Below are 72,089 nucleotides of genomic sequence, written 5' to 3'. Positions count from 1 at the left end.
CCACCATATACCTCTCAAATCAGTTGTCTTTTAATTAATTTTATTAATAAAAAAATTTGTGGTGTGCAAGTCAACTTTGGTTTACCACAGCCTTTCTCAACCTTTGTACCCTGGAGGAACCCTGCAAATAACTTTTGGATCTCGAGGAACCCCTGCAAACAATTTTTTGATCTCGAGGAACCCCTGCATTTATTTTGCAGGAAGCATGGTCTTTAACAGTACGTGTAGCTGTTTATTTCACTACCCCCTATTACACTGCCACTCATTATACTGTCTCCTGAGCCCCCAATTTAGTGCTTCTTGTTACAGTACCACCTATTATAATGTGCTCTATTATACTTCCCCCACGATGGGGGAAAATGCCAAGGAACCCCTGCAGAGTGCTCAAGGAACCCTGGGGTTCCAGGGAACCCTGATTGAAAAAGCCTGGTTTACCAGGAGGTGTTTTTTTACACTTTGATTCACGTTAATTTTTATGAATGGACATGGTACGTGATCGGGGTCATGTTCATTCATTACAGACACTGCGATTGGTTCCAGAAAGCCCTGCTTCCCTTCCCCAATTGCAGAAACGGAAAATCGCCAGGGTGTGCAGGGCCACGGCCTGGCCTTGCGCATGCGCTCGCACCGCCGCTTAAACACTGGACGAGAGTACTCATCCAGTTTGACTTTAGCAGTGCCTTTCTGGACAAGATTACAAGTTAGTGGACTAATTTGTAAGGAATAGGGGACCCAGCATAAAACACTACCCACACAACCAACTGAATAGGTTTAGTAAAGTTTCACCAACGGAGGCAGTAGTCAAAGTTAAAGCCGTGCCCGAAGGCCTTGGGGAAGGGCCGAGATGAGAGAATGGGGGCATAGCTGGCACAGGAGAGGGACACACACATAACTGCACCCAGCATGCAACGCGTTTCACGGGTCTAACGCCCGCTTCCTCAGGCACATAAAAGAAGGAGCAACTTAAAATGTCTATGAGCGCGCTTGGCACCTCAGAGGTGCCAAGCGCGCTCATAGACATTTTAAGTTGCTCCTTCTTTTATGTGCCTGAGGAAGCGGGCGTTAGACCCGTGAAACGCGTTGCAATTGTTTGGGGAGTAAGAATAAAACTGTTCATTTATGTGAATCAGTGCGATTTGTCTTTTCTGGGGAAGGTGTATCATTCAGCACCCCCCCCCCCCCCCCTGTCATTTTAAATCTAGTGATTTTAATCTTGGGGCGCCTCTGTTACCTTTTCTGAACACGATTGAGTCCACCAGTTGGATGGGTGTGAACACCTTCTATCTACAGAGAGCGACCTTTTAGCCTGAGCGGGGACAGGTTTAAACTCCCCGCCTGCGTTGATAGTGGTTGCCTGGACTGGCAACCCACATTTGTGAGTATTATTCCTTTCAGACTTACTCCATAATCTATAACAGTAATACACTATTGGGGCTCTCGTTTTCATTTTTGTCTTCACATCTGACAAGCTGTTTGTCAGCAGCGTGGCTGTGATTTATGAGGGATTGCAGAGTGCAGGGGGACCTTAGGGGGGTTTGGGATAGCAACAGAGGTTGGGCTGTATAGGCAGATCCAGCCTCTGTATGCAGATAATATTCTTCAAACCCACCTCGGGTTCTCTTTAAAGCAGAGCTCAAAGCATCTTTAAAATTGGCTCCAAGGCTCAACATTGGTCTATTAACAGACCAATCATGAGCCTTGGAGCTAAATTCGAAGATGCTTTGAGCTCGCGGTAATGTGTGGTGTCGTGTGTGTGGAGATCTTCAATCAATGTAACAGAAGATCGCAAGATAGAGGATATTAGCGTGGGAACTTTTTATTTAAAAGTACAGGTAAGTATTTCTGGTTAATTAAGATTAATAAAGGACTTTACTTGTGTTTTTATTTCTTAAAGAGAACCCGAGGTGGGATTTACTTATGTTAGTGGGGCACAGAGGCTGGTTGTGCACACTAACACCAGCCTCTGTTGCCCCATGGTGTGCCTCCAGGACCCCCCTGCGTGCCGCTATAGCCCCCGCAGTGCTGGCGACATGCAGCGTGTCGCCAGCACAATGTTTACCTTCTCCTGTCTGTTAGCGCCGCTCCCCCGCCTCCTCCGTATCGCCGCTACCCGCCCGCGACCCTTCCCTCCCGCTGATTGGAGGGAAGTAATGCGGGCGGGTAGCGGCGATACGGAGGAGGCGGGGGAGTGGCGCTAACAGACAGGCAGAGGTAAACATTGTGCTGGCGACACGCTGTGTGTCGCCAGCACTGCGGGGGGTATAGCGGCGCACTGGGGGGTCTTGGAGGCACACCATGGGGCAACAGAGGCTGGTGTTAGTGTGCACAACCAGCCTCTGTGCCCCACTAACATAAGTAAATCCCACCTCGGGTTCTCTTTAAAGGGAACTCACAGATCCCACTATGAACCCCCCAGGAAGTTGTCACATACACCCCCTCCTGGGGCACTAGAGGTGGGGAAGAGCCCCTTTTTCATGGATTGGACAACACTTCCCGGGTTGGTTCCCCCCTCCCCCCGGAGCCCTCCCATACTATGGACCCCCGAATACTAACCGCCGGCGAACTGTTTGGGCCATCTCTACCAGCATCACAGCCAGCAACATTGCCAGCCCAGCAACACGTCCAGCTAGCATCACAGCCAGCCAGCTTCACTTGCCAGCCCAGCATCATGGGCAGCCAGCCAGCCCAGCATCATGGGCAGCCAGCAAGCATCAGTATCACTGCAAGCCAGCCAGCATCACAGCAGTCCAGCCCAGCATTGCTGCCAGCCAGCATCAGGGCCAGCCAGCCAAGCATCATGGGCAGCCAGCAAGCATCAGTATCACTGCAAGCCAGCCAGCATCACAGCAGTCCAGCCCAGCATTGCTGCCAGCCAGCATCAGGGCCAGCCAGCCCAGCATCATGGGCAGCCAGCAAGCATCAGTATCACTGCAAGCCAGCCAGCATCACAGCAGTCCAGCCCAGCATGGCTGCCAGCCAGCATCAGGGCCAGCCAGCCCAGCATCATGGGCAGCCAGCCAGCCCAGCATCATGAGCAGCCAGCAAGCATCAGTATCACTGCAAGCCAGCCAGCATCACAGCAGTCCAGCCCAGCATTGCTGCCAGCCAGCATCAGGGCCAGCCAGCCAAGCATCATGGGCAGCCAGCAAGCATCAGTATCACTGCAAGCCAGCCAGCATCACAGCAGTCCAGCCCAGCATGGCTGCCAGCCAGCCAGCATCAGGGCCAGCCAGCCCAGCATCATGGGCAGCCAGCAAGCATCAGTATCACTGCAAGCCAGCCAGCATCACAGCAGTCCAGCCCAGCATGGCTGCCAGCCAGCCAGCATCAGGGCCAGCCAGCCCAGCATCATGGGCAGCCAGCAAGCATCAGTATCACTGCAAGCCAGCCAGCATCACAGCAGTCCAGCCCAGCATTGCTGCCAGCCAGCATCAGGGCCAGCCAGCCCAGCATCATGGGCAGCCAGCAAGCATCAGTATCACTGCAAGCCAGCCAGCATCACAGCAGTCCAGCCCAGCATGGCTGCCAGCCAGCATCAGGGCCAGCCAGCCCAGCATCATGGGCAGCCAGCAAGCATCAGTATCACTGCAAGCCAGCCAGCATCACAGCAGTCCAGCCCAGCATTGCTGCCAGCCAGCATCAGGGCCAGCCAGCATCACAGCAGTCCAGCCCAGCATGGCTGCCATCCAGCAACAGGGCCATAACAGTTATTGGGCTCGATTCACAAAGCGGTGATAACCCAGTTAAAGACTTTAGGCATGATAAGTTTGGGCATGATAAGTTTAGGCATGTTAAGTTTAGGCATGATAAGTTTAGGCATGATAAGTTTAGATCGCGCGCAAAGTCCCGCACGCAAAGCAGCGCCATTAAATTCTATGCAAAGTGCACCAGACTTTGCTAGCGCAAAACTTTTGATCAGCTGTGCACTGCGGTGCTAACCCAGTTGGTGCTTAAACTTATCACGCCTAAAAACTTATCACACCTAAACTTATCATGCCTAAACTTATCACACCTAAACTTATCACACCTAAACTTATCATGCCTAAACTTATCATGCCTAAACAGAGTTTAGGCGTGATAAAGGGCTTTTCACTAGCATGCTAACTGTTAGCACCGCTTTGTGAATCAGGCCCATTGGGCTCGATTCACCAAGCGGTGATAACCCAGTTATCACGCCTAAAGGACTTTAGGCGTGATGACCTCTTCACCACTGAGTTAGCACCGTTTTTGGCTGCACTTCGCGCGAAGTTATCGCGCGCAAAGTTTTGCGCGCGCACCCGCACAGGCGCGCGCGCAAAGTCCCATAGGGTTTAATGGGCGCATCGCGCGAAGTGAGGGGCGCTTCGCGCGCACGCACGCGGGAGCGCGCGCAAAACTTTACGCGCGGAAACTTCGCGCGAAGCCCTTCTTATCATGCCTAAAGTGACTTTAGGCGTGAAGAGGGCCTTTTCACCACGGTGCTAACACTTTGCACCGCTTGGTAAATCGAGCCCATTGTGTTGTCTTGCATACACTACAGGATCAAACACATTGGGCTTGATTCACAGAGCAGTGATAACTGTTATCACGCTGTGAAAAGTGCTTTGTGTGAAATTTTGCGAGAGAATAGTCATCGCGCGCAAAAATTTGCATGTGTGCGATAACGCAAATTTTCAGGCGTTAACTTTCCACGTTCGTGTGATAAATTTGCGTTATCGAGCGAAGGCGATTGTTAACGTGCGGAAATTCATTTTTTGCGTGAATACGCACTAAAACGCGCGCAAAGCACATTTTCACAGCCGTGATAACAGTTATCACTGCTTTGTGAATCAAGCGCATTGTCTCTAAGGGGAGTGCGTCAGCTGAAAAAAGAGAAATGACGCCCTCTGAACAACGTTCAATCAAAAAGAGCTGACATATCCAAGCCCAAGGTGAATCTTTTTTGGTCCCATATAAAACATATAGCCAAATTTTTGGAGCCACGTAGGGCACCTTTGTCAAGGCACGATTTGCTCAAAGGCAACAAACTGTCTGCCGCTGTAAAAACGCTCCAGTAGGGTTAATGGGAGAAGACTCCTCTCGCTCACAGCGATGTTACACTGCTGCTAAGTTGCACGGCATTGCTCCACAGTACTGCCATGGCGCCTAGAAGTGAGAGAGCCCGGGGCCTCCGGCTGTGGTATGAACCAGTGTTTGGGATTTTACATTTCTTTTTTGCAGCTTCCAGGATGCGGTTGAAAGGTGAGTGGTTAGGGAGGGGACCGTGTGGGAGATTTGCCTGCACGGGGCGTCCCTGCAAACGATGTAATCTACGATTACGTCCAACTAAAGCCTCGAACCTGAATGCTGCCTAATTTATGCAATTCCTGCTAGATTTGGTACGCCAGGCAAAGGGTGTATAATAGTACACCTGATTTGCTTCGGCCATAGGAAGTGAGTGTAATTTCCTGCTTTGCAGGCTGCCAGATAGGAGTTACCATGTACTAACGCAGTAATCCCCGAAGAATGCCGTCGGCAGTGCGGCTGCCAGGCTTTCGCCAACATTCAGAGTGAAACCCGATCGATTTACGTTCAGACTGGCATCAATCTGGCATGCTCGAAAAGGCTCGGTTAGATGTGTGGCAGTAGCAGCTTCTCGACTCCCTTTGTGTAATGCGTACCCACAAAATGCACAAAATGAAAGTCAATGGGAACGCAATGGTATGCGTTTTTCATGCGTTTTTTCCCTAAAATATATTTTTTGCTGTATTTTGGTTTCCTGCTGTCTTCCAAGTGATTTGCAGGAATGGAAATCTAAAAATGCATGGAAAACGCATTGCAAACACACCACAAACGCACAAACACCGCACACAACATTAACTTACAACATGACATAAACCACAGCATTTCACGCTATGTCCTATGTGAACCCAGCCTTACATTTGCTGTCAGTGCAGATTAAGGATTAGTGCATTAGGGCCTGTACAAACAGACTGCGTTGCGCTGTGTTCTTATAACATCATGCATTTTTTTTCAATTGCAAAGCCTTTTTAAAAATAATGAAAATTGTGATGAATTGTACACAGTAGTATGATGCCATTTTAGAAACTTGCAATCGCAGTGACTGCATTAGAAAATCGCATACAACAAAGGCAAGGAGATTGCATTTTTTTTAGGTCAAATCCCAGGAGACCTTGCAACTTCCTGTCGAAGGACTTTAAAGAGACTCAGAGACGAACAATACTAAAACTCTGATATTTACCCGGGGCTTTCTCCCGCCCCATAAACACGTCTAAGTCCCACGGCGTCCTTCCGCAGTCTGCCGTTCAGCTGCGGTGAGCCCCGGTAACAGGCTCAGTTACATCAGCCGCTCTGCTGGACGCGTAATACAAAAGTACCTTCTCCATCATTATTTCATTTATATATAGATTTTACACACCATGGGCTTGATTCACAAAAGAGTGCTAACTGTTAGCACGGCCGTTTTCGCGCGAATTTTTGCGTTTGCGAGCAATTGCGAATTTTCGGGCACAATTGAACGTTTTCACGCGTACACACAAATTTTCACGTGAAATTGCTATTATTTTTGCTAACGATTTCGCTGCGCACGAAAACGTTTAATTGCGCACAAATTCGCAATCGCTCGCACACGTGAAAAATCGCGCGAAAACAGCCATGCTAACAGTTAGCACTCTTTTGTGAATCAAGCCCCCGGTATCTGTCCAGATCCTGACAAGCAACACAACATGTGAAAACAAACATGATGTGTTGATATAGATCCACAGAAGGGTAGCATCAGGAGGAGGCGGGGTTATGCAAATCAGTCACAGGTTCATTGCTCTGCCCAGTTTTGCCTGTTAAGGGCCATCGTTTCTAATTTTCATTAGATTTAGGCTACATATTAACCACTTGCCGACCGCCCCCAGCTGATGGGCGGCGGCAAAGACTGGGCCCAAACGACCGCAATACGCCCATCGGCGGGGGCGGCTGCGGGAGTGGCTATGCGGCGATCGCGTCATTCGTGACGCGATCAGCCGCTGGGGACTGGCTCCGCCCACCGCTCGTAGTAACCCGCCGGCCGTTCGGAAGCGCCGGCGGGTTACTAGCACCCGGATCGCCGCATTTACATTGTATAATAGGCTTTGTAATGTATACAAAGCCTATTATACTGGCTGCCTCCTGCCCTGGTGGTCCCAGTGTCCGAGGGACCACCAGGGCAGGCTGCAGCCACCCTAGTCTGCACCCAAGCACACTGATTTCCCCCCCCCCTGCCCCCTGATCGCCCACAGCACCCCTCAGACCCCCCCCTGGCCACCCCCCAGACCACTGTTTGCACCCAGTCACCCCCCTAATCACCCATCAATCACTCCCTGTCACTATCTGTCAACGCTATTTTTTTTTTATCCCCCCCCCCTGCCCACTGCCCCCTCCTGATCACCCCCCACCCCTCAGATTCTCCCCAGACCCCCCCAGACCCCTCCCCCCCCCCCCCGTGTACTGTATGCATCTATCCCCCCTGATCACCTGTCAATCACCTGTCAATCACCCGTCAATCACCCGTCAATCACCAGTCAATCACCCCTTGTCACTGCTACCCATCAATCAGCCCCTAACCTGCCCCTTGCGGGCAATCTGATCACCCACCCACACCAATAGATCGCCCGCAGATCCGACATCAGATCACCTCCCAAGTGCAGTGTTTACATCTCTTCTCTCCTCTAAACACCCACTAATTACCCATCAATCACCTATCAATCACCCCCTATCACCACCTGTCACTGTTACCCATCAGATTAGACCCTAATCTACCCCTTGCGGGCACCCAATCACCCGCCCACACGCTCAGATTGCCCTCAGACCCCCCTTTATCAATTCGCCAGTGCAATATTTACATCTGTTATTCCCTGTAATAACCCACTGATCACCTGTCAATCACCTATCAATCACCCCCTGTCACTGCCACCCATCAATCACCCCCTGTCACTGCCACCCATCAATCAGCCCCTAACCTGCCCCTTGCGGGCAATCTGATCACCCACCCACACCAACAGATCGCCCGCAGATCCGACATCAGATCACCTCCCAAGTGCAGTGTTTACATCTCTTCTCTCCTCTAAACACCCACTAATTACCCATCAATCACCTATCAATCACCCCCTATCACCACCTGTCACTGTTACCCATCAGATTAGACCCTAATCTACCCCTTGTGGGCACCCAATCACCCGCCCACACGCTCAGATTGCCCTCAGACCCCCCTTTATCAATTCGCCAGTGCAATATTTACATCTGTTATTCCCTGTAATAACGCACTGATCACCTGTCAATCACCTATCAATCACCCCCTGTCACTGCCACCCATCAATCACCCCCTGTCACTGCCACCCATCAATCAGCCCCTAACCTGCCCCTTGCGGGCAATCTGATCACCCACCCACACCAACAGATCGCCCGCAGATCCGACATCAGATCACCTCCCAAGTGCAGTGTTTACATCTCTTCTCTCCTCTAAACACCCACTAATTACCCATCAATCACCCCCTATCACCACCTGTCACTGTTACCCATCAGATTAGACCCTAATCTGCCCCTTGCGGGCACCCAATCACCGGCCCACACCTCAGAACGTCCTCAGACTCCAGCCCTGATCACCTCGCTAGTGCATTGCTTGCATCTATTTCCCCCCTCTAATCACACCTTGAGACACCCATCAATCACCTCCTGTCACCCCTAGCACACCTACCCATCAGATCAGGCCCTAATTTGCACCGTGTGGGCTCCTGATCACTCGGCCAAACCCTCAGGTCCCCCTCAGACCCCCTTCCGATCACCTCCCCAGTGCATTGATTGCATCTATTTTCCCCTCTAACCGCCCCCTGAGACACCCATCAATCACCTCCTGTCACCCCCCTAGCACTCCTATCCATCAGATCAGGCCCAAAACATCCTGTCATCTAAGGGGCCACCCTGCTTATGACCGGTTCTACAAAATTTGCCCCCTCATAGACCACCTGTCATCAAAATTTGCAGATGCTTATACCCCTGATCAGTCATTTTGAGAAATTTGGTTTCCAGACTACTCACAGTTTTGGGCCCGTAAAATGCCAGGGCAGTATAGGAACCCCACAAGTGACCCCATTTTAGAAAGAAGACACCCCAAGGTATTCTGTTAGGTGTATGATGAGTTCATAGAAGAGTTTATTTTTTGTCAAAAGTTAGCGGAAATTAGATTTTTATTGTTTTTTTCACAAAGTGTCATTTGTCACTACTTGTGACAAAAAATAAAATCTTCTATGAACTCACCATACCCCTAACGGAATACCTTGGGGTGTCTTCTTTCTAAAATGGGGTCACTTGTGGGGTTCCTATACTGCCCTGGCATTTTAGGGGCCCTAAACCGTGAGGAGTAGTCTAGAAAACAAATGCCTCAAAATGACCTGTGAATAGGACGTTGGGCCCCTTAGCGCACCTAGGCTGCAAAAAAGTGTCACACATGTGGTATCGCCATACTCAGGAGAAGTAGTATAATGTGTTTTTTGGTGTATTTTTACACATACCCATGCTGGGTGGGAGAAATCTCTCTGTAAATGGACAATTGTGTGTAAAAAAAATCAAAAATGTGTCATTTACAGAGATATTTCTCCCACCCAGCATGGTTATATGTAAAAATACACCACAAAACACATTATACTACTTCTTCTGAGTACGGCGATACCACATGTGTGACACTTTTTTGCAGCCTAACTGTGCTAAGGGGCCCAAAGTCCAATGAGTACCTTTAGGATTTCACAGGTCATTTTGAGACATTTGGGTTCAAGACTACTCCTCACGGTTTAGGGCCCCTAAAATGCCAGGGCAGTATAGGAACGCCACAAGTGACCCCATTTTAGAAAGAAGACACCCCAAGGTATTCTGTTAGGTGTATGATGAGTTCATAGAAGATTTTATTTTTTGTCACAAGTTAGCGGAAATTGATATGTATTGTTTTTTTTTTCACAAAGTGTCATTTTCCGCTAACTTGTGACAAAAAAAAAATCTTCTATGAACTCACCATACTCCTAACAGAATACCTTGGGGTGTCTTCTTTCTAAAATGGGGTCACTTGTGGGGTTCCTATACTGCCCTGGCATTTTAGGGGCCCTAAACCGTGAGCAGTAGTCTAGAATCCAAATGCCTCAAAATGACCTGTGAATAGGACGTTAGGCCCCTTAGCGCACCTAGGTTGCAAAAAAGTGTCACACATGTGGTATCGCCGTACTCAGAAGAAGTAGTATATTGTGTTTTGGGGTGTATTTTTACACATACCCATGCTGGGTGGGAGAAATATCTCTGTAAAAGGACAATTGTGTGTAAAAAAAATCAAACACATGTCATTTACAGAGATATTTCTCCCACCCAGCATGGGTATGTGTAAAAATACACCCCAAAACACATTATACTACTTCTCCTGAGTACGGCGGTACCACATGTGTGGCACTTTTTTGCACCCTAAGTGCGCTAAGAGGCCCAAAGTCCAATGAGTACCTTTAGGATTTCACAGGTCATTTTGCGACATTTGGTTTCAAGACTACTCCTCACGGTTTAGGGCCCCTAAAATGCCAGGGCAGTATAGGAACCCCACAAATGACCCCATTTTAGAAAGAAGACACCCCAAGGTATTCCGTTAAGAGTATGGTGAGTTCATAGAAGATTTTATTTTTTGTCACAAGTTAGCGGAAAATGACACTTTGTGAAAAAAAACAATTAAAATCAATTTCCGCTAACTTGTGACAAAAAAAAAAAAATCTTCTATGAACTCACCATCCTCCTAACGGAATACCTTGGGGTGTCTTCTTTCTAAAATGGGGTAATTTGTGCGGTTCCTATACTGTCCTGGCATTTTAGGGGCCCTAAACCGTGAGGAGTAGTCTTGAAATGAAATTTCTCAAAATGACCTGTGAAATCCTAAAGGTACTCATTGAACTTTGGGCCCCTTAGCGCAGTTAGGGTGCAAAAAAGTGCCACACATGTGGTATCGCCGTACTCAGGAGAAGTAGTATAATGTGTTTTGGGGTGTATTTTTCCACATACCCATGCTGAGTGGGAGAAATATCTCTATAAATAGACAATTGTGTGTAAAAAAAATAAAACAATTGTCATTTACGGAGATATTTCTCCCACCCAGCATGGGTATGTGTAAAAATACACCCCAAAACACATTATACTACTTCTCCTGAGTACGGCAATACCACATGTGTGGCACTTTTTTGCAGCCTAACTGCGCTAAGGGGCCAAAAGTCCAATGAGCACCTTTAGGCTTTACAGGGGTGCTTACAATTAGGCACCCCCCAAAATGCCAGGACAGTGAACACACCCCACAAATGACCCCATTTTGGAAAGTAGACACTTCAAGGTATTCAGAGAGGAGCATAGTGAGTCCGTGGCAGATTTCATTTTTTTTTGTCGCAAGTTAGAAGAAATGGAAACTTTTTTTTTTCTTTTTTTTGTCAGAAAGTGTCATTTTCCGCTAACTTATGACAAAAAATAAAATCTTCTATGAACTCACCATGCCTCTCACTGAATACTTTGGGATGTCTTCTTTCCAAAATGGGGTCATTTGGGGGGTATTTGTACTATCCTGGAATTTTAGCCCCTCATGAAACCTGACAGGTGCGCAGAAAAGTCAGAGATGCTTGAAAATGGGAAAATTCACTTTTGGCACCATAGTTTGTAAACGCTATAACTTTTACCCAATCCAATAAATATACACTGAATGGTTTTTTTTTATCAAAGACATGTAGCAGAATAACTTTCGCGCTCAAATGTATAGGAAATTTTACTTTATTTGAAAAATGTCAGCACAGCAAGTTAAAAAAGTCATTTTTTTGCCAAAATTCATGTCTTTTTTGATGAATATAATAAAAACTAAAACTCGCAGCAGCAATCAAATAGCAGCAAAAGAAAGCTGTATTAGTGACAAGAAAAGGAGGTAAAATTCCTTTAGGTGGTAGGTTGTATGACCGAGCAATAAACCGTGAAAGCTGCAGTGGTCTGAATGGAGAAAAAGGCTCTGGTCCTTAAGGGGCGAAAAGACTGTGGTCCTCAAGTGGTTAAGGATCAAGACTTCTTTAATGAATCTGTGTAGCCTGGGGGTTGTAAAACTATGTGTGGGTTGTAAAACTAAATATCTCGCCATAAGGTGAAAACTGCAGAAATATGGGGGTATAAATAGCAAATGACTCGTCATAAAAAGTAGATATGTGGGTGTGAGGGGAGAGGTGAGTCACTGGTAACAGGGCTGTCTCCCTATCCAATGGGTCCCATAAAAAACAAAAAAAACAAAATGGGACTACATCCGCATAGTCTTTTTTTTATACTGACGCAGTGCGGCTTTATGTGACGGAAGTGATGTTTTTGCTGCATCCCTCATGCGACTGCATACGTTTGTCACCACGCGGTTCCTGTGGAGGACCAGAAGCCACGCAAGTTTTATGCATTGCGCAGAAGCGTATTTTTGCAATACGCTTCTGCGCAGGTGACCGCTTCTAGGGCTGATCGGAACAGCTGAATTCCGATTTCATCGAAATTTCGTGTACCGCATGCGAAAACCGAATTTCGTGTTCCGAGTGCATTTCTATTGAAGTCAATAGTGCCAACTTCTGTGGTTAATTGTAAAGCCCCTGTACATGCTATCATCACCAAATTTGGCATGTATAATAAGCAGATAAGTAGGAACATGGTAAAAAAAAAATTGTGAAAAGACCTTATAGTTTTTGAGCAAATAGATTTCAAAGTTTCATAGTAAAAATGGTTTTTAAACTGTGTAAAATGACACTGCTGCAGTACAGGTTACTGCATTCCGAGTTCTGTATACATATTGTATACATTTCATGAAAACAGACAGCGTGGGGTCCCCCTCCCAAGCCTCCTTAACTCCTTGTCCCCCATGCAGGCTGGGATAGCCAGAATGCGGAGTCCCGGCCACGTGGGGCTTCGCACCCTGAGCTATACCAGCCTGCATGGTCCATGGTATGGGGGGTGAGCTCTGGAGGAGAGGGGCAGTCAACCTCCCCCTCTCCCCCCAAACCCTTGTCCAATCCATGAACAAGGGGCTGTTCCCCACCTCCGGTGCCCCAGGAGGAGGTGGGGGCCACCGACGTCCTGGGGGGTTCATGGTGCCATCCGGGGTTCCCCTTTAACAAGCTGACCCGGGAAGCCGCCCCATCCCCAGGAGAAATGAGTATAGGGGTACACGGTACCCCTTACCCATTTCAGCAGAGAGTTAAAAAAATAAATAAAAACACGACAACGAAAAAAGTCCTTTATTGTTCTAAATTAACCAGGGATACTTACCTTACGAAATTCCCACGCCAGTATCCTTAGAAGTGGTCCCACGCCAGTATCCTCTTAGGACATCTCACCACCCTCCCACACCGACGAACTCCCGCCACTGAATGGTCACAGTCAGCCTCTGCATCTGTATAGCAGATGCTATGAACATGAAAATGTTACCTCTGAAACAAGAAATTTCGGCAAACAGTGATGCAATCAAAATGGCCACTGGGAAATCCCAGAACGCTGGAGGCCACACTAGAGTGGCGATAAACCAGCCATTTTTCACATAGATGGTGGGTCCAGGTGACCAGAGCAGGAGGTGCCCTGGTCCCCTGGACCCACCTATTTATGTGAAATAACGCTCAGTCTGACACTCTGAGGTGGCCTCCGGGGAACGGGAATTCCCCAGCAGCCATTTTGTTTATGACACTGTTTGCCGAAAATTCTTGTTTTAGCAAACAATTTTCGTGTTTCTAGCTTATGCATTACAGATTGCAGAGGCTGTCTATAGCCATTCAGCCCCAGGAGTTGGGCGGGTGCGTGGGACCACTCCTGAGGATACTGGCGTGGGACCACTCCTGAGGATACTGGCGTGGGATTATTGCAAGGTAAGTATCCCTGGTTAATCCAGAGCAATAAAGGACTTTTTTCGTTGTCGTGTTTTTATTTCTTTTTTTTAACTCTCTGCTGAAATGGGTAAGGGGTACCGTGTACCCCTATAATAATTTCTCCTGGGGAGGGGGTGGCTTCCGTAGTCTGCTTGTTAAAGGGGAACCCAGGATGGCACCATAAACCCCCCAAGACGTTAGCGGCCCCAACCTCCTCCTGGGGCACCGGAGGTGGGGAAGAGCCCCTTATTGATGGATTGGACAAGGGCTCTGAGGAAGAGGGGGAAGTTGGCCGCCCCTCTCCTCCAGAGCCCCCCCCCCCCCCGCCCCATACCATCGACCATGCGGGCTAATATAGCTCAGGGTGTGAAGCTCCACGTGGCCGGGACTCCGCATTCTGGCTATCCCAGCCTGCATGGGGGACAAGGGGTTAAGGAGGCTTGGGAGGGGGGACCCCACGCTGTCTGTTTTCATGAAATGTATACAATATGTATACAGAACTCGGAATGCAGTAACCTGTACTGCAGCAGTGTCATTTTACACAGTTTAAAAACCATTTTCCTATTAAAATCGTTTAATTCAAAAACTATAAGGTCTTTTCACAAAAAATTTTTTTTACCATGTTCCTACTCATCTGCTTAATATACATGCCAAATTTGGTGATGATAGCATGTAAGGGGGCTTCACAATTAACCACGGAATTTAGCACTATTGACTTCAATGTAAACGCGAATTCGGTATTCGGAATTGCCGAATTTTCGAGTTTTGAGTGCTTACTCGGAACTGCCAAATTCCGATGGCAAACTCGAAATTCGGAATCCGAGAGCTCAGCCCTACTGATTGGCTGACTGGCGCCTGCAGACCAAATAAAGGTAGGAAATTGCTTTAGCTGGGAGTGAGCATTTGTGTGTGTTACAGTCAGCATTCAGTTCAGAGGCAGTGGGGGTGAATTCCCTGGAGGTGAGAGGCCCATGGCCCACCCGTACTTCCCTCTAGTTATCGCATGATGGTTTGGGGGCCCCGGCCAGTGAGAGAGTCCGGTCCCCCGGCCAGTGAGAGAGTCCGGGGCCCCCGGCTGTCATGCGAACCAGTGTTTGTGCACCTAGAGGTGCCCCGGATCTCCGGGGACCCGAGCAACAACCCTAGCCAGTGTGGTTGGAATTATAAAACTATGTCTTTTACTTATGAATTCATTGTGATATGCACGGCGTGTCTTAAAGGAGTTATCAGGCATTTTTGAAAAAAATAAGCTTTACTCACCTGCGGCTTTCTCCTGCCTCTTGCAGCCAACTGTCCCACGCCACGTAGTATGCGGCTTACTGTGCCTGCGCAGTAAGCGGCGTACAATGTGGGCTTGATTGACAGAGGCGGTTTCCGCAGGTGCAGTAAGGTAAGGATGACCTCGGGGTCGGCCTCTGCCCCGTGTGCGGAGACCTGGGCGACGGCGGAGTGGTCGGCGTGGGACAGGCGGCTGCAAGGGGCTGGAGAAAGCCCCAGGTGAGCTTTTTTTTTCAAAAATGCCTGATAACTCTTTTAAAGGTGTCCCTCTTTCTTATCTCAAAAAATTGGGAGATATGCCTATTATAGTGGATAAATAATAACCAAGAGTCAGTAATAATCATAATGCAGTAGCAGCACTAATAATAATATTATGTATTATTTTATGAATTATCAACAATAGTACCACCAAGTAGTAGTAATAATAATAATAGAATACAGTAATAGAAGAGCACAGATGCCAGCAAAGGCTTCCATTGCTCCTTCCAATTTAGTCACCTAATCACCACGGCGGCGCTACGTCATACGCAGTTTCGATTGTGACCTCAGACGTCGCTCTGTGCCTGACGTAGAACTTCGCGACGTCACATCCGCTCCTCGGCTTCCGGTGTGTGGCGAGTTGAGTTCCGTGTCCTGGGCTGCTCGGTGCGGAGGGAGACGGCGAGATGTCGCGCGGCTCTATAGAGATCCCCCTGCGGGACACGGATGAGGTGAGCCTGGGGAGCCCTGACCCTCCCCCCATATACCACCCCCGCCTGACCCCGGATCCTCTGGGACCCCCTCCCCAGCACCGCCTGACCTCCCCCCCCCCCATCCACTCCTGACCCAGTACACCCAATACATATATACTGCCTGATCACTGATCCCTTCCAACCCACTACTGCCTGACCACTGACCCTGGATCCCCTCTACCCACTGCTGCCTGATCACTGACCCTGGATCCCCTCTACCCACTGCTGCCTGATCACTGACCCTGGATCCCTTCTACCCCACTGCTGCCTGATTACTGACCCTGGATCCCTTCCAATTCCAACCCACTACTGCCTGACCACTGACCCTGGATCCCCTCTACCCACTGCTGCCTGATCACTGACCCTGGATCCCCTCTACCCACTGCTGCCTGATCACTGACCCTGGATCCCTTCTACCCCACTGCTGCCTGATTACTGACCCTGGATCCCTTCCAATTCCAACCCACTACTGCCTGACCACTGACCCTGGATCCCCTCTACCCACTGCTGCCTGATCACTGACCCTGGATCCCCTCTACCCACTGCTGCCTGATCACTGACCCTGGATCCCTTCTACCCCACTGCTGCCTGATTACTGACCCTGGATCCCTTCCAATTCCAACCCACTACTGCCTGACCACTGACCCTGGATCCCCTCTACCCACTGCTGCCCCTCTACCCACTGCTGCCTGATCACTGACCCTGGATCCCCTCTACCCACTGCTGCCTGATTACTGACCCTGGATCCCCTCTACCCACTGCTGCCTGATTACTGACCCTGGATCCCCTCTACCCACTGCTGCCTGATTACTGACCCTGGATCCCCTCTACCCACTGCTGCCTGATTACTGACCCTGGATCCCCTCTACCCACTGCTGCCTGATTACTGACCCTGGATCCCCTCTACCCACTGCTGCCTGATTACTGACCCTGGATCCCCTCTACCCACTGCTGCCTGATCACTGACCCTGGATCCCCTCTACACACTACTGCCTGATCACTGACCCTGGATCCCTTCTACCCACTGCTGCCTGATCACTGACCCTGGATCCGCTCTACCCACTGCTGCCTGATCACTGACCCTGGATCCCCTCTACCCACTACTGCCTGATCACTGACCCTGGATCCCTTCTACCCCACTGCTGCCTGATCACTGACCCTGGATCCCTTCTACCCCACTGCTGCCTGATCACTGCTGCCTGATTACTGACCCTGGATCCCCCCTACCCACTGCTGCCTGATCACTGACCCTGGATTCCCCCTACCCCACTGCTGCCTGATCACTGACCCTGTATCCCTTCCACCCCACTGCTGCCTGATCACTGACCCTGGATCCCTTCTACCCCACTGCTGCCTGATCACTGACCCTGGATCCCCTCTACCCCACTGCTGCCTGATCACTGACCCTGCATCCCTTCTACCCCACTGCTGCCTGATCACTGATCCTGGATCCCCTCTACCCACTGCTGCCTGATCACTGATCCTGGATCCCCTCTACCCACTGCTGCCTGATCACTGACCCTGGATCCCCTCTACCCACTACTGCCTGATCACTGACCCTGGATCCCTTCTACCCCACTGCTGCCTTATCACTGACCCTGGATCCCTTCTACCCCACTGCTGCCTTATCACTGACCCTGGATCCCTTCCACCCCACTGCTGCCTGATCACTGATCCTGGATCCCCTCTACCCACTGCTGCCTGATCACTGACCCTGGATCCCCTCTACCCACTACTTCCTGATCACTGACCCTGGATCCCTCCTACCCCACTGCTGCCTGATCACTGACCCTGGATCCCTCCTACCCCACTGCTGCCTTATCACTGACCTTGGATCCCTTCCACCCCACTGCTGCCTGATCACTGACCCTGGATCCCCTCTACCCACTGCTGCCTGATCACTGACCCTGGATCCCCTCTACCCACTGCTGCCTGATCACTGACCCTGGATCCCTTCTACCCCACTGCTGCCTGATCACTGACCCTGGTTCTCTTCTACCCCACTGCTGCATGATCACTGACCCTGGATCCCTCCTACCCCACTGCTGCCTGATCACTGATCCCTTCTACCCCCCCCCCCCCCCACTGCTGCCTGATCACTGATCCCTTCTACCCCCCCACTGCTGCCTGATCACCGATCTCTTCTACCCCCCACTGCTGCCTGATCACTGACCCTGGATCCCTTCTACCCCACTGCTGCCTGATCACGGACCCTGGATCCCTCCTACCCCACTGCTGCCTGATCACTGACCCTGGTTCCCTTCTACCCCACTGCTGCATGATCACTGACCCTGGATCCCTCCTACCCCACTGCTGCCTTATCACTGACCCTGGATCCCTTCCATCCCACTGCTGCCTGATCACTGACCCTGGATCCCCTCTTCCCACTGCTGCCTGATCACTGACCCTGGATCCCCTCTACCCACTGCTGCCTGATCACTGACCCTGGATCCTTTCTACCCCACTGCTGCCTGATCACTGACCCTGGTTCCCTTCTACCCCACTGCTGCATGATCACTGACCCTGGATCCCTCCTACCCCACTGCTGCCTGATCACTGATCCCTTCTACCCCCCCCCCCCCCACTGCTGCCTGATCACTGATCCCTTCTACCCCCCACTGCTGCCTGATCACTGATTTCTTCTACCCCCCCACACTGCTGCCTGATCACTGATCCCCTCTACCCCCCCACTGCAGCCTGATCACTGATCCCCCCCCCCCCACTGCTGCCTGATCACTGATCCCCTCCACCCCCCCCCCCCTTCCACTGCTGCATGATCACTGATCACTGATCCCCTCCACCCCCCCCCCCCCCTTCCACTGCTGCATGATCACTGATCCCTTCTACCCCCCCCCCCCACTGCTGCCTGATCACTGATCCCTTCTACCCCCCCCCCCCCCCACTGCTGCCTGATCACTGATCCCTTCTACCCCCCACTGGTGCCTGATCACTGATCCCTTCTACCCCCCCCCCCCCCCACTGCTGCCTGATCACTGATCCCTTCTACCCCCCACTGCTGCCTGATCACTGATCCCTTCTACCCCCCCCCCCACTGCTGCCTGATCACTGATCCCTTCTACCCCCCCACTGCTGCCTGATCACTGATCCCTTCTACCCCCCCACTGCTGCCTGATCACTGATCCCTTCTACCCCCCACTGCTGCCTGATCATTGATCCCTTCTACCCCCCCACTGCTGCCTGATCACTGATCCCTTCTTCCCCCCCCCCACTTCTGCCTGATCACTGATCCCTTCTACCCCCCCCCCCACTGCTGCCTGATCACTGATCCCTTCTACACCCCCCCCCCCCCACTGCTGCCTGATCACTGATCCCTTCTACCCCCCCCCCCCCCACTGCTGCCTGATCACTGATCCCTTCTACCCCCCACTGCTGCCTGATCACTGATCCCTTCTACCCCCCACTGCTGCCTGATCACTGATCCCTTCTACCCCCCACTGCTGCCTGATCACTGATCCCTTCTACCCCCCACTGCTGCCTGATCACTGATCCCTTCTACCCCCCACTGCTGCCTGATCACTGATCCCTTCTACCCCCCACTGCTGCCTGATCACTGATCCCTTCTACCCCCCACTGCTGCCTGATCACTGATCCCTTCTACCCCCCACTGCTGCCTGATCACTGATCCCTTCTACCCCCCACTGCTGCCTGATCACTGATCCCTTCTACCCCCCACTGCTGCCTGATCACTGATCCCTTCTACCCCCCACTGCTGCCTGATCACTGATCCCTTCTACCCCCCACTGCTGCCTGATCACTGATCCCTTCTATCCCCCAGTGCTGCCTGATCACTGATCCCTTCTATCCCCCAGTGCTGCCTGATCACTGATCCCTTCTATCCCCCAGTGCTGCCTGATCACTGATCCCTTCTATCCCCCAGTGCTGCCTGATCACTGATCCCTTCTATCCCCCAGTGCTGCCTGATCACTGATCCCTTCTATCCCCCAGTGCTGCCTGATCACTGATCCCTTCTATCCCCCAGTGCTGCCTGATCACTGATCCCTTCTATCCCCCAGTGCTGCCTGATCACTGATCCCTTCTATCCCCCAGTGCTGCCTGATCACTGATCCCTTCTATCCCCCAGTGCTGCCTGATCACTGATCCCTTCTATCCCCCAGTGCTGCCTGATCACTGATCCCTTCTATCCCCCAGTGCTGCCTGATCACTGATCCCTTCTATCCCCCAGTGCTGCCTGATCACTGATCCCTTCTATCCCCCAGTGCTGCCTGATCACTGATCCCTTCTATCCCCCAGTGCTGCCTGATCACTGATCCCTTCTATCCCCCACTGCTGCCTGATCACTGATCCCTTCTATCCCCCACTGCTGCCTGATCACTGATCCCTTCTATCCCCCACTGCTGCCTGATCACTGATCCCTTCTATCCCCCACTGCTGCCTGATCACTGATCCCTTCTATCCCCCAGTGCTGCCTGATCACTGATCCCTTCTATCCCCCAGTGCTGCCTGATCACTGATCCCTTCTATCCCCCACTGCTGCCTGATCACTGATCCCTTCTATCCCCCAGTGCTGCCTGATCACTGATCCCTTCTATCCCCCAGTGCTGCCTGATCACTGATCCCTTCTATCCCCCAGTGCTGCCTGATCACTGATCCCTTCTATCCCCCAGTGCTGCCTGATCACTGATCCCTTCTATCCCCCACTGCTGCCTGATCACTGATCCCTTCTATCCCCCACTGCTGCCTGATCACTGACCCTGGATCCCTTATTACCCATTCAAGTCCCCAATGCCACACTGCTGTCTGATCCTGCATCCCCAATGCCCCACTTCTGCAATCTCTGAGGCTGTATTCCTTATAAACCCACTGCAGCCTGATCTTTGACCTTCATATTCCTGATGCCTCACTGTGCCCTATTCTGTATTCATACAGATAGGTTCTCTTCATAAATGCAGGCTGCTCTGTATCCTCGCAAGGAGTAGCATTAACACAAATCCGCATTTACCTCTGTTTATCTGTCTTTCTTCAGGTCATCGAGCTTGATTTTGATCAGCTTCCAGAAGGAGATGAAGTTATCAGCATCTTGAAACAGGAGCATACTCAGCTGCACATATGGATTGCCCTGGCGGTGAGAATTTTGCATTGTTCTACTATCCTCTACAATAAAATGCAAGTGTCCCTGCGTCATCAACTGAATGGTTGTGTGTCCCTGGCTTTTTTGTACTGAGCATGTGCACAGCCAGGGCAGTCAGGACACTGTGCCGGATCTGGAAGTTTGCTGTGTGTGGTTCATAGAGATTCTCATTGCATTGTAGGAAATAACAGCTTTTTCCAACTGCCAAGCAAGCAGCTACCTGTGTGCATATACTTCAGACAGTGGTTGGGAACGAGCAAGTGTGTGCTAGGGGGATGTCCTGCTGGGGGGGTATGATCGCCACCGCTGCCTACTGCCGAGCCTCAAAGCCCCCCTCTGCAGCGCTATTCCCCCCCTCCCTCTCCTCCTCAGCATAGGCGGTACAGGACAGCGATCCGTCCTGTACCGCCTCTGATAGGCTTCAGCCTATCAGATGCTGGTGATCCGAGGCCGGGGATCACTGATCTCCTTTACGGTGCTGCTGCGTCAGCAGCGCCGTACAATGTAAACACCGGGGATTATGTCCCCGGGTGTCTGCATTTAGCCTGCGAGTCGCGATTGGAGGCTCACAGACTGTTCACGGAGACACCCTCCGTGAACTGACAGGAAAAGGCCACTCGAACCCATAGAAACCCACTTAAGACCAGCCGCAGCCTATCGGCGTTAGGTGGTCGTTAAGTGGTTAAGGTGCCCATGCATTGAGAAGCTGTATGGGCAGATTGACCAAGAGGCTGATGGAATCTGATCTGAGAGAGATCTGTGGACTGCCTATACACTTCAGGCCAATTCAGCATGAAATCTCTTGGGAATTGGCATTGTGACGCCACATCCTCCGCCTTGCCGATGTCCCCCCTAAGGTAAATTGTTCCCGTCAGTCAGGCCTGTGGAGTCGGTACAAAAATCTTCCGACTCCGACTCCTCAGTTTCTGAAACTCCGACTCTGGGTACCCAAAATTGCTCAGACTCCAACTCCTTAGTCTAATACTTAACAGGGCAGTGGATTTTGTACAAAAATCATGCGACTCAGACTCCTCAGTTTCTGAAACCACGACTCCAACTCCGGGTGCCCTAAATTGTCCCGACTCCTTGACTCCAACTCCACAGCCCTGCCGTCAGTGCAGCATACTTCAGTGTTCTCCCCAGAATTTTTTTCCAGCCGGGTGGTATGAAAAAGTAGCCGGGTGGCATGAAAAAATAGCCGGGTGGAGTGAGATGATATAATGCAGGGCTGGTGCTTTTGAGGAAGGTGGTGAGCAGATAACAGCCGGGTGGTCACCAAAAATAACCGGGTGGAGCACCCGCCTAAGGCTCCCTGCACACTGCAAATCCGTTTTCCGATTCCGTTTCCGATTCCGTTTCCGATTTTCCTGGAATACATTCAACAGAAAAACGGATCAAAAAACGCAGCATGCAGTTAAGATTAAAAATCTGAATCGGAATCGGATGTAAAAACAGATTAAAAATCTGAATCTGATTTGCTTGCAGTGTGCAAGAGGCCGAAAAGAGCCTGGGGAGAACACTGTAGTGTGTGTAAACATCAGACTGATGTCTGATGTCGTGCGTGTCTGCCTCCTGCACACGTTGACGAAATCCCTGTGTGAACAGGGCCTAAAGGTTACCTCTGGAGAATTTCATCAAAGGAAAGAGCGCAAGCAACTTTGGTCTCGCTAGTTAGTTGGTCTCGCTAATAAATCAGCGCAACTTAATTTATTTCTCTGCTTGCTACGCACTCTAGTGTTAGGGCCCTTTTTACACTTAATCAGTTGCTCTGTTAAAACTTAAAGAAAACTGATTTTCAATGTATTGCCCATGTTTTCCTATGGCACCTTTCACACTTAACGCGTTTTAACTGAAATGTTTGTCACAATGCACTGCTATGGAAAAAATGCGTACTAACGCACAGCAACTGATTACGTGTAAAAGGGGCCTTAGCGTAACGTGCATAACTAAACGCCCGGTGCTTACAAAACCTACACAGTAGTGATAGTTAATAGTAGTGCCTGATCAATGCAGCATCGCGGTAGCAAAAAGTCACTACCACATGGCTTTCATGAGCTGCGGCCGTTGCTTAGCTACGCACGCTACACTACACTACACAAGTGTGCGGGGAAACAAAAAAGGTTGCGTTGATTTATTAGGCAAGGAGGTTGCTCGTGCTATATCCTTTGATGAATCAACCCCTTGTCCTTTATTTCATGCATTGTACTTTTTCATGTAATTATATTTATTTCCAGTATTTTTTTTTAAGTCATTGTTTCCCTCCCTACTTCCATTGCCTTAATGTTATTTAATATGCCTGATATTTCCTGTGAGGGCTGGGGGGTCAGTGGGTATTGCAGATAGTGTGCAGGGGCCATATATATATATATATTGATCATATATAGCACCTGCACACTGTCTTCAATACCACCGACTGACACCCCTCGCCCCCACCGGTAATATTGTGCAGCATATTAAATAACATTAAGCTTCTACAGTCAGCCGCAACCACGTGCAGACAGCCGCCCCAGCGCTTACTTACAGATCAGTATGCTAGAGCAGCTAGACAGTCTGTAATGCGCGCTGTGGGATATCGGCTTAGCCACTGTCTCCCCGCCTCTTACTGCCGCCGCACCAGTCAGCGCACGAGCTCGCCGGGAAGCGCGAGATCTCGTGCATAGAGGAGCAGCTTCAGGACAGCCTCTTACTGCCGCTCAGCCAATCGTTGCACGAGCTCCCCGGGAAGCGCGAGAGCTCGTGCATAGTGCAGCGTACATTCAGGACAGCGCTGCTGGATTATTTTTGTCAGAGAGCCCGGCGCGTCCTGACATCCGGGCACAGGATGACAGCTGGGAACCAGCCGGGCGGGAATGGATTTGACCCGGGCGGCGCGCCCACCTGTTTGATCCTGGGGAGAACACTGTACTTTACCTGTCCGAGTCCGCCGCTGGCTCCCTCTTCATACACGCGGCTCACATGGTTGCCGGCATATACTTGGATGTGCGACATGTCACACACGCGCCCATGTATACACTGGCAACCACATGGGGCGCATATATGAAGATGGAGCCAGTGGCAGACACGCACAGGTAAAGTATGCTGCATCGTCTCTCTTCCTGATATCACACATTACCACCGTGCAACCGATCGGGCAAGTCGGTCCGACATCTTGCAGCCTGTCTGATCAATACATGGAACCAATTTCGGCCCGGAATTGGTCTCATCGTTGATCGGGCATGCTCTTGGCGGCACCGTTTTTCATCCGATAATGATTATCAAATCAGATGGTCGTTTGACCTCCAAGTCGCCTCATGTATGACTACCTTAAATGTTCACAATGTATTATTTACTGGTAATTCTTTCCCCACCAGCTGGAGTATTTCAAGCAGGGGAAGACAGAGGATTTTGTGAAGCTGCTGGAAGCGGCTCGCATAGATGGAAACCTCGACTACCGAGACCACGAGAAAGACCAGATGACCTGTCTGGACACCCTGGCGGCCTACTATGTCCAGCAGGCCAGGAAGGAGAAGAACAAGGACGGCAAGAAGGAGCTGATCACACAGGCCACCTTGCTATATACCATGGCCGACAAGATCATCATGTACGACCAGGTAAGCAGCCTGCATCCTTGCTTAACCACTTGAGGACCCACCCTTTACCCCCCCTTAAGGACCAGCGCTGTTTGATGGGATCTGTGCTGGGTGGGCTCTGCAGCCCCCAGCACAGATCAGAGGGCACGCAGAGTGATCAGATTGCCCCCCCCCCTTTTTCCCCCCTATGGGGATGATGTGCAGGGGGGGTCTGATCGCTCCTGCTGGTGGCATGTTGCGGGGGGGGCACCTCAAAGCCCCCCTCCGCGGCGACATTCCCTCCCTCTCCTACCTGTCCCCCCAGTGATCCGGGCTGCACAGGACGCTATCCGTCCTGTGCAGCCAGTGACAGGACGTCCTCTGTCACATGGCGGCGATCCCCGGCCGCTGATTGGCCGGGGATCGCCGATCTGCCTTACGGCGCTGCTGCGCAGCAGCGCCGTACAATGTAAACAAAACGGATTATTTCCGCTTGTGTTTACATTTAGCCTGCGAGCCGCCATCGGCGGCCCGCAGGCTATTCACAGAGCCCCCCGCCGTGATTTGACAGGAAGCAGCCGCTCGCGCGAGCGGCTGCTTCCTAATAAATCAGCCTGCAGCTGGCGACGCAGTACTGCGTCGCTGGTCCTGCAGCTGCCACTTTGCCGACACACGGTATAAGCGTGCGGTCGGCAAGTGGTTAAAGAGACGCTGAAGCGAAAAAAAAATATGATATAATGAATTGGTTGTGTACTATGAATAATTACTAGAAGATTAGCAGCAAAGAAAATATTTTCATATTTTTATTTTCAGGTATATAGTGTGTTTTCTAACATTGCATCATTCTATAATATGTGCAGATTACACAACACTCTGCATTCAAAATTATTCTTTCAGAGCAGTCTGTGAACTAATGACCTCTCCTCTGCCAGAGGAAAAGAAAACTTTACTTACAGTTGAGATAATAAAAGTCAGATAACAGCCCTCTCCAGTAGAAATTAATGCCTTTTTTGCATAGAGATAACAACTGGAGTTTCTTAACTCTTCCTGTACTGGAAACAGTTACATTGATGTATCTGATCTTAATGTTTTATTTCTTAGCTGTGCTACACATACAAATCATAACATCATAATTTTTTTTCGCTTCAGTGTCTCTTTAACAGTGTAGAGATGGAATGGTTTGCCACACAAAGGATGATGTGACATTTGTTTATTCATGGAGGGATTATTATGTATTGCCAACATATTACGCAGCGCTGCACAGTAGATAAATGGGTTAACATACAAGGAGCTCTCAACAAAACAAGATCCTGCAAATGTCTCTGATAACAGTACATTGACTGTCAAAAAAGTCTCGTCTAGTCTACAAGAGGGGTGTATGGCAGTGAGATTGCATAATCAAGCTGGAAACACTAGGGAGGCTACAGCTATAGCTGCCTGCTGGATGCACATCATATCTGTGAGTGCGAAGAGGAGCAGAGACTCCCCACCTCACCTTTTACGTTTACCCTGAAGAGGCAGACAGATTGTTGCCTAGAGCAGCGTTTGCCTTGGTAAAGGGGCCCTGCGTGGCTTTGAAACATTGGCTTATTTGCAAGAAAACAATAAAGATAATTCTTGGATGTGCTAGCTTCTTCATATGCATGGCGTCTGGATTAGCCAGAAATAAATATGGCAACCTCCATATCCTTCTCACTTCAGCTGCCCTTTAAACATAAGGTAATGTAATGGGAGTTGCTAAACTATGTATAAGTGGCCAGTTAGTGGATGTGCCATCCAGAGTAGAAGAAAATTAGACTAATCTGGGCCAGTAGCTGGATAGCCCTTCACACCACGTCTGTCTGCAGAGGTGTATTTTGGGGTAGTTTTTGGCGTACGTACTGTATATGTATGCCGCCGGAGAGCTGGGCGCAGGGTGAGCCAATTGACGTCTCACCCTGCTGCCGCTCAAATCCCCAGCGGCTTAAAATACTATTCACTCTGAGTTGTAGCAACTTGGAGGGAGATGTAATTCTGGGTGCGGCGATCGACTGAACCCCAAATTACCCTTACGTGCCCTGCGCAGTATATCATTACTGCTATGGTGGTTTCGGCACTGTGTGAGTGCCAGATGGGTTGTGGAATGGAGTTTCAGAGGAGAAGCTCATGAGAAGTCCTGAATGCAGTATGGAGCGGAAGGAATTTATAGTTCTGCTTGGAGAAGTGTCCTGTCACCAGTCTCATTTGTAAATCCATATTCTCTCTCCCCAGAACCACTTGCTGGGACGAGCGTGCTTCTGTCTCCTGGAAGGGGACAAGATGGACCAGGCTGATGCTCAGTTTCATTTCGTGCTAAACCAGTCGCCAAACAACATCCCGGCCCTGCTCGGTAAGTTATAGCGGCGGCCAGTTTGGCATACTTTGGTGCTTTCTTCTGCAGTTCTGTTCTTCATATATCTCATTTCTTTCAGGAAAAGCCTGTATCTCCTTTAACAAAAAGGACTACAGAGGTTCTCTTGCCTACTATAAGAAAGCCCTCCGCACCAACCCCGGCTGCCCAGGTGAGTGAAGTGTTCTACTTGACAAGCATCATTGCCTAGTAATACCATCCTGGCATTTCTATATGGAAGCTTGTGTGGTATGAAACTCAGCATTTCTTCTTTGCTCTAAAAGGCTATTAAAGAGGAGCTGTTAGGTATAGGGTCTCAGAGAAAAAAAAACACATATATCAGTAGCTAAATATTGGCTCTACTTACATTACATATGCCTTTTTTCTGTCCACGTTTGGATTTCACAGAATTTTTATATAGTATTTGCAGAGAATGATGCTCCTGACAGCTCATGGCAGGTTCCATGTTTGTCTGTCTCCTATGAAGCTAATTGTGATGTCATATCCTCCCTGCTTCCTGATGATTCCACTCACAAAAAAGATCGTAATGGACAACACTACTGTGAAGTGAATATTAATTAGCCATGTGGCTAGGAACAATAGCGGACTTATGCAGTATACTCTAACAGAACATATGCCCTGTGATTTTTCAGTGCTGGCTGCTGTTACAAGCTGCTGTAACATGAGCCTGTAACGTCTCACTGAGAAAGCAGCCTAGGCGTGATAGGGAAATGAAGGGGGATGACCCAAGGTAGTGCAGTGGGGAGAAGAGGCAGCCCCAGAATGCTTTGCAGTATCTGTTATTCGGCCTGCGTCCTCCTTAGGAGCTTGGGAATAAAGGGCCTTGCTGTTCAGCACACATTATAGTAAGAGAGATTTTTAACTTCAGTATTGCCTTTTTGGCTTCCTTCTAAACTGTTTAACACAGGAGAATAGAGGTTTAAATTAGCTTTTGCAGCCTGACAGTTACTCTTTAACACCATAAAACCTACTATGAAAAAAAAATGGTAGCAGAACAGCATTCAAACAGTTAAACACAGCACTTTTTCCTTAGTGGGAAGCTTCGTGCTAATCCCAATGAGGTGATTACATTGTCTATTCTTTACATTACCTTATCAGCATCAATTGGTAAACATTCGTAGCACTGCTGAAACTCAGCTGCAGGCTTAGCAGAAGGAAGTGAAAGGCGAGAGATGATCACTAGGTACTTTGCAATATATAAATATAGCAGCTATGCGATAAAATGCAACGGCAGCTTTTTTAAAGCAGATAAACTGTAATTTGTAAACAGGCAATATTACTTATTCGCAAAAGCACTCACAGGTGTAGTCTTTGAAGTACAGGCGGTTATGGCCTTCATAGAAACGTGGGTCTACATGGCTCTTGTTTTTATTAGGCTTGGTCTAGTTTCAGTACCTTCTATTGGGAGGGGACAGGCCATAGCGACTCCCACTTGAGAAAGTTAAGTTTTGTTCATGTGCAGTTTTTGGGATTGGATAAAGTTTTATCTCTGCTGTGTGAGATGTTCATGGCGTGTTTCTTCTGTCCTGCAGCTGGAGTCCGCCTGGGTATGGGACACTGCTTTGTCAAACTGAACAAGCTCGATAAGGCTCGTCTGGCCTTCAGCAGAGCCCTGGAACTTAACCCAAAATGCGTCGGAGCTCTTGTGGGACTGGCAGTCCTCGAGTTGAACAACAAAGAGGTAAGCAGATGCATTAACCTCTTGACCACTACAGGTTGTTTCCCTTATGGACCAGAGCAATATCACATTTCAGCGTTTCTCCCATTCATTCCTCAATAACTTTATAACTGCTTATCACACCTAAATGATGTAGACATTGTTTTTTTGCCCCAAAATGGGCTTTCTATTGGTGATACTTTTTGTTAAGAATTATTTTATATGCATTTTAACGGGAATAATAAGAAAAATATGCATTATTTCTCAGTTTCCAGCTACAGTATTAACTGTAGATAAAACCACACATTTTATTTAGAAATGAAGTTGTTTAGTTTTCAGTTTTGTGGTTGTTTCTACTATATCACTAATTGCAATGCCTTATTTGCAAAAATAACAGAAATATACCCTCATGAAATGAATATGCTATACATAATTAAAAAGGAGTCCCTAAGGTACACACACACACACACACCCCCCCCCCCCCCCCCCCTCGGTTTTACCCAGTGACTCGTGTATAAGTCGACTCCTAGACTTTTATGAAGTGAATCAGAACTAAATTTCTAGACTTATACTCGTGTGTGTGTATGTATGTATGTTGTGCTGTTGTCACTTTTGCATACATTTTAGTATTTTAGTAACTATGGAAGTATCATTATTGTTATTGGGGATTATAGTCTTTACTTCCTGTTCAAACAGGACCCGGGTAAAACTTTTTGGAGATATCTGTCAAAAAGCTTTTCTGGTATAATGTGCATTGTTTTTTACTGCTTTTGGTTACTTCTGGTGTCAAGAGCTCAGATTTAAGCCTTTGGTGTCGGAGAGAGATACGATAAAAAGCCAGTTTCTCTTTGAAGGACACCTGAAGCGAGAGGTATATGGAGGCTGCCATATTTATGTTATATTAAACAATACCAGTTGCCTGGCAGTGCTGCTGATCTTTCATGCATCAGTCTCTGAATCACACACCAGACACACATCACACATCTAAGGTTGCTTTTCCATGAGCTTGTTGCTCAGGACTACTGTTAGGGCCCGTTTACACTATTGCGGAAATCGGGCCAAATCTGAAGCGTTTTCCCACATGCAAATCACGCAGGGAAACTCTGCCGTAGGGGATGATGCTGCCGCCGGCCGAATCGCTTGCCATAGCGATTGAGCCGACATTGTAGCAAGTTTCCGCACATGTGGCAGCGAGTCCCATAGCCGTGCATGGCACAGCTTCTGGGATTTGTCTGCGTACTCAGGAGACAGGATTAGCAGGGCAGCCAGGCAATATGCATTTAAAAGAAAACACATATGGCAGCCTCCTTATCCCTCTCAGGTCAGTTGCTCTTTAATGAGGAGGCAAATATGTGACTAGATGGAAAAAGTTCTAACGCTTCTGCTCTCAGTGTAAAAATGAAGGAGTTTTTTTTGTTGTTGTTTTTTTTTTGGGGGGGGGGGCAGTTAAATTGTAATTTCCGTGCTATGATTATTAGAGATGTTCATAGTAACCTGCATATATTCTTTCTTTCCTGCAGGCTGATGCTATTAAAAATGGTGTCCAGCTGCTGTCTAAAGCTTATACCATCGACCCCAGCAACCCCATGGTACTCAACCACCTGGCCAACCACTTCTTCTTCAAAAAGGTGAGTTCATCAGCTCTTGGCATGACTGCCAAATCAACAGAGACCTTATCATACTGACAGACCTCTCTCCAAAGCTTCCCTGCCTGAGTGACTGACATAGAACAAGCTTGTCTGAATTCTGGTCCACTTATCCAGTCGCCTGTATTGCAGAGGGTGACAGTAGGCTAAAGGGGGCAGCTTGGGGAGGGGGCAGGCATGAGCACAGGAAGTGTCTTCCTCGGTGTACATGAGAAGAGATAGAATGGTTCCCCAGAAATGTTTTCACTGCTTCCGATTGTCATTTTTTTACAGTGGGGATTTGCAAATCAAATCATAGGCAACAAGCACACACTCCTCCCTTGTGGTGGGGACTGTTTATCTCTTTTACAAGAACAAGCATATTAACTTAAACTGGCCATTATTCCTGTCACTGGTATCGCATGGTAAAAGTAGCCATTAATCCACCAATTCTGATTCAATCGACAAAGCGATCGACTTCAGGATGGTTGATTAAAAGTTGATCGACTAGTGCCCCACACACTACAAGAGATATCCTCTGCGATTCACCTTCACTAATCGATCTGACCGATGTTGTGTCTCCATGCCCTGAACGCAAAAAAAATTTGATTTGGAGTTGATCGAATAACGTGGACAGTAGCCGATTCCTGTGCTGTCTCTCGATCCACTAAGTTGGTCGATTCAACATATCATCTGGCACTTTTTCGGCATACTGGGGCACACTCTATTCGATAAAATGATCAAATGAAATAGTAAATTGTATAGCCAAATCGCTAGATGTATGGCCACCTTAAGCGTTAGTTACACTTAGCCAGTAAGATAAGTTAATTATAGCGGTACAAAACCCTGACATAATATTCAATAAAAACAGGTTTTCCTACTTTTTATATGTCATACGGTTATATTTACTTTTGTGCGTAAGTATTATTATTCATTTAGAAATTACAAGTTTCCAAAGTACATTTTTTTTTTTTTTTTGCTCTGAGAGCTGACTTTGCATTTTATTCATAACTGTTTTTTTTTTCATCTTGAAATCTAAGCAGAAATACTTCCTGGCTGTCTGTCTGTGTTCAGGAGAGTCTGCAGTGTCAGAGAAGTGTTTGTTTACATTCCTCACGTGATACAATTAAACACAAGATAACATTATCTCCAGTTCAGATGTGTCCAGCTTTCCCGGCATTGTGCTTTTCTGTCCTGTTTAACCCTTTGAATGACTGTTGTAGTAAAAAAAAATGCTGGTAGTATATAATATGCTGTAAATAATGTTTCAGAGCAAAGAAGAATTGTTGAGTTTTATTCCGCTTTAAAGAGACTCTGTAACAAATTTTTCAGCCTTAGTTCTTCTATCCTATAAGTTCCTATGCCTGTTCTAATCTGCTCTGGCTTACTGCAGTCTTTCCTAACTGCACTGTCTCTGTAATAAATCAATGTATCTTTCCTCTGTCCTGTTTGTCGGGCTAAGGATTGATTGTGTGGAATGTGCAGGGCTGCTTGTGATTGGTAGAAGCGATACACACCCTCTGCAGGCCCCCTGCACACTGTGAATGACTCACACACTATGCTTAGCTGAGCCTATTAGAAGCTAGTTAGTTTGTTTGTAAACACTGCCTAAAACTGTTAATTACAAGCCAGGATTGCAGCAGAGAGTGGCAGAAACAGCACAGAGGGACACAGGAGAAAATAATGAATAGAATGGTATGCTTTTTATTGTAAGAATATTAGAGTACAGTTTCTCTTTAAGGGAGGAATTCATGGGAACAATTAATGACTCAGACTGGAGTCTCACACCATGCATATAACTTAAAAGAACAGCAAATAAAAATATCATTGAAGTCAGAAAAGGGAGAATGGGCAGTATGGATATCTTTTTTCACTGGTTGCTTTGGGCACAGGTTCTCTTTAAGCATGGCTGGCAGTGTCTCTGTGTATTGCCGGTACTGATCCGTGTTTTCTTGCAGGATTACAGCAAAGTCCAGCACTTGGCGCTCCATGCGTTTCACAATACAGAGGTGGAGGCCATGCAGGCTGAGAGCTGCTATCAGCTGGCCAGGTCCTTCCATGTCCAGGTAAGATGGCCCAGAGCCTGAATACAATGCATTCACTGTCCTGAATCCTTGTCAATGTATGCTTAACCTTATGTACATGAGGGTACATTCATATGCTAATTGACTCTTAAACACACTGCAGCCTTTGAGACTTTGTTCACATCTGATGCCTAGTACACACCATACAATTTGCTGTAATATTTACCTGCCAGATAGATAATATCCAGCATGTTGTAAATTATCTATCTAACCATCTATCTGCCTAGCAATTAGGCATTGTTCTACTCAGCAGGAGATAACCAGAAGACAATGCACCAGAAATAATGACCAGTCTCTACCAGTACTTTACAAAAAATAATCTAATTACAGAAAATCTAACAACTTTTTTTTTTTTCCCCCTCCCAGCACTTACCTTCGCGCTACGATTTTTTTTGTAAAGTGCTTTTGCAGAGCTATTTATTTTTTTAACTTCCTGACGCACATAAATACAATGTATTAATTATTAAAAGTGCTGGGGAAATCGACGCATAAAGTGGTTTTGTGAGCGTTTTGCGCTTTTCCTATACCTTCCATTGTAGCAAAAACACCCTAAAATGATACAGGCTGCACTTTGCTGAGCGGAAAGCAGACGAAACACTCAGATATGAACTATCCCATAAGGATTCATTGCACAATCGATTTTAGGGCGCTCAAATTCATTTATACCCTGTCTTAAAGCAGATCCGAGATAAAAAAAGTAACTATAACAAGTAAAGCAGCCCATACACTCAGCCGATTTTCTGGCCGACCGATCGATCGCGGTCGATCGATCGATCGATCGCAAATCGGTTGGCCGATCGACGGCCGATTTCGATCGATTTCGATGGATTTCCATCGAACTAGCAGGGTGGAAAATTTAGGTCGATCTGATGAGATTGCTTATCAGTTTGCATTGGCCTTAATGGAAATCTGATGGCAAAAAAATGCCATCCGATCGAATTTCAACAGATTTCAAACTGAAATCTATTGGAATTCTATCCTGGTAAAAAATGTTCTAAAAACGCATCAGATAGATCATCAGATGCATTTCTTATCTATCTTCTGCCAATCTGACGAGTGTATGGGCACCTTAACTGGTCTATATATCTTATCTAAAGTTTAGATAGTTTACACTGCAAATCTAGCTGCAAACGGCTTTAAAAGTTTATGATTATTTATTGCTGTGATACAATGAGGGCAGCCATGTTCTGTTTGTCACATTTCACACAGGCAAGCTGATCTGCATCTCCAGCCCTCAGCCTGTGAAAACTCCACTCCCCTCTCCTCCTCCCCCCTCCCCTCTGCCTCTGAAATCTCTGGCTAGTAACCTCCTCCTGCCCAGACTGAGCTCCCATAAGCCCTTGCTACAGTGCCAAAGCACAAAAAGAGCTGTGGGCAAGGCTTGTTTAGTTTATAGGGAATTAGAGCAGCGTTTTTCAACCGCTCTTCCTCGGCACACTAGTGTGCCGCGGGATGTTGCCTGGTGTGCCGTACAGGTCTGGCCTCTCGCTCCTTCCCTCCCCGCGGCCGCCGCTCCTGTCACCTTATCATGAGCGGGCGGCCGGTCCGATTTAGATTCCACCGTAGTAGCCGCTCTCCTCTGTGGCATCTCCTATTACAACAGCACACTCGGCGGCTGCTGTGATGACCAGGAAGCGGTACAGCGGTTCCCATGGTAACGGCGATGCATATCGCCGCTACAGGAAGCCGCTGTACCGCTTCCTGCTCATCACAGCAGACGCCGAGCGTGCGCTGCAGTAATAGGAGATGCCACAGAGGAGAGCGGCTACTACGGGGGAATCTAATCGGACAAGCAGCCGCCCGCTTCCCCCCCCCCCTCATAGCCTGCTGCGCACGACACTGGCCCCATGGTTCCCCGGAGAAAAATTTGGTCAGAAAGTGTTCCCCGGGCCGGAAAAAGGTTGGGAACCACTGAATTAGAGTACTAAAACAAAAAAAGTATTTGGCTTGAGGAATGCCCTATAAACTATCTAGGAAAGGAACACAATTATGCAATGAGTAAAAGTTTATCTCGGATCCACTTTAACTTTGTACACGTGCTCATCATAGGCTGTATAAAGGAATACAGTGGACCTTATGCACAGTGATTGACACACCTTTCATTCTGGTGCGTCTTGAGCATTCTCAAGGTGTCCATTCATCGGTCGACTTGGCGGCTGACCATCCGATGACAATAATATTTCTATAGCGCTTTTCTCCCATAGGACTCGAAGCTTTAGGCTCTCTCAGATTCAGTAATTGGTTACATTATTATTATCAGCTCACACATCACCCCAGTACTGCAAACTCTTCACTGGTTGCCAGTAAAATGGAGAATCAATTTTAAGATCTGCCTGCTGACATTCAAGGCTCTAAACCACATGGGACCCAAATACATAGCGCATCTATTGGAACTTTATGCCCCTCCACGCACCCTCCGCTCTGCCAACAAGATGAAGCTGGTTATTCCCAGGATACACTTAACATTTAGTGCTCGGGCCTTTTCCTATGCAGCCCCTACTCTGTGGAACTCACTTCCACAATCAGTACGATAGGCTCCTTCTCTGGACAGCTTTAAAAAAAGGCTAAAAACTCACCTCTTTTCCCTAGCCTTTGAGGCTGCATAATGCAAGGTCACAGCGCTTTGAGTCCCCAGGGAGAAAAGCCCTATAGAAATGGTATTATCGAATTGAATGCAAATTGGTGCCACCACAAGTATGCCCGATTGACCATTTGGCACGATTGACCATTTGGGCCAATTTCAGGGCGATGTTGGTTGAATGTATCCATCAGACATACTGCAAATGTTGAACCGACGGGGATTGGGGTTGCCTGTGTGTCCCGGCGCTTGGGCGATTTCCAGTAATTTCATGCTGAAATCTGTCTGGAGTGTGTGGGCAGGCAATAGATGCTTCTATAATCTGATCAGAGAGAGATCTGATGGTTGAACTGGTGACAGATCACGAGGTGTATGGGCACCTGAAGAGGGAGGGGAGATTAGGACTTGATATCTAGGGCAGCAGTCCTAAGCACAAGCTCATACAGACTTGTTTATAGGCTACAGCTGAGCGACGTGTTCTGTTGGGGTGGGGAGAGGGACTGCGAGGTAGTGCACAATTGGCCCTCTGAGCTTATTTGGATGCAGTAAGCTTCTTCCAGCAGTGGATGAGCACATCCTGATAGAGCATGCACAAGTAAGGTCAGCGGAAGCCCTGTAGAACAAAGCGCCTGTGCATGGAGTAAAAAAGCCATACAGGAGCGGCTTCATTCTACTGGGCATGTGCGGACCTAAGTCACACATGCCCAGTGGGGATGTGATCATTCAAGGCTGTGACCAGAAGAGGCCTGTGTGACTGTCTCCAGTCAAATAAGTTCAGAGGGACCTTTTGATGAAAGAGTGGTCTGTAAGCAGATATGGAACTTCCCTCTGCTGGCTCCCATGGAGAAAATAAACTGAGCCTGTAAAGGGTTTTTGAGTTTTTTATTTACAAATACAAATGTATAATTTTGCCTGGAGTTGATCACCTAAACTGAGTGGCATATGCCGGCTTGCCTATTGATTTCCTTTTAAACAATACCAGTTGCCTGGTTGTCCTGCCGATCCCTTTGGCTGCAGTAGTGTCTGAATCACACACCTGAAACAAGCATGCAGCTAATCCAGACAGCAACACCTGATCGACATGCATGTTCGGATCTATGGCTTAAAGAAAACCTGTAATGAGAAAAACCTCCCCTGGGGGGTACTCACCTGGGGTGGGGGAAGCCTCCGGATCCTATTGAGGCTTCCCCCGTCCTCCTTGGTCCCACAGCGGTGGCGATAAAGCTCCCCAAACAGCGGAGATGTAAATATTTACCTTCCCGGCTCCAGCGCAGGCGCAGTATCGGCTCTCCGCCCCGGAGATAGGCGGAAATAGCCGATCGCTGTCGGGCCGTTCTACTGCGCAGGTGCAAGTCTCCAGCACCTGCGCAGTAGAGCTAACCCGACGGAGATCGGCTATTTCCGCCTATCTCCGTGCAAAGAGCCGCAACAGCGCCCCCTGCTGGAGCCAAGAGAGGTAAATAAATCAGCGCTTGTCGAGGGATGATTGCCGGACACTTCGGGGGAGCCAGCGCTGGACTGCCTGCAGCTACAGAGGAGGGGGATGCCTCATTGGGACCCTGAGGCTTCCCCCTCCCGAGGCAAGTATCCCCCAGGGGAACTTTTTTTTTGTTACATGTTCTCTTTAAAGTCCTAAGGTGCCCACACATCTGACTCGATATGGCGGCTGTTTGACCATCCGATCCCAATCGAATGAAAATCTGTGCCTCCTAGAGCATGCCCGATCGACGGTGTGACCAATTTTGGCCCGAAATTGGTTGCATGTATCAATTGGACCTGCTGGTAAATCTCGGGCTGTTGTGCTCGATCGGGTACGCGGCGGTAGCGGTGTGCGATATCGGGACGAACGTGACGGAGCCCACGACCTTCTGCCCCCCAAGTGTCTATTTATACTTTACCTGTCTGCTGTCACCTGCCGCGGTGCCCCTCTGTTTTCCGTTTCCGCATCTGAGCCTCACGCTGCCGGTGTATAGCACATGGGGCGTGTGTGTGACGTCACACCCATAGTAAGTGCTATACACCGGCAGCGTGTGAGGTGCAAATAATGGAAGCAGAAGACAGATGGGCACTGCGGCAGGTGACAGCGGACAGGTAAAGTATTAATGCATGAAGGGCAGCGACGGATGCAGCATCACAAGGCCGATTCCTGAGATATTTCATGCTAAAATCTATTGGGAATCAGCCTGCGGAGCATGGACAGCTCTCGTTCAAATCTGCCCATTATAACTAGATGTATAGGCACCTTTAGACTCTTCAACCGATGTCTTAGGAGCTGCTGGACCACAGCGCCACATCAGCCTAGCACACGGATACCCTCACCAAGGTGCCTATCGACTGTGGTGCAACATGGATATAGTCCGAGATGCTGGCACCGTGAGTGGTAATGAACGCAACCTGGCGGCCATCACCCTTGCCTATGCGGTTGAGGAGGCGGCACAGATTATGGCAGAGGCGGCTGGTGAGACCTCCTTTCTACAAAAACTGGATCCTAAGCCCCTGAAAAGAGAACTGGAACAGCTGAAGCATCGGCGCATTGACCTCGACTTGCACGCCAAAACTTTGGCCGAGTACCACAGATGTGGACGTATTCCAAGACAGATGAGAGCAAATGTGGCCCCACTTCTCTTTCCTAGAGATGGTGATTTCTGCGTTGGATGGGAACATATTTGGAATAAAGCGGCCTTCGACGCCATGGTGCACACTGTGGTGAGAATTCGCAAGGAGCTTCCAGTGATCGATTCTAAGATCTCTACGATCGAATCCAGCCTTGAGGAACTTTTGCCTGTTGAGGAGCTTACTCAGTATGAGGATCAATTACAACTCCGTATGGACACTTACCTAAATACAGGTGAAGAGGAGAAACGTATGAAGTTCCAGCGTGACGCAATGGATTTTTCCTCGGGCTTTGTATATGCCTGGCAGAAGGCTCCAAGTGCTCGTAAGAGGAGACCTCCCTTCCAAAGACCAAGGCGTCCTGGAAAACCAGGCCAACCTAAGGGCCCGGCTCCGTCTGACGGTGAGGCATCATCAGATGTCCCAGTATCTTCTGGGGGTGAGAGTTCACCTACTATACGTCGAAAAAACGACGAGGGGGCAAACGGTACAAGCGAAGATGCCGGAAGCAACAAGCAGGTCCCCAAAACCAACAAAATGAATCTTCGACAACGCAAAAATTAGTTGTCAATATTTCACATCATGTGCTCTCGAATGAGGAAACTAGGGCCCTTAATCATGGTTTGGGTTTCTGCCCCACCAACCCTCCGGATTTCTTCCTCATGGAACAGGAATGCTATCGCTTTTTGCGAAGTATTAAATTGAAGGCCTTCTTCTCCACTAACTCTTTTTTACCTCGACAACGGATTGAAAGGGAAGGACTTTTTTCATTAAGGGACTATCAGCTTACGAATAAGAGTTCCTTTGTTCCACCCAGCCACCCCACTATTGATATCTTTGCTTCTAAATTGATGGATGGAATCAAGGCAATGGAGCGGGACTTTAACAATGGTTATTTGAAGATCAAATCAAATTTAAGTCGTTCTAAAAGGGATGCGCTGGCTTCTATACAGAGGAACTCTGATATCACTGTTCGGGCAGCGGATAAGGGGGGAGCAGTGGTGGTCATGGACACTAGTTACTACAGAGAGGAGATTTTATCGCAGCTTGACCATACCTTAGTCTACAAGAAATTAAGTGGTGACCCCATTCGGAGGATTTGTTCACGCATTAAGTCCGTTATTGATGATGCATACTTTAGGGGTACCATCGATGAAGATTTAAGGAAATTCCTCTACTGTGACCACCCTGCGACCCCCAAATTTTTATACTTTACCGAAAATTCACAAGAACCTGCTCCGGGCACCGGGGAGACCCATTGTGGCCGGGGTAGGTTCAGTGTTTGTCCCTTTGGCTAAGTTTCTGGATAAGCTTTTGCAGCCCTTCGTTGTGTCTTTAGATTCTTATCTGAAAGACATCACTATGTTTTTGGAGAAGTTGGGTAAACTTCAGATTGATTGCACGGATCTCGCGCTGGTTACATTGGACGTCGAGAGCCTCTACACCTCCATCCCACATGATGGGGGTGTGGAGGCTATCGATTGGTTTCTTCTTACACAGTCTGACCTGACCGTTGAACAGAGAAAGTTTGCAGTTTCACTCTTGAAGATTATCTTGGAGGAGAACTACTTTGAGTTTGAGGGTGTCTTCTATCAGCAATTACGGGGGACGGCAATGGGTTCCAATGTGGCCCCCTCCTACGCAAATCTTTTCATGGGCCTCTACGAAGAGGCATTCGTCTACACCAGCATGTACTTCCGCCAACGTGGTTTGTTGATGGAGGTACATTGACGATATTTTTTGTGTTTGGAGGGGGCCACAGTTGACCCTTAACTCATTCATTGAGGAGCTTTCGAGCAAATGCCCCCCCATTAGATTGACGGCACACTTTGACTCGAAGAGTGTTTCCTTTCTGGATACTCAGGTTGTCTTGGGACCCGGTGGTTTCCAGACAGATCTGTATGTTAAACCAACAGATAGAAATTCTGTTTTGGAATTCTCCAGCTTCCACCCCAGGTCGACTAGGGAACACATTCCTGGTGGACAATTGCAGAGAGTCTCCAGGATTGTGTCGGATTCCGGCCAGTGCGAGATTCGTCTTAATGAAATGAGGGACAGATTTAGGTCAAGGGGGTACCCTGAACACACCCTGGTATCCAATAAACCCACCAGAAGACGTCATGGAGGAGTGAGACTCCCTTTTGTTTCCAGGTACAATGCCTGCAGCTATAAGCTGGGGTCCATTGTACGGCAGCATTGGGGCCTCTTACAAAGTGCTTTTCCTCAGGTTCCGGAGTTTAAATTTCCTCCTTTGTTATCCTTCAAACGAGCCCCTACGGTCAGGGACAAGATTCGAGTACGCACACCTCGAGCTGTGGTACAGAGTGGCCGAAATGGCACCTTTCCATGTTTAGGATGTCATGTGTGGCTTGATTTTTAAGGGAGATAAGTTCAGGCACCCGTCCAAGGGTACGGAGTTCAGCATACGTGGTCAGTATACATGTGATTCTTCATATGTAGTTTATATACTAAAATGCCCATGTGGGCTATTATACGTGGAGAGACCACTCAGTGACTGCGTGAACGTATCTCCTCACATAAATCAGCCATCAGGACCAAGAATATGTCCCAATCTGTCTCGGCCCATTTTACCCAGTTCCGCCACTCTATACCACAGCTCCGTGTGCAAGTTATAGATGGGGTTCCTGTTCATTTTAGAGGAAATAGGGAAAAGGAATTACTTAGACGGGAGGCGGGTTGGATTAGGAGATTGGGTACCCTGGGAGGGGGCGGTCTCAACCGTGATTATGACCTTTCTTTTTGCATTTAAATGTTGATATCCTATCTGAGTACAAGATTCATTGATATATTGTGCCCTCACATGCTGCGTCGGCGGTGTGCTGACTGCCGAGTCCAGCTATGTGTGTTCCCCTTGTGGTTACACTTTGAGTATTCTGGGGGTTGCTACTTTTTGATATGCAGTTCTCTTTATTGGTATTGTATCTTTTACATCTAATACAACGATTTATCTGTAAGGGTGGTTATCTCTCATGGCACACTCAGCCTTACTTTACCACAGCACTAGCATTTTTTCGCTTTTGGTCATCATCTGATGTTTTTTGGTGCTGACTTCGTCAGCATGTTCGGCTTTATATGCGTTTTATGCGCCAGTTTGCGTATTTTTGCATTCGGCATAGCGGCTATTCTATATTGTTCTGTATTTGATTTTATGCATACGTTTTTTTCTGCGTTTTTGGCGCGTGGTTTGGACGTTTTTACGCACGTAGGCTTTTTTGTACGCGTACGCTTTTACGCATTGCTAGGACGCTTTTACGCATGGATGCTATTGAGAATCTTATGCGTACATTTTTACGCATTGCTAGGACGCTTTTACGCATGGAAACGGATTTCGTTCCGTTTTTCAGCAGTACGCTTCTCGCATTGCCCCCTGGGAGATTGGGAGGAGCGTTATGACATTGCTGTGGTTTCCCATCAGGTCCTCCTGACTTGGTAAGTGCTGATTGGCCATTGGGGTTATGACACTTTTCAAATCATGCTGTGATAACGGCTGCTGATTTACATATCTGTTTCCCATCAGGTCCTCTCATTATGCTTTGCCCTGTGATTGGATACTTATGCTTTTTTGTATTGTGATGTTATCTGATTGGTCCATGTGACCCTATTGAAACTGTATATAAATGCCTTTGTTTGTTATCTCTTTTGAGTGAGCCTATACAGCTTGAGAAAGGAGCTTGTCTCCGAAACAGCGTCTGTCGCTGTCCCTGGGGGCTATCTTTATGCAATAAAGAGCTTGAATACATCCATGTGGTGCTGCTGATCTCTTCAACCGATAGGCACCTTTAGAGGCAGAGGATCAGCAGGACAGCCAGGCAACTGGTATAGTTTAAAAGGAAATAAATATGGCAGCCTCCATACCCCTCTTGCTTCGGGTGTGTTTTAAACTTTACATGTGGTTGCTCTTTTTTCCTGGTGTATGTGATTCCTTATTGGGGTTCTGCTTTCTCTCTTGCTCAGGAGGATTATGACCAGGCCTTCCAGTATTATTACCAGGCCACGCAGTTTGCAGCTGCCTCCTTTGTGCTGCCGTTCTTCGGCTTGGGGCAGATGTACATCTACCGAGGGGACAAGGAGAACGCGGCTCAGTGCTTCGAGAAGGTGCTGAAGGCCTATCCTAATAACTACGAGACTATGAAGATCCTGGGCTCCCTCTACGCTGCCTCCGAGGACCAGGAGAAGCGCGACACGGCCAAGGTTTGTCTCTAAACTTCTGCCTTCTTGTCTCAATAGGGAAGTGGGAAAATGACTGGCATCATGAGCTGACCAATGGGAGGATGAAGTAGGGGCGGACTTATGCTGCATATGGTCCACACCCCTCCCCCCCCCTTCACATAGAGTGTAAAAGGAGATCAGCTGTCAGGTTCAGTTGGCTGCTGTCAGAGCAGGCGAGCACATCACTCTGTTTCTTTGCTCTCTGAAATGTATATTTGGATGTTGTTTTGCACTATGCACTTTCACCCATAGCACTTTGCTACTTTTATCCCCTGACAAAGCCTCCAATTATGGGGGTGAAACATGTTGGGTTGGTGGGGGGTTCTTTGATGTAAAATAGAAGCATTATTAGTTGAGAACACAGTGATCCCTGACCCCATGGGGCTTTATTTGAGTACTTAAAAGCATATGGGGATCCAGAATGTACATAGATCCTGGTCTCGTTTAGATATTACATTTCAAAATTACATTTTGTAGCCTATTTTTAAACTAAAATAAGTTACATTTTACAGGGCTTACCTGATAGGGTTAATTTAGTGTTAAATAGTGTTAAAGTGAACCTGACCTCTTGCACAGGACAGAAGGAAAACCGAGAAAAATGCACCCTGTATGTATTTCGTTTAGCCTGTCTAATTCCCCCCTCATCTGTGACTAATCAAAACTGTAATTTGATCTCTCAGCTGTGTCAGCTCAGGATTCTCGGCAGCCTCAGCAGAGCAGATAATCTGTAAATACAGGATGTTAACCCTATGTTGGCTTCCATGAAAGCAGGAAGGAGACACCCTGCAGATGTATTGCAGGATTTGTATCAGCTGTAACAAAGAAATGTTTATCTTTAAAGGTTATTATGCTGTTGCTTATCTGTTGCTATCAGAAAAGAAGTTCTGAGTTCAGATCCACTTTAAGTGTGAAGGTTAACCAAATAAATCTAATAAATCAGATTGCAGGATGTATGGCCAGAACTACACACAATTATGTTTATTTAGGGAATTCAGACAGAGATCTAAACATGTAGGTGAAATACGGTCCATGTGAAATGACCGGAAGGTTTGCTGTGTCTTTGGATTCATTATTATGGATTTATATTTTATTGCATCATCTTCTGTAGCATTATATAAAGTAAAGCCTCATACACACCGGAAGCTTTCTGTCACCTGGCAGGAATCAGCGCGGTCCCTTGGGTGACAGGAGCCAACGCTGTGCAGATGTGTCCCTAGCCTCCAGGCTAGAGACACGTCTGTTGCTACGGGAGGGTGGGGAGGAGAGGGGATGAACAAGAGCCACAGGAATGAGCATATTTCCACAGGCGGGGCAGTGTGAAGAACAATGGGATCGGCTGTGGGGGGGCAGTATGGAGAACAATGGCATCGGCTGTGGGGGGGCAGTGTGGAGAACAATGGGATCGGCTGTGGCGGGGCAGTGTGGAGAACAATGGGATCGGCTGTGGCGGGGCAGTGTGGAGAACAATGGCATCGGCTGTGGCGGGGCAGTGTGGAGAACAATGGCATCGGCTGTGGGGGGGCAGTGTGGAGAACAATGGCATCGGCTGTGGCGGGGCAATGTGGAGAACAATGGGATCGGCTGTGGTGGGGCAATGTGGAGAACAATGGGATCGGCTGTGGCGGGGCAGTGTGGATCGGCTGTGGCGGGGCAGTGTGGAGAACAATGGCATCGGCTGTGGGGGGGGCAGTGTGGAGAACAATGGCATCGGCTGTGGGGGGGCAGTGTGGAGAACAATGGCATCGGCTGTGGCGGGGCAGTGTGGAGAACAATGGCATCGGCTGTGGCGGGGCAGTGTGGAGAACAATGGCATCGGCTGTGGCGGGGCAGTGTGGAGAACAATGACATCGGCTGTGGCGGGGCAGTGTGGAGAATAATGGCATCGGCTGTGGCGGGGCAGTGTGGAGAATAATGGCATCGGCTGTGGCGGGGCAGTGTGGAGAATAATGGCATCGGCTGTGGGGGGGCAGTGTGGAGAACAATGGCATCGGCTGTGGCGGGGCAGTGTGGAGAATAATGGCATCGGCTGTGGCGGGGCAGTGTGGAGAACAATGGGATCGGCTGTGGCGGGGCAGTGTGGAGAACAATGGCATCGGCTGTGGCGGGGCAGTGTGGAGAACAATGGCATCGGCTGTGGGGGGGCAGTGTGGAGAACAATGGCATCGGCTGTGGCGGGGCAGTGTGGAGAACAATGGCATCGGCTGTGGCGGGGCAGTGTGGAGAACAATGGCATCAGCTGTGGCGGGGCAGTGTGGAGAACAATGGCATCGGCTGTGGCGGGGCAGTGTGGAGAACAATGGGATCGGCTGTGGCGGGGCAGTGTGGAGAACAATGGGATCGGCTGTGGCGGGGCAGTGTGGAGAATAATGGCATCGGCTGTGGCGGGGCAGTGTGGAGAACAATGGGATCGGCTGTGGCGGGGCAGTGTGGAGAACAATGGGATCGGCTGTGGCGGGGCAGTGTGGAGAACAATGGCATCGGCTGTGGCGGGGCAGTGTGGAGAACAATGGGATCGGCTGTGGCGGGGCAGTGTGGAGAACAATGGGATCGGCTGTGGCGGGGCAGTGTAGAGAATAATGGCATCGGCTGTGGCGGGGCAGTGTGGAGAACAATGGGATCGGCTGTGGCGGGGCAGTGTGGAGAACAATGGGATCGGCTGTGGCGGGGCAGTGTGGAGAACAATGGGATCGGCTGTGGCGGGGCAGTGTGGAGAACAATGGGATCGGCTGTGGCGGGGCAGTGTAGAGAACAATGGGATCGGCTGTGGCGGGGCAGTGTGGAGAACAAGAGATCAGGCAAGGCTCGGGGATCGCATGCCGGATGTTTTTAGTAGACGTTTTGGTGGCTTTTGTACACACACTAGATTCTCTCACTATTCTCGGCCATGACAGTCTTTATCGACTGCCACAGCTGAGTTCATTCCACTGTGTGTATGTAGCTGAAAGGATATCTGAGGTGAAAATCATTGCTTAGAGTCCATACGTATCTGTGATGTATCCAGACCAGGACCGTTGCCATAGTTGCGCCATCACCGCCGATCCCCCTTCCCTGGTGATGCTCCATCTCTCTGCAATCTGGTGCAGATATAGGTTGCGACCATAAGTAGTTGGCGACTCTGGTCCAATGTTGTACATGTCATAATAGCAGTGCTATGTATGACATTTCCAATGCAATGGACTGAACAGAGACACTGTGAACGGGGTTTTGTGCCATTGGAAGGGGGGGTTGGGGGTGGACTGCCCAAATCCATTATAGTGTGGTCCAAGCCTAAGAAACGAAAGCGGGATAGCCATGCCCTTATGAGCATTTATAATTGTGGTTTACCTGAGGTATAGATAAATTTATGGCTCAATAAATGTACTGGTAATAAAAATATCTGTATGTTGGAATTATTATTCTAATAGTCGTTATTATTTAGCCATATATCCATATTTATTTCCTTTTAACCTCCCTGGCGGTCTATTAAGATCGCCAGGGCGGCTGCGGGAGGGTTTTTTTTTTAATTAAAAAAAAAACTGTTTCATGCAGCCAACTGAAAGTTGGCTGCATGAAAGCCCACTAGAGGGCGCTCCGGAGGCGTTCTTCCGATCGCCTCCGGCGCCCAGAATAAACAAGGAAGGCCGCAATGAGCAGCCTTCCTTGTTTTGCTTACATCGTCGCCATAGCGACGAGCGGAGTGACGTCATGGACGTCAGCCGACGTCCTGACGTCAGCCGCCTCCGATCCAGCCCTTAGCGCTGGCCGGAACTTTTGTTCCGGCTGCGCAGGGCTCGGGCGGCTGGGGGACCCTCTTTCGCCGCTGCTCGCGGCGGATCGCCGCAGAGCGGCGGCGATCAGGTAGCACACGCGGCTGGCAAAGTGCCGGCTGCGTGTGCTGCTTTTTATTTCGCTCAAATCGGCCCAGCAGGGCCTGAGCGGCGACCTCCGGCGGTGATGGACGTGTATAGTCCTCCATACCGCTGAGAAGGTTAAACAATACCAGTTGCCTGGCAGTTCTGCCACTCTGTTTGGCTGCAGTCTGTCTGAACCACACAGCTGAAACAAATATGTGGTAAATCCCTTTATTTTGCCGCAATTTTAATGTGTCAATGGAACTGGTTTAAAAAAAAAAAAAAAACGATCCGCAAAACGCTTGTCATTGTGTCTGGGCCCATAGAGGCAGAGGATTAGCTGTTTAAAGCGGTATTGTCACCATAAAAAATCAAATTTCAACAACCACTGGTCTGAGTGTATTAAGTGATAAAGATGCTGCTAATCCTGCATTCAAAACTTGCAAAACTTTTTCTGCTGTTATGGTTTGGAGTTATCACATACTTTAGGAGCACTGGCCCTTTAGTAGTCAGTGCCAAACAGTTGCATGCTGGGGGTTCTTTTTATCTATAATAAATTCCTCCTCTTCCATTTATTACCCTGCCTAGCCCTATCTGAAACATGATCCTCTACTCACTTGTGTTTACAAACAAGGCTGAGGTGACTCAGCGATTGGAGGAGGGAAAAAAAGACAGTGCGGTTCCTAGTATACACCTCAGTGGGAGTGTCTGAAGACTATGGGAGGAGGGCAGCTAATGAATACACAATGAGCAAGAGAAGGGTGGGGGGTGGGGGGGATTATACACAGGAATCATTACGTGGATAGCACAATACATCTGTTATGTAAGTAGAAGTAGTATTTCTCTAATTATATGTGTGTTTTTAATTCTAGGTTATCATGGGTGTCGCTTATTCTTTAAAAGGAAATAAATATGGCCGCTACCATATCCCTCTCACTTCAGATATCCTTTAGGCTGGTTTCACAGTGGGACGTTACAGGCGCACGTTAGAGCAGCCTGTAACGCAGCCCACCGCACAGTAATGAAAAATCAATGGGGCTGTTCACAGTGCGGACGTTGCGTTACATTGTAACGCTGCGTCACAAGACAACGTACTGCATGCAGTACTTTAGACGCGGCTGAGCCGCGTTAGACTGCTTGCACATGCTCAGTAATGTTGGAGAGGAGCGGAGAGCGGCCAGGCACATGGCTAATTAATATGCACTGCACGTTATGACGTGCAGTGTTTACTTCCTGGAGCAGCCGCTCTGTGCGGCGATTGGCCGGCGGGACCACGTGATGCCGCATGCGCACAAGAGTGCGCATCACGGCATCACTGACGCCAGAGTGAGCTGCACAACGCGGCTCACTCTGATGTCCAGATCCAGCACCACCAGGCGTTGAGTTAGGGGGACGTTATGCGACCTTAACGCCCCCTCTAACGCAACGTCCTGGTGTGAAATTAGCCTTAAAGGAAATGTCAGGCAAATGAAGCTAGGGATGCTCTACTTACCCGGGACTTCCTCCAGACCCTTGCAGCCGATATGTCCCTCGTCGCAGCTCAGCTCCCATCCGCTGGCCCGGGGTGTTCGCCCTCCCGGTGCAAGCGCCGCTGTCAATCACTCGCCCACGGACTGGAGTGTTCTGTGCAGGCACAGTAGTTCTGCGTGCCTAGCTTTATTTGCCTGACAATTCCTTTAAGCTGTAAATACAGTAAAATCATGCATAGTTCTCATTGTTTATACACGGAGTTCCATGTTGGAATAACACTCTCTCTCTCTCTGGTGACAGAGCCATCTAAAGAAGGTCACAGAGCAATATCCGGATGATGTCGAGGCCTGGATTGAGCTTGCACAGATTTTGGAGCAGACAGACATACAGGTGAGTATGTCTATGCTTGTGTTAATCCTCTGGTGTACGTATTGGACTGGACCTAACTGTACTGGTTTTACAGAATGCATTGTCCGCCTACGGCACAGCCACGCGAATCCTTCAGGAGAAGGTGCAAGCTGACGTCCCCCCAGAGATCCTCAACAACGTGGCTGCCCTTCACTTCCGCCTGGGGAACCTCGGAGAGGCCAAGGTACAACTTGAATCCTGTAGAGCAATATATTCGTCGAGGGTTATAGTGTCAGAACACAGAAAAGAGCAAAGAAAAAGTATTAGTCTAAATTGAGGATTGCATGTTAAGGTAGATGCAGCAAAAATGTTTTTATGCGTGTAGGAAACTGGAGCAATTTCGAGCAGCAAGAAACATGCTATGATTCTGGTGCTGAATAGAGGTGCCTTCACTCTACTCCTTATGCTGTTAAGGCATTTTTTTTATTGACCTGAGGAAGCGAGACAGGACCCATGAAACGTATTGTCATTTTTTTAAAACATTTTTTCAGTTGAACTGACCAAAAAAAAAATTTTTTTATATAACTGAAAATGAAAATGAGACACCTTTTTTGCTACGAATGTTCTATTCATTATCCATACTATACATACAAATTGTAAAATCGGTCAGTGATTGGCCAACCAAAATTGGATGTGTACCAGGCTTAAGAGCAGTTGTAAAAAGTCATTAAATGTGGCTTATTGTTTAGAGTTGATTGAAAATCTTTATTTGGCTTTGTAGAAATATTTCCTGGCATCCCTGGACCGTGCCAAAGCCGAGGCCGAACACGATGAACATTACTACAGCGCTATTTCCGTCACCACGACCTATAACCTGGCCAGGCTGTTCGAGGCGCTGTGTGAATTTCACGAGTCAGAGAAGCTCTATAAGAACATCTTGCGAGAACATCCCAACTACGTGGACTGTGAGTTGTGGTGGCCTTTATACATTGTTTTTGGATGGATCACTGATCATCTGCTAGTCAAATGTTTGTCAAATGTCAGTTTTCAGTAATGCTCTGTTCCCAACTCCTGCCGGTTCACGTGTGGCCAGTGGGAGCAGACAGTGTAATGTCCTCTCTGATAGTCTGGCTGTAGCCCGGGGAAGATGCCTTACTCCCAGGGCCGGATCTAGACTTTTTGCTGTCCGAGGAAAACTTGTGAGGATGCGGCCTCTTTCCCCCCCCCCCCCCCCCCCATTTGGAATGATTGCACAGCACCCGAAAATTTACTCTGCTTCATCTGATGTTCTCACATGACATGCTGCAGCTCGACACAATAGCTAACTGGCTGGCTGTGAGCCTGTGACAAACACACTGCTCACCCTCAGCTACTCCATTCCTCCTCAGTCAGGACAGCAGTGCCACCTCCTCCCTTCTGCTTGCTCAGATGAAATGAAACAGCTGCTCTCCTGCCTCCCCCTCCTCACACGCTGTCAGACTCCTCACACGGCACAACAAGCTGCTTCTCCCCAATGATGCTCTCCTGCCTCCCCCCTCCTCACTCACTGTCAGACTCTCCACACAGCACAACAAGCTGCTTTTCCCCAATGATGCTCTACAGCTCGCCCCTCCTCACTCACTGTCAGACTCCCCACACAGCACAGCAAGCTGCTTTTCCCCAATGATGACCTCTTCAACTTGCTCTTCTCTCGCTTCTCCTCCTACTCTGACTGCATGCTGTTAGTGTAAACACAGTACAAACATGCTGCCCCTGTATTCTCTGCACCTGATGCAAGTGTTTCACCTTCCTCATGAGAGAAGCGGCCCTGGTTAACCCTATAGACTATATGGAGGAACACATTTGCCTGCCCAGGATTATCACTGACTGCGGTCCGCTTACTGCAATGGATCCCTCGGATCTGTTGCAGCATGACAAGAGTGAACGTCTCCTGTTTATTAAATAGGAGCCATTCACTGTCCTTTAGTGATGAACGGAGAATGGAAAAAAAAAAAGTCTGTTCTCCGATCAAGTGGGAACACAGCCTAATGCTGGGAATACACGGTTCCTTTCTGCTGCTCCATTCTCAGCTCGATCGTTTTTTCCGCTCGATTCTGCAGTCAATTCTCTTATCTTCCGCTTGTTTTTCTTATCTTCTTCCATTCACTTCTATCAGAAATCGAGCGGCGAAATGATCGAACTGGAGATCGGACATGTCTGACATTATCTATCGAGCCATCTGTCTGCGGCAGAAACGAACCATTAGGGACAGCACCTGTGAACTTATTTTTTCCTTTAGTTTTGGACTTCAGTTTTTTTTCATCCAGCCAAACAATCCTGTTTAGAGATACTTTGAAAACCAACTGAAGTGAGAGGTATACGTAGGCTGCCATATTGATTTCCTTTTTTGTACAATACCAGTTGCCTGGCTGTCCTGCTGATCTTTCGTGCATCAGTAGTGCCTGAATCACACACATTTGAAACAAGCATGCATTAAATCCAGTCAAACTTCAGTCATCTGATCTGCATGTTCTGGGTCTATAGCTAAAAGTATTATGCCTGGTACAGGGCTGTGGAGTCGGGGAAATTTGGGGTACGTGGAGTCGGAGTTGGAGTCGGTGGTTTCATAAAAAGAGTAGTTGGAATCTGAGGATTTTTGTACCAAATCCACAGCCCTGGTAAGTATTAGACTAAGGAGTCTGAGCTATTTGGGGTACCTGGAGTTGGTGTTTTCATAAACGGAGGAGTCGGAGTTGGAGTCAGATTATTTTTGTATCGACGCCACAGCCCTGGCCTGGTACACACCATGCAATTTTTCGTCAAATCGGCGTGTCGAATAGATCATTTACGACAGGTCCGATCTGATTTCCGATCGATTTTCTGATCACTTCTGTACAAATTCGATCCGAAAAATTATCGGACCTGTCGGAAATTATTGATTTTGATCTGACGGGAAATTGCATGGTGTGTACCAGGCATAAGAGGTAGAGGATCAGCAGGACAGCCAGGCAACTGGTATTGTTTAAACATAAATAAATGTGGCAGCCTCCACATACCTCTCGCTACAGTTGTCCTTTAAATAGGGTCTCTGTACTCCTAGAAAATCTGGTTCCACTTTAAGAATAAATTACAGCAACTTGAATTAGTGAAAAAGTTGCAAATCAACATGCGTAACAAGTTTTAAAGCGTACTGGAAGCAAATAAGTTTTATTTTTATTAAATAAAATGCATAAAGTAGTAAAACACAGCAGAAGCTCTTCTTGATGTTGGCTTCAGGGTCCCTACCCTTCCCAGTTTAGATCCATTTCAATATCCAATATTCAATGTCCAGTCATCGAGCCCTTTGGGAACTCACACATGCCCAGTTCTAAATCGCTTTATACAGCCAGGTGACTCTGAGAAAACTTTGTATGATGGGAACAAGAGGGGGGAACCTGAAGACCAAGAGTTTTCTTCAGCTGATTGAAACCCTTTCATTTTACCTTTGATCAGGCTACCTACGTCTTGGTGCTATGGCCAGGGACAAAGGGAATTTCTATGAGGCTTCTGACTGGTTTAAAGAAGCTCTCCAGATCAATCAGGTAAGATGGTCACATTGATGGACTCAGCTCAGTCTGGTTCTGATCAGCCCAGGATGTGTGGGGTGACCAGTTCCTGTCTCTTCCTGTGTTTCAGGATCACCCGGACGCCTGGTCCCTGATCGGGAACCTGCATTTGGCAAAGCAGGAATGGGGACCGGGCCAGAAGAAGTTTGAGAGGATTCTAAAGCAGCCCTCCACCCAGAATGACACGTATTCCATGCTGGCTCTGGGCAACGTGTGGCTGCAGACTCTACACCAACCTACCCGTGATAGAGAGAAGGTAGGCCGATTTTTAATAGTGGTCAGGCTGCTTTTATTTTTTAGCCCCCATAAATGTAGTTTTTGTTGTTGATCGAGTAACCTAAAGTGTTCTCTGACTCCCTCCACCTCTAGGAAAAGCGTCACCAGGACCGTGCACTGGCCATATACAAGCAGGTGCTGAGGAATGACTCCAAGAATCTCTATGCAGCAAATGGCATTGGTAGGTACAGCGGGTTTGTGTGCACTTGTAACTTCCTTTCCTCTTCATAGTTAGTTTAGTGGAACTAAACACAGAACTTACTCTCTGCTCTAAAGGATTAGTCACAGCATGAGAACCTTTATGAACATTACAAGTTATGGAAAGCTTTAACCTCTACCCACTTTGCAGGGGATTCATAATGGGTTAAGCCTCAATGCATCAGAAGAGGGCAGGGGATCCAGGTAGAGATCTTCCAGACTCTTTACAGCTACTGATAAGACAGTTTGATCTGGCTAAACTAACAAATAACACAGCAGCAGTCAATATTAAAGTGGACCCAAATTAAAAATACAAGATTTCAGAAAGAAAAGCTGTTTTCTAAATTATAATAATAAATAGCAGCCTTTTTTCAGCTGCATGATGCCAAATATAAAATATTTTACATTTATTGGAGGAACCCCTCCCTTCCTTTCATATTTCCGGGACAATCCGGCAAACTGGTGGAGTAGGTGGTGTCCGGCAAAGGAGGAATTGCTAATGGCTGACACCTGTATAATCCTAGTTATGAAAAGAGAAGGTTAAAAAAGCATGCACTGAAATGCTCATAGGCTTGAAGGAGTGTTTATTTATCTTTGTATGTGTCAGAGTGCTGCAACTAAATATTTTGAATTAAAAAAAATGTTTGGTTTGGGTCCGCTTTAAGCAGCTATAGATGTAATGAAGACTTCATTCTGTGCTGTGCAAGAGTTCGGTTCCACTTTTAGCCCCCCTTCTATACGCTATACTCACCTACAGCACTCCTTTGCTTTGGGGGTGACGTCCCTCGCCGCCCCTTTTTTCTTCCTGAGCACACAGCGTAGTTATAAAATGAATGTAGTACACTGCAGCAACACACACCACTCGGCACTCAGTACTGTTTCTTGAGGGGGGACAGAAAAGCAGCCTGCATGAATCCTTTTAAAAAAGCAAAAATCCTCACCTCAACGCTCTATGTGGCAACAGATACATAAAAGCAAAGGGACGTGCAACCGGTATAATCACTTAGAAAAAAGTCCAAATGCATATGGTACAACAAAGCAAGCCGGGCAACTGTAACCTTGATCCGCTTCCTTGTTTATTTTGTCTTCATGCCAAACATGATACATGCATACATACAGTCTTGGTTGTGTCAAACCTGGTGCAGGTATCGGCGCTGAGGTGTGTCAGGGTGTGGGTGACCAGGGTGAGGGGACTGCACAACGCCGTTTCGCGCCTGACTGGCGCTTGTTCACGTGCTCGTATCCTGTGTGCCTGTATACACAGGATACGAGCACGTGAACAAGCGCCAGTCAGGCCCGAAACGGCGTTGTGCAGTCCCCTCACCCTGGTCACCCACACCCTGACACACCTCAGCGCCGATACCTGCACCAGGTTTGACACAACCAAGACTGTATGTATGCATGTATCATGTTTGGCATGAAGACAAAATAAACAAGGAAGCGGATCAAGGTTACAGTTGCCCGGCTTGCTTTGTTGTACCATAGTTATAAAATGAATGCCCTGCACTCCTTCTGCCATTAAATAGATAACATTGCACATGTTGTACGGTCTAGGATAACCAGCTTATATAGGGAGCTTAAAGACACCTTTAACCTTCTGTGGACCGCCTAAGGCCGATGGGCGTGGTCGTGGCGGCAGCCCCAGGACCGCCTAACGCCGATGGGCGTCAAGTCCTGGGGCAGCAGGTTCCCAGGGAATGGCCGCACGCATGCGTGATAGTTTCCTACCACTTCACGGAACGGAGTTCCGTGAATAGCCTGCTAGATGCCGATCACGGCTAGCAGGCTGTTTGCAAACGAAAGGGGAAAGAAATCCCCTTTGTTTACAACTGTACAGCGCTGCGGTCCTCGGCAGCGCTGTACAAGATCGGCGATCCCGGCCTCTGATTGGCCGGAGAGCGCCGTCCTCTCATAGGCTGATGCCTATGAGAGGCAGAACAGGACGGATCGCTGGGAAAAAAAATAAACAAACTGCCGCAGCAATCGGACCCCTCCGGCGGCATGTCCCCTTAGAGACACAAAAAATGAGGTGAGTCCGATCGCTGGGCTCCATAGCTGGGCTGTGCAGGAGGCTGAAAAGCCTGCACAGCCCAGTACAGCAAAAAAAATGGCCTGGTCTTTGGGGGGGGGGGGGGGGGGTTAGCACTGTGGGCATCAAGCGGTCAAGCCAAAAATAAAAAGTTTTTCATGCATACCTATGTAGAGGGAAGGCTCTGGATGCTGTAGAGCGGTGTTCCCCAACGCTGTCCTCAAGGCCGACCAACCGTGCATGTTTTGTGGAAATCCACTGAGGTAGTTAATCAACTAATTACTCCACCTGTGAATGCGAGTGGTTTTCTGCAAAACATGTATTGTTGGTGGGCCTTGAGGACAGGGCTGGGGAACTCTGTGCAGAGCCTTCCCAGTCCTTGCTCTGTCCCGTCATTCCCAAGCATTTCAACCTGCTCAAACATCCTAGTAATACCGTATTTTTCGGACTATAAGACGCACTTTTTCTCCCCCCAAAATGGGGGGGAGAAAGTGAGTGCGTCTTTATAGTCTGAATGCTAAAAATTTGGAGTGTTTACAGCGTCTCCCGGCTGAGTATTTAGGAGACGGAGATGAAGATGATGTAAGCGACATCAGCGGAGAAGATTTAGTAGCTTTTAATTATCTGCCAGCTGCCTGGATCTGGAAGGGGGTGAAGGTAGAGACTGAGCTGGGCAGCGTGTAAAAGAATGTGAAGAATGTGTGCCTTTCCGAGAGTCTGTGAACTCTGTGAGCTTGCGGGGGAAAAGATCTGTTTAATGTAGTCTGCCGCTGCCTGCCATAAATCTGACATGCCGGGCGAACGAAGAGAACTGAGACGCTAATATAGCAGCGTGTGCACGGAGGTCTGTGAGCTTTGACTGCCTGTGTACGGGGAGAAGATCCATCTGCTTTTAATCCCTGAAAACTTACTGCGTATGTAAAGCTTCCATGTCGGGTGAAGGGAAATGGTGAGCTGATGAATGTAGCAGTGTGTGCATAGCATTCAGCTGCTTGCATGCTGCTACATATGATTTGCCGATCAGCTCACTGTCTCTTTCACCCGACATGGAAGCTTTACATACGCAGCTTTCAGGGAATTAAAAGCAGCTAGATCTTCTCCCCGCACACAGGCAGACAAAGCTCACAGCCCTCCGTGCACATACGCTGCTATTTTAGCAGCTCAGCTATCCCTTCACTCGGCATGGCAGCGGGCAGAAAAAAGCTCCTGGATCTTCTTCTCTCAGGCGAGCTCACAGCCTCTCCGCTAGGCACCGGCTGAAACGAGAGAGAGCACGGGCGGAGGGGTGGCCGAGCTTCAAGTCCCATGCTGCTGATGAGTTATCTGCAGCGCTTCTATGACGTCCTGATGTGATCCTGATCAGGCTGGGCATGCAGGAAGTCTATGTGCACTGCATATGGAGAAAGCTGCGGTGTCCCAGACTTGGCAGATGACGTCATGGCATCATTATGATGGAGGAGACATGTATCCCTGCCCAGAGGTCACTTAGCTGGATCAGGTGACGGTTTGTCTCAGGGATTGGTCTAATTGGTGGTGACAGGGTGGGTTAGTGTACTTGGGGGGCAGCAGTGCTTAGTGTAGTTAGTGGAGATTAGTTTTATTATTGGTGACGGTGGGTTAGTGTACTTGGGGATTCATTTTATTATTGGTGACAGGGTGGGTTAGTGAACTTGGGGGGCAGCAGTGGTTAGTGTAGTTAGTGGGGATTAGTTTTATTATTGGTGACAGGGTGGGCTAGTGTACTTGGGGGGCAGCAGTGCTTAGTGTAGTTAGTGGGGATTAGTTTTATTATTGGTGACAGGGTGGGTTAGTGTACTTGGGGATTTGTTTTATTATTGGTGACAGGGTGGGTGAGTTTACTTTGGGGGCAGCAGTGGTTAGTGGGGATTAGTTTTAATATTAGTGATAAGGTGGGTTAGTGTACTTGGGAGATAGATACAGCTTGGGGGAGGCTCCACAAGATGCCCCTGCACCATAGACACTCCAGGTTTAGAAATTTTTTTTTCCTCTGGTTTTTGCCCTCTAAACCTAGGTGCGTCTTATGGTCCGGAGCGTCTTATAGTCCGAAAAATACGGTAATAATAATAATAATGTTCTTGAGAAGTTGGCGCTAGTCTACTTTAGGGAATCCTGCTGGAAGCCTCGTAGGGACCAGTTCTCCAATCACAGCACCCTCTTACAACAAAGCACTGTGATTGGCTGAGTAGTGTGGGCGTAGTTTACTACAACCTATTGTAAACCTAGCAGTTCGAGAAGGTGCCGTCTACCCGATAACGTTAGGTGAATTTCCGTGTAAGGTTTCCTGCTGAGTTCGCTAAACTAGACTAGCACCGAGAAGTTTACATTATGCAACTTTTTGCCTGACCTAAACTATTGCATACCTGATACTTTGCTTTATGTTTGTTCATTATTTTCCATGTTTATGGATCACAAGAACCATCCCTCCTCTTCTCCCTTCAGGCGCAGTATTGGCTCACAAGGGCTACGTCCGTGAGGCCCGCGACGTCTTCGCCCAGGTGAGGGAGGCCACAGCAGACATCAGTGACGTCTGGCTGAACCTGGCACATATCTATGTGGAGCAGAAGCAGTTCATCAGCGCTGTACAAATGGTAAGAACACCGCTCGAGTGTGACGATCTATAGATGTCAGTCCATTCATGACCAGGAATCTTTATGAAAAAGAATTGAATAAAATGCCTTATTATGTACAGATCAGCCACTGCATTAACTCCAATGACTGGCGATGTGAATAACGTTATTTAGTGGAACTTGTAAAGGGTTTGGGTGTATTAGGCAGCAAGAGAAAATGTTTGCATGTGTTGGAAGGAGGGAAAAAAGGAACTTGGTGAGGATCCAAACTGTGATGGTTAGACTGAGATAGATCATCTCCGAAACAGCAGGGCCCAGATGCAATTCACTTTTTATCCTAGGAGATAATTTCTCATATTTGATTTATAATAATTTTATAGCACTTTGCAATGGAAAAAAATAGGTGAAAAAGTGCTATCAACATTTTATTGTCAAGGTTGAAAATTTCACCTTGGAGAAAACTCAAGTGAAAAAATTAATTGCATATGGGCCCAGGTCTTGGGGGCCTTGTTCACATGTAAAATCGCAATTGCTGACGCCAGCGTTTTGCGATTTTGTGAGCGATTTTTTTTCTTTTTTCTTTGCTACCTGCACGGTAGGTTTTTTTTTTTTTTTTTTTTTTTTTTTTTTTTTTACATCCCTTTCAAAGCACTTTTGCAAAGCGATTTGTTTTTTGACTCGGAAAATATTAAATACAAAGTATTTATTCTTAAAAGCGCTTGGAAATCGCTATACAAAGCGCTTTTTCAGGCACTTTTGCAATTTCCCTGTATCTTCCATTGAGGCAAATCGCCCTGAAAATGGTACAGGCAGCACCTTGGTGAGCGGATCAGAATCGAAGTGCTCATATGTGAACACTCTCATAGGGAATCATTGCACTTTTCCAGGGCTTAGGTGGAAAAAGCTGAGCATGATCGGTTCTGTACAACTGCAAGCCGTGGACAAGTGGTGGACCCAGCGCAGGAATGGGGAGGAGGAGTGGGACAGGTCTCCATACCAGGATCCCTGCCTCTGTTTCCCCTACCAGGCTCCGTTTCCCTGCAGTAAGCCCTGCACTGGACCCCGACCACCAATAGTCAGCGATCTTCGAACAGGCAGTGCTCCCCCTATTATATGCAGTCAGCCCCCACCCATGCAGGTAGCCAGAGTGTGCCCCCCCCCCCCTTCAGTATAGGTAGCCAGTGGGTGCCCCCCACCCCGTTCCTTCTGTCAAAAATATAACATTGCATTCTTTCCTTATTTCATTAATTTTTATCTTTTGATTTTCTTTTAGGTCATAGACTCAAAATTACTGTTGAAATGATAATCAGTTTTTGTATCTTGCTTAAAGTGTGATGATATGAAATTATTCTCATTTATTCCCACGCTGACCAATAGCTGAAATATTTTAGCAAGCACATTGGCTAATACTTGGCTGAGGTCTCCTAGTATGACTCATAGGTTATAAAGAGAAACTGAAAGCAGATTACATTCCAGAAATTATTTCTGATGATGTAATTTGCTATGACATTACGCGTATGTTAATTAGCAGGAGGAGTTAGTTTCATTTTCTGTTTAACACTATAAAGATAGAGGTAACAACAAGACAGAACTCTATGCTGTTGCTCTGCTACGTTATACGCTCTTAAGAACTGGTATGTATTTCAGGCAATATATTTTGGTGGACATTATATGTTAGCAAATATCTTAGCAATAGGCATCTTAATCGTATCAGTTTTATATGTAATTTTTATATATTCTCTGTACATTATCACAAGAATACATTATATTTAGTGATAATTCTCTTGTCTGCGTGTTCTAATTATTTCAATCTGGGATATACTGAAACAAATCTATATGCAAGCTTTCAGTGGCTTAACCACTTGAGGACTGCAGTGGTAAACCCCCCTAAAGACCAGGGCAATTTTAACTAAATGGGCAACTGCAGCTTTAAGGCATAGCTTCAGGCCCGTACAACACAACACACAAGTGATTCCCCCCCCCTCCTTTTCTCCCCACCAACAGAGCCCCCCGTGTTTGTTTTTTTAATATATAAATATTTGTGGTGTTTTTTTTTTTTTTTACAAAAAAGGCTATTTTATTGTGTGCTGTCCCCCGCCCCCTCCCCCCCCCCCCCCCCCCGCCCGCCAATCAGCGTGATCAGCTGCCATAGGCTTCAGCCTATGTGTCACACGGCTGTCCCCAGTCGGAGACTGAAGAGGGGGCGGAGCTCCGCCCTCTGAGCATGAGATGCACGCGCAGCATGCGCGGGATCTCATGTAAATTAGAGCCCCAGGACTCGACGCCAATTGGCGTTAGGCGGTCCCGGGGCTGCCGCCGCGGCCACGCCCGTTGGCGTGGGGCGGTCGCCAAGTAGTTAAAGAGACTCTAACAAAATTTTGAGCCTTATTTCTTCTATCCTAAATGTTCCTATAGCTGTTCTAATGTGCTATGTCTTACTGCAGCCTTTCCTATTTGCACAGTGGCTGTATTATCTCTGTTATATGATCTAATCTTCTCTCCTCTGTCGGGCTGAGACAGTCAGGCTGGAATGTGCTGTGCTGCTTGTGATTGGAAAGAAGCTATACACACCCTCTCCAGGCCCCCTGCACACTGTATGACTCACACACTAAGCTACTCTCAGCTATCACTTGCTATGTCTTTTGTTTGTAAACACTGCATATAAATGGCAATTACAAGCCAGGATTGCAGCAGGGAGAGGCAGAAACAGCACAGAAGGGCCCAGGAGAACATAATGAATAGAATGGTATGCTTTTTATTGTAAGAATTTTACAGTACAGATTCTCCTTAACACTGATTGATATTAACAGTTGGAAGCTGTATCGCTAAATTATGAGTTGCACTTCTTATCTGTTAGTAATCCTTTATAACGTATAGGAGCTGGCAATTCAATCCCCAAGTGGCCTCCCCATCCCCTATGCAGAGCTGCAGGGAGCCCCGTGCATTACTCATCTTCTGAAACCCTGCCACAAGCTGCAGTCTTCCTCCTGTCCTGTAGGGGCACTGCATCTCTACGCCGACATCCTCCTCTGTCGTGTGTTAAAAAATCTCGGTATAGTGATGGGGCCCGGGAGGATCCAAAGAAGCCATGCTGCTGCCGCAGGATCCTGGGGAGGCGAGTGACACTAGAGGTCCACTGCGCATTCTGCACACAGCCCTCTCAGCGGTCTCCAGGAGAGTAGTTCTGGGTTACTGTTAATTGCTGTAAAACTAACACCGGGCTACAGTCGGATATACCGCCAAGGTATAAGGTATAAAGAATAAAGAAATGCTACTTGCCTGACCTGTGACTCGTCACTGAGCAGTGACGAGAAGAGGCTTCAGAGCTTGGGGGAGTGTCCATTGCATTAGGCATTAACAGCTGCTGTTTTCCTCCTCCCACCAGTATGAAAACTGTCTGCGCAAGTTCTACAAGCACCAGAACACAGAGGTACTGCTGTTCCTGGCCCGAGCTCTGTTCAAATGCGGAAAACTGCAGGAGTGCAAGCAGATCTTACTGAAGGTAAGGGCACATGGCTGTCTGTCACAGGCAGCCCTCGTTTAGCCTTTTATGTTTTTAAAATGTACGATAGTTAATTTGCGTTAATAAACAATACACTATGTTCTGCGCAGTACATGTCGGTACATTATAAGCTGACTTCTTGGGACCAAAAAAGTGTTTGTTTGTGTAAGGTTGGCCTTTACATTTGATTCGAGGTGTGTGGAACCCCATGTACAGTTCATGTATTGGAAGCAAGCTTGTATCTATGGTTCTCATTCCTCACACCCATCTTCCCATCCTTGTAACTCTGTACTTGCTGCTAGAGGCACAGACTTCACTGCGGCCACATGACAGTGAGGCCTGGACCTCTAGCGGCGAGGACAGAGCTGCAAGGAAGACGGGAAGATATCTGGGAGGAATGAGGAGAGGTAACTAGATACAAGCACACTTCCAATGTGCACTCTCCATCACATACATGAGAGGAAGCTGGGGGGGGGGGGGGGGGGGGGTATTGGGGGTCTAGCTTTTTCTCAGGGCATGCGTTTTGTTTTTGGGCGGGCAAAGGTGGAGCTGTCGGCCTACACTAGTGGACTTCACACCCAAACACATCCTTCCTTACATAAAACCTCCCCCTTCCATGTCGTAGCTGCATCATCTGCCAGCAAGTATCCATATTCTCTCCCAATCTCCAGGTGAAGAAGTCCAGCAATGAAAACGATGTTGAGTATTTCTGGGAGCAGGGATGAGATTTCTCGATTGCTTTGTAATCTTGGTATGGAGGCAATTCTGGCACAGCTTTGTGCGGCGCACTATTGAAATGAATGGAGTGGCCCCTGTCCTGCCGTTATATTCACCAACCTTATCTGCAGGTGATTTCTGTATATCCACACGTGCTTACCTTCTCTCTCTCTGTAGGCTCGGCACGTGGCTCCCAACGACACTGTCCTCATGTTCAATGTGGCCCTCGTGCTCCAGAGGCTGGCCACGTCCGTGCTGAAGGATGAAAAGAGTAACCTGAAAGAAGTATTAAATGCGGTGAAGGAGCTTGAGCTGGCTCACAGGTGAGATGAGGAGCTGACACAGCAACTCTCTATTCCCCGTTATCCTCTAGTGATCCAAACAGTCTGTTACCATTTGTTGGCATCATCAGAGGTTTTGTGAAATATGACATCACCTGTTACTGCATAGTTCAGGCTGAAGCTGGTACTGCATAAGCATATCCAGGGCCGGATTTATCATAAGGCATTGTAGGCGCGTGCCTACAGGCGCCTGATGATTGAAAGGCTGTTCACTTCCCACCCCGAGCGCCTCCCTCTCTCCTTACCTGTGCAAAGTCCTGATGAAATGAGCAGTTACTCACCCTACTATCAGGATTCCACTGACGAGATCTTCCTTCATTCAGGATCTAAATGCTTAATACTGAGGGTACTCCTGGCTACCTAATACTAAGGTACACCTGTAGCTACCTATGACGGGCAAGGGAAGTAGGGAAAAGTGACAGCTGGGACAGCCAGCACACTGCGGTGCCTATTTTGAGGGTGTTTGTAGGTTCATGGAGGGCGAAATCTAAGGTGGCAGGACATCTGTGCCTATAGGCTCCTGGGAGGTAAATCTGGGCCTGAGCATATCTAAAGGTGGCCACCAGATCGACCATATGATAGATCCCTCTGTGATCGAATAGGATCAGAGAGGGATCTATTCTATTACTTACCCACACACTACAGGTAGATTTCCGATAGATTTCTGCATAAAATTGGAATTTCAATGTTGATTGGTCCTAGCGCCTCTGCCTGCTGCAATGTAATGTGTCACCCTCGGGCCCCAAGTGTAAAAGCAGCTTACCTATCCTCTGTACGCCTCCTGCAGTGTCGTCTCTGCATCACCAGGGGCGTCTGTACCCTGTGACCCCGTGTTGTACGTGACATCAGCACATGGTACAGGCACTCCCAACGTGCAGCAGATAGGTGAACTGCTTCTACACCTTGCACAGGCTTTGAAGGTGGGGTGGGGATTACATGGGGGAGACCTGCATGGCACCCATCGATCATCTGAACATCGAATGCTCCTTACTGACATGCACCCGAATGGGCCCTTTCAAGTGACCTCTCTTAGCATGCCGGATCTATCCGACCAGAAATGGATTGAAATGATTGATTGGGCGGCCATGTTGCAGTATCAATTTTTGGTAGATTCTTATCGTTATGATTGAATTGGCTGGATATCGATGCCACAAATTGAGTAATGTATGGGCATCTTTCAAAAGACAATCTATATATTTGCTTCATCCCCCCAACCCCAACAATCTTACACTCTAGTTTGTCCAACACATTCATAAGGTTCATTTAACCTTTCATCAGTCACATGAAGCCTTTATGTGGCTACAAGGACACAAGTTTTCTGCTGCTGGGGGAAGTGTGCCTTCCCCACCCTGACAGGCTATGCAGAGTGGCAGGGAGCTGTCATGGTTACCTGTGCAGACTGTCGGCTTCTTCCCTTCTTCCACCCGCGGCGCTGCACTCCTGACCTCATCGGAATTCCAATCACATGGTATTACATGTGATCAGGGCTCAGAACATAATGTCAGCATTGCAGCGTCGCCCCAGTGGTGGAAAAGGTCTTCCATCACTCCTCTCCCACCACCAGGCGGCACTAATGCTGACACCATCTTCTGAGCCCTGATCACCTGTAATACCACTGATCGGAACTCAGAAGAGGATGCCGCGGGTGGAGGAGGAAAAGCAGCTGATCCAGCCGCCCAGAACAGGTAAATATAAAAATGCTCCCTGCCACTCTGCATAGCTGCATTAGACAACAATACGATTTATGCCAGCTGCAGATGCCCTGCCACGAGTTGGCTGAAACGAGACAACTCTTGCAGGGCTGCTAAAAGGTTAAAGCACACCAGGGGTGAAAAATATACTTACCGGTACCTCAGTATTTGAAAGCAGACAAGAGGTCTCAGATCTCCTCAAAGAAGCAAAATGAGTATTACATTAATGATCAAGGAGCAATTTAAAGTGAACCAGAGACGAAGCACCCTCATGTAATTTACTAATTTATCAGTGGGAACATTAGAGAAAACACCTACCCTGCTCTCTGTTTCATCCTTCTCTGCTCATTCTGCCTGTTATCAGCTCTGATAAGAATCCCCGACTGAGCATTAAGTCTAGGTTTGGCCCGGAATCATTATAGCGGAGTCAGTCTTCTGTGAAGTCTTTTCAAGCCCAAGCCTGCCCCCTCCTGGCTCAGCTTTCCTGCTTGCATACTCACAGCATTACAGAGAGCTCTGATAACGTGGGAGGTGCTGCTCCTGCTGAGGAAGAAGCTCTAAAACAATAGACAAGTGTGGCTGCTGTAGTATTTCATCTGTGATCTGTGTGCAGTCATCATAATTATCTGTGCAGTTACATACCTATGAGAGACACTTGCTACAGGCAGCCACACAGCATACCAGAATAATGAAGTTGAATGCATACAGACGAAAGGCTGCAGTAGCAGCCCTGCTTGTCTATAGTATCATAGAGCCTAGACAGCGCATCCAGAACAGCTCATAACCTGGAAGCAGAACAGGTATGAGCCGGTGGCCATATTGGATTTTTCCTGGAGCAATAATGGATAAAAAAACACTCAAAAAGGCACACCAGAGCGGCAAAATTATCAGGTAGAGCATTTATTCTTTACAAGCTATATGTTTATTTTGTGTGAAACGTTAATCTCTGTTTCCCTTTAAAACTGATATTACACCTGAAATACTGTAATTATGTTAATAATGTCAGTAAACTGACGTTGGCTATATAACTCTTATTCATTTTTTTTGTTTTTTGTTTTTTTTTGTTTTAGATATTTCAATTATTTAAGCAAAGTTGGAGATAAGATGCGGTTTGACCTGGCCCTCGCTGCCTCAGAAGCCAGGTAAGTTCAGCATCCACGTTTGGTTTCTGTTTTTACGCAGTAAGAGGCTGTTTCTACCTGTCACAAGGAGTGGCTACAAGTCGCTCTGTATCTCTAAATGCATTCTGTGTCCCGCATTGCAGGCAGTGTTCCGATTTGCTGAGCCAGGCGCAGTACCACGTGGCTCGTGCCCGCAAACAGGACGAGGAGGAGAAGGAACTGCGCGCCAAGCAGGAACATGAGAAAGAGCTCTTGCGTCAGAAGCTCCTCAAGGAACAGGTGGGTTCTGGCTGCCATGTGCAATGCATTATGGGGAGTATGCACTGATTGGTCCAGCCCAGATTGCTGATCACAAAGATTAAACATTTAGCCTTGGTAATTCAGACTTAAAGGGAAGGTTCACTGTCCATAAAGAAAAAAAAATGCTAATCCACTTACCTGGGGCTTCCTCCAGCCCGTGGCAGGCAGGACGTGCCCTCTGCGCCGCTCCACAGCCTCCCGGTCCCCTCCGGTGGCGCACCCGACCTTGCCAGGTCGGGCTCTTCTGTGCTCCAAAATGCGCCTCACGTGGGCGCGCTGACGTCGTCGGACGTCCTCTGGGCTGTACTGTGCAGGCACAGAACTACTGAGCCTGCTCACTACTGTCCGGAGGACGTCCGATGACGTCAGCGAACCCGCGTGAGGCGCATTTTGGAGCGCAGACGAGCCCGACCTGGCAACTGGCCTGGCCAGGTCGGGTGCGCCACCGGAGTAGACCGGGAGCCTGCGGAGCGGCGCAGAGGGCACGTCCTGCCTGCCACGGGCTGGAGGAAGCCCCAGGTAAGTGGATTGGCATTTTTTTTTTCCATGGACCGTGAACCTTCCCTTTAGGGAAATGAAACCCTAACTTGCGGGCAACCAGCACCACCTTTTAGTAAGCTAGAATGACGATGCTAACACAGTTCAGTGTTCTCCCCAAAAATCTTTTCCAGCCGGGGGGCATAAAAAGTAGCCGGGTGGGGTGAGATGAGAGAATTCAGGGCCGGTGCTTCTGTGCTCAACTCTGCTTCCAGCATAGGAGGAGGTGAGCCAATGACAGCCGGGTGCTCACCAAAACTAGCCGGGTGGAGCACCCAGCTAAAAGAGCCTGGGCAGTCCACTGCAATTGCAACTGGAGAACGATTTTTCTTTTCCCAAGTTAATGTGGGTTCAAAGTCACGAAGTGAATGCAGTTTCTGATATCCGCTTAAAGTGGACCTGAACTCTTACACAGGACAGAAGGAAAACAGAGAGAAATGCACCCTGTATGTATTTAGAGAGTTTAGCCTGTCTAATTCCCCCTCATCTGTGACTAGTTGTAATTTAATTTCTCAGCTGGCTGCCTCGGCAGAGCAGCTAAATTGTAAACATAGGATGTTAACCCTATGTCTGCTTCCATGAAAACAGGAAGTAGACACACTGCAGATTTATTGCAGGATTTGTATCAGCTGGAACAAAGAGATGCTTTTCTTTAAATGTTATTAAAGGAAGTTCTGAGTTCAGTTAGTTTTTACTTCATGGTTTGCTTTAACCACTTGAGGACCCACCCTTTACCCCCCCTTAAGGACCAGCGTTGTTTTAGCTGATCTGTGCTGGGTGGGCTCTGCAGCCCCCAGCACAGATCAGGGTGCAGGCAGAGCGACCAGATCGCCCCCCTTTTTTCCCCACTAGGGGGATGATGTGCTGGGGGGGTCTGATCGCTCCTGCCTACCTGGGTGTTGCGGGGGGGGGGGGCACCTCAAAGCCCCCCTCCGCGGCGAAATTCCCCCCCTCCCTCTCATCCCTGTCCCCCCTGGCAATCTGGGCTGCACAGGACGCTATCCGTCCTGTGCAGCCAGTGACAGGCTGTCCTCTGTCACATGGTGGCGATCCCCGGCCGCTGATTGCCGATCTGCCTTACGGCGCTGCTGCGCAGCAGCGCCGTACAATGTAAATAAAGCGGATTATTTCCGCTTGTGTTTACATTTAGCCTGCGAGCCGCGATCGGCGGCCCGCAGGCTATTCACGGAGCCCCCCGCCGTGAATTGACTGATTAATTAGCCTGCAGCCGGCGACGCAGAACTGCGTCACTGGTCCTGCAGCTGCCACTTTGCCGACGCGCGGTATGAGTGCGAGGTCGGCAAGTGCTTAAAGGAATAAAAAAAAAGTGAAAGAACTTTATATAATATTCTCACTAGATTTTAACTCCTAAACCTAAAATAAGAATATAAATCTCCAGGAAAGTCCTATTTAGAATAATTTGTGCCAGTAATAGAGAACAATGTCTCAGCAGCTCAGGTACACATGAATACCCACGGAGGTCTGCAGTGGCCCGTAGTGAATGCTGTTTTTGTTGGTTCTATTTTCTGTTTTATCTCATCACTTTATTACCTTTTCAGGAGGAGAAGCGTCTCAAGGAGATCGAGGAGCAGAAGAAGCTGCTGGAGCAGAGAGCTCAGTATGTGGAGAAGACCAAGAACCTGCTTCAGTTCTCTGGAGAAATGGAGACCTCAAAAGAGAAGAAGCGAGGAGGTGGAGGCGGACGGGTACGTTCATCTGCTTAACCACTTCAGCCTTTACTGTTTTTTCACCTTACGAATCCGAGCAATTTTCACCTCCCATTCCTTCGCCAATAACTTTCACTGCTTACCACAATGAATTGTTCTATATCTTGTTTTTTCTGCCACCAATCATGCTTTCTTTGGGTGGTACATTTTGCTAAGAACTATTTTATTCTAAATGCATTTTAACTGGAATATTAAGAAAAAATGGAAAAAAATCATTGTCAGTTTTGGCCATTATAGCTTTAAAATAATACATGCTACCATAATTAAAACCCACATTTTATTTGCCCATTTGTCCCGGTTATTACACCATTTAAATTATGTCCCTATCACAATGTTTGGCGCCAATATTTTATTTGGAAATAAAGGTGCATTTTTTCAATTTTGCGTCAATCACTATTTACAAGCTTATAATTTAAAAGAATAATAGTAATATACCCTATTGACATGCATATTCAAAAAATTCAGACCCTTCGGTAACTATTTATGTTTTTTGTTTTTTAATTGTAATTTTTTTTTAATTAACAATTTTATTTGAGTATTTTTGGGTGTGTAGGAGGTATACAGTTAATTTTTAAATGTAAAAATGTCTATTCATTTAAAAAAAATGTATTTAGATGTAGTTTTACTATTTGGCCACAAGATGGCCACAGTTAATTTATTATTTTTTTTTTTTTTGCTTCCTGCAAGCGTACTTACAGGAAGTGAAGAGGGGATGTGTAACTGAACGATTGCGGCTTCTGGGTAGAAGCCAGCAATCGTTCTAAGGGGGACTTAGATCAATGAATGGGATCTGCGTTCCCATTCATTGATCTCCGGGCTAATGGGCGGCCCGCGCACCTCTGCGGTTGCGGCCCTGCGAACCCCCGTGGCCACGTTTTTTCATGGACGTAGCTCCTACGTCCAGCATGCATATCCTGGCAGAAAAAGGCTTCTGAGCAGGAAAGAGAGAAAAAAGGTCAATAGTTCATAGATATTAGCTCTGGAATACTTCAATGAATGTGGCATTGAGCAGAGACAATGAAACAGTAAAAACTTAAAAAGTAGATTTAAAGGGAACCTTAACTCTAAATAAAAAATAAAAAAGTTTCACTTGCCTGGGGCATCTACCAGCCCCCTGCAACCACCCTGTGCCCTGGCAGTCACTCATGGCTTTTCCAGTCCCCCGCTACCAGCTAGTTTCATTTTTGCCGTAGCTAGTTTCGTTTTTGCCGACTCTGAGTCAGCGGGCCGCCATGCGTACCTTTGCACACATTCCCGCTGGTGCAGGAAGCTATCACGGACATTAACACGTACATTTGTACACGTTACATGTGCAATGCATACATTTTTACGCATTGCACCTTTTTAGGAGGAGGATCTGAACAGATGCGAACGGATCCCATGAAAAGCAGCAGGATCCGTTCAAAAACCCTGTTTGGAACGGATCAGTTCGGTCCCTTTGGGTATGACTCTCTGGATCCCTTGATGAAAGCTGATGGAAACGGAGGCCAACAGGAATCGGTGCTAGCCTATGAGAATGGGCGGTGTCTGTCCTCTGTTCTGCTTGCTACATACTTTTCGCTAAATTCTCCCCAGCCAACATCCATTCAGGTCCTCCGTGTTGCTCACTTCACCTCTCAAATCCTTGGCACGGAAGAAACGTCAGTATACCAAGTCTCGGAGCCCCATTAGAAGCGTCAAGCTACAACTGATTTGCAATAGACCAATGGGAATCCTCCCTCCCACAGAGAGTATTCTCATTGGTTTACTGATTAGTGGACCAATGAAAACCCTCCCTGGTGCTCAGGGAGGATTTCCATTGGTATTTTACAAACCAAGGGGAGCCTGATGCTTGTGCTGGGGCTCTGGGATTGGTATACTGGGGTTTCTAGTGTGCAGAGGACCCTAATGATGGTGCCAGCAGCAGGGAGGACCCACATGGACGCAGCAGGTACTGAGCGAGTGGCAGCGGAACCGGATGAAAATGCCTTTGTAACAAATTGATCCGTTTAAATGGAAAACCGATCCGATTTTACAGTACCAGTTTGGACGGGTTTTCTATTTCATGTAACAGTTTGTACATTTTTTTTTGTTTTTACCTTCACTATCCGAGAAGTAAAAGTCCTTTTTTTGTTTTTAGAGATCCAAAAAAACTGGGGAGTTTGACGAGTTTGTCAATGATACTGACGAGGAACTGGCTCCCAGGAAGAAGAGGAGGAAGAAGGGTGGCAGCAGTGGGGAGGAGCAAGAGGGCGGGGAAGGCGAAGAGGGTGACAAGAAGAAGAAGAGGAGGAGGAAGAGGTAGGTGTTCTGCAGCTTGGATTGGTCACATCGACAGGGTGGTCATACTGTGGGGGGTTATCAGGATTCTGATCTTGTGATATGTCCTTCAGGCCATCAAAGACAGGGGATGGATCTGATGATGATGATGAACGACCACGGCCTAAGAAGAGACCGCCAAAGAAGAGGGAAACGGTATGTTTACTTTCTGTTCTTTATTTTTTTAGGTGGTTTTAGAAAGCTAGCACATTGGTGCTTTTTGGGCATGGGTAGATTGGAGGATGGGGGGAAAGTAGGGCAGAATGAAAATAAAGTTTTGGTGTACTTTTAATTTCATGTTGTTATATGCCTGGTAAGCACAATGTAATTTACTGTCACATTGATGGTTGAATCGATTATTTCCATCAGGTCTGATCCGATTTCCAATCACTTATATACAAAATCAATCGGGCCTGTCTGAAATAATTGATTCGACTGGGGTAATTAGTGTCTCAGCAGCGCTGATTAACCACCTCTGTGGCTTTATACAAAGCATGCACTATTGGTGGGCCTTGAGGACAGGGTTGGGGAACACTGCTCTAGAGCAGGGAGGAAGTTCTGAGTTCAGGTCCGCTTTAAAAATTGAACCATATATGGCACTCTTAGCTTTAGGAACAGATGCGGTGTGTACAAGGTTTGATACAATATAAGCTTGGTTTTCCGGATTTAGTCTGCACAGTGCTGACTAGCATGACAGTAACATTTCTGTGACCGCTGGCTGTCTCACAGTGACACAAGTTTCATCTGATGTAATTGCAACTCTTGATTGAGATCCTCTACTCTGTTTTTCTTCCCGTTTCCAGCCTGCTAAGGTCGAGCGAACTCCGGCTTCCATGAGAGGCAAGATAAAGTCCAAGGCCATGATCTCCTCCAGTGACGATTCTTCTGATGAGGACAGGCTGAAGATCGCGGATGACGGGTAAGAACTGCTGTCCCTCTCCTTTCCTTCATTCAAAGGACATCAGTCACGAAAAAAGGCTGGAACCTAAAACTTCATTTAGGGATGAGTAATACAATATTGTATTGAGTAGAATATTTAGCTTAAAATACTTTCTAGTTTGCAAATGTCTTATAAAGACAGATGCATTCTAAGTCATACTAGGTCAATAGGGAACATACATTTCACTATAAATAAGTCGATTTGCAACCAGAGGGACTATTAGATAGATCCATCTCTGATGAGGGATATATTGCCTGCCCATTCTCTGCACATCAATTTCCTGTAGATTTTAGCATGAAATCTATTGGAAATCACATTGAATAATGTGTGCGCACCCTTACACTGCTTTGTGCCATTATCTTCACACTAGCTTAGTCCAAGCTCCTTCTCTCAGCTGGTTGAAATGTCGGTAAACCTGCTCTTGTAGCTGATCATAGAAAAAACGCCTCACAGCAGGGCCGTAACTATAGGGAAGTAGCGACTGCAGGGGTGGGGGGGGGGGGGGGGGGGGGGCTCAGAGGTGTGTGTGTGTGTGGGGGGGGGGGGGTTGCGCGCGGCGCGTGGGTATAGAGCACTCAACTACTAACCTTCCCTCTCTCCGACACTCTACATCCGGTGTTTTTGTGGCTGCACATGTTATGGGTGTGAAAATCCTGATGGCCAAACTTGTTTTATGATCCTTATAAGATGGGCCCCCAGGCTGGGCTGTGAAGGTCACCAAGGGGAAGGTTTGTGAGCATCAAAGGGTTCCCATCAACATTGTGCAGTTGGGCCTCATGATTTGTAGTTACGCCACTGTTTCACAGACCGGTCACCGTTACACGCTAAACCAGCAGCCACACATCCACGTGTTGCTACGGGTGTTAACTATGTTTTGGCAATTTTTTATTTTTGGATGTTACAACCCTGTTTTTAAAAAAGCTGCAATAATGCGTATGCATGTGCCACAAACTATATATTGTAATTGCTAAGATTCCCTGACTGCATATTTCAGATGTTAGATGGAACAGTGATTCTGATTGGTGGTTCTGGGCAATTGCACCACTTTGCTCCTGTTTCTTTAGTGTTAACGGACTCTTTCACGCTTACATGTTGATATTGCTTCTTTTCCAGCAATGCCAAAAACAGCAATAGTGACTCAGACGACGGCCCCAGACCAGCCAAAAAGCGCATCATGTCCGACAGCGACTCAGACAATGGAAACAAATCTGGAAGCGATGGCGGCAGCCCCCGGAGGTCGCAACAGTCAGGAGGGGACTCTGAAGACAACTGGCCAAGGAAGAGACAGAGATCTGACTCCGGATCAGACAACGGGTCTGTCCAGTCCAGGAGAAGCGCCTCCGGGGGCTCTGACAATGAGTCCAGAGCGGCGTCACGCAGCCCACAGTCTGACAGGGGGTCTGACAATGAGGCCTCTGCCAGGGGCTCTGGGAATGAGTCTGAGCCAGAGGTGTCCAACAATGAGAAGTCGGACCGCGGGTCTGATGACAGCGATTAAGTGTTAAATTTCACAACTCTGTATTTAATGTAAATACTTCAAACCCGCCAAGAAAAGGGAAAGAAAATGTAAATAGCACCAGCAGAGGGAGGCTGATCTTTCCTAGCTATGTTACTTTCATACTTTATCAGTGGGTCCTCAAACGCTGCCAACATGTTAAAGCGAATATACTGTTCCCCACGTTGTTGTGGCCATTATGGAAAAATGTTTAGCTTTTGGTTTCACCCAGTGGGTGTCTTTATGTATCCAAATATGCTCGATGGGCCAGCCTGCTTTTGGTGGGGGAGTCTGACATTTTTTTGATTGAAAGAAAACTGGCCAGGAGCCCTCGTTGGTCATCGGTTTCAAGGACAAGCTGCACAGCTTCTATATTAATTCTATAGATAAAAGTCTTGGTACTCCGTGGTAGAACGGGCTATCGCTTAGCAAAATTCCTGGAGAGGTTTTCAGAGATTAGAAAAAAATTATACATTGGGGTTAGAGTAGTCAACCTTTTTAAAGCCAATGTAAATTAAAATTAAAAAAAAATAACAAACAAAACAAGACATATTCACCGATGGAGATTGAGGGCTCTGGGTCTTGTAAGCCTTCTCGTTCCTCTCACTGGTCCTCTCGTTCCAGCACTGTCAGCTTGTTCCATTCTGCCGCCGCAGGAGGCTTCAGAAGTCTTTGGTAGGCCGAGTGCTCCCGAAGACTGGTGGCACCGTACTGTGCGAGCGCATTCTCTCACGCATACGTGGCCACTTCCGAAGCGGCGCAGAACAGTATTTGACTGATTGTTTGAATACTGTGAACGGGGGGTGACAGCGCTGGAACGAGGGGACCCTGAGAGGGTTGGGAAGGCTCTCTAGGACCCTGAGCCTTCCCTCTCCATAGGTAAGTATCTATCTTATTTTTTTTTTTTCACTTTAAGGGAATAAATGATCTTGTGACTCTTAAGTTGAATAATTTGAATGTCAAACCTTGAGGATCCTTTTACGCTGGTGCTCTGCAGTTGTGGTGCAATTTGCAACAGTCGTGCTGCACCGCAGCTGAAAAGTCGCACCACGTGTTAGTTATGTTGTGACTGAAGAAATATTAAAAAAAGCGCCTTCCGATGCACTTCCGGGATTACTGCAGAAGTCGCAGGGTAACGCACTGCGATTCCCGGAGCTCTTACATTGCATCACTTCACACCGTAGGCAATGTGTCGTGTCTCATTGACTTTAATGGCCACTGCGGCGGGGGAGAGAAGCGAGATGCGACTCACCGTGGTAAGTGTAAAAGGGGCCTCATAGCAATAGGTTATATGGACATTGCTACCTGGTAGCTGCTGTTCCGTGCTTTCATTTGTACCCACCATGACCGCTACTGCCTGCTGTTCCCCAAGTT

General features: G+C 48.0%; 1 protein-coding gene across 1 annotated transcript; it reads left to right on the top strand.

Moving 5' to 3' along the window:
• Positions 1-15,750: 15,750 nt before the first annotated feature.
• On the top strand, positions 15,751-71,129 carry CTR9 (CTR9 homolog, Paf1/RNA polymerase II complex component). Its single transcript, XM_068261561.1, has 25 exons — positions 15,751-15,868; positions 20,895-20,993; positions 24,350-24,589; positions 26,798-26,915; positions 26,998-27,087; positions 28,469-28,617; positions 30,114-30,221; positions 32,177-32,284; positions 41,469-41,705; positions 47,324-47,413; positions 47,487-47,615; positions 48,153-48,336; positions 50,843-50,931; positions 51,026-51,211; positions 51,325-51,412; positions 55,919-56,067; positions 59,432-59,548; positions 60,443-60,588; positions 63,368-63,439; positions 63,562-63,697; positions 65,815-65,961; positions 68,102-68,262; positions 68,355-68,436; positions 69,084-69,199; positions 70,334-71,129. The coding sequence occupies exons 1-25, from the start codon at positions 15,824-15,826 to the stop codon at positions 70,716-70,718; spliced, it is 3,471 nt and encodes a 1,156-aa protein (XP_068117662.1). The 5' UTR covers positions 15,751-15,823; the 3' UTR covers positions 70,719-71,129.
• Positions 71,130-72,089: the final 960 nt, after the last annotated feature.

Source organism: Hyperolius riggenbachi, chromosome 11 (genome assembly GCF_040937935.1).
Source record: "Hyperolius riggenbachi isolate aHypRig1 chromosome 11, aHypRig1.pri, whole genome shotgun sequence".
NCBI lineage: Eukaryota > Metazoa > Chordata > Amphibia > Anura > Hyperoliidae > Hyperolius > Hyperolius riggenbachi.
The sequence above is the reverse complement of the archived record's forward strand: the minus strand, read 5'-3'. Positions and strand labels throughout refer to the sequence as shown.

Excerpts from the sequence above, each read along its gene's own strand:
- CTR9 (XM_068261561.1), top strand. The coding sequence starts at position 15,824 with ATGTCGCGCGGCTCTATAGAGATCCCCCTGCGGGACACGGATGAG. Across the intron at positions 48,337-50,842 it reads ACATCCCAACTACGTGGACT|GCTACCTACGTCTTGGTGCT; the intron begins GTGAGTTGTGGT and ends ACCTTTGATCAG. Across the intron at positions 56,068-59,431 it reads TCATCAGCGCTGTACAAATG|TATGAAAACTGTCTGCGCAA; the intron begins GTAAGAACACCG and ends TCCTCCCACCAG.